At 28.0% G+C, this 72,089-nt stretch overlaps 1 protein-coding gene across 1 annotated transcript; it reads left to right on the forward strand.

Annotated features, from left to right (window-relative positions):
- The first annotated feature begins 8,961 nt into the window (after positions 1 to 8,961).
- On the forward strand, positions 8,962 to 59,805 carry LOC129962894 (lutropin-choriogonadotropic hormone receptor-like). The gene is made up of 6 exons (XM_056076895.1): positions 8,962 to 8,969; positions 9,627 to 9,695; positions 18,958 to 19,032; positions 46,103 to 46,336; positions 46,622 to 47,157; positions 58,757 to 59,805. Exons 1-6 carry the CDS (start codon positions 8,962 to 8,964, stop codon positions 59,803 to 59,805), a joined length of 1,971 nt encoding a protein of 656 aa, XP_055932870.1.
- Positions 59,806 to 72,089: the final 12,284 nt, after the last annotated feature.

Genomic DNA, 72,089 nt, shown 5'->3' on the forward strand with positions numbered 1-72,089 from the left:
GGAGACGAGCTAGTTTGAGAACCATCTCACGTATAGGAAGAATAGGAGGTCTCGAACCAATGTATTTTTTAACAGAATGTAAATTGTTTCGAATCTGTAGATTCCATATCTTTTACTTATTAGAAAGAATGTGACTGGAGAATTCCATGCCTTAATATTGAAAAATGGAAGTTCTCACCTAGTCGCAGATTTCGCAGTAGAAACTGACTTTTCATTCGGAAATGCCTACGTGACCTGAAGCTTAAAGAAAAAGATCTGCAAACCATCTCTTTGTACTATACATAAAGTAAACAAGATTCTAAAAACAATCAGATGCCTCCGATGTTGACAGAGCGAAAGTGTCTCCAACAATAAATTAACTATCTGTAAAAAGTGAAATTTTCTCGAAACCACAGATAATTGCCAGCAGATCTACAATAAATATGGAGCAACAATTGTGAAAACAGTAATTCAGTGTATCATATGGAAGTAATTGATTACAGATAGAAATTGTTGTACAATCTTTCTATAATCCATTATGTTGTATCAATTTTCAGTAAATAAGCAAAATGCGCCCCCTATACACCTAAGTAAGCCTCACAGTATCTTTAAATTACTCTGCAGCGAAATAGACTCGGTTTAGAATTTAACAAGGGCAAAATAACCCTTAATAACTTCGTCATTAATACTTATTTTGGTTAAAAGAGTATTTTTCTTAAGTTTCCTCGAGACACTTTCTGTCAATTCCATAATATTTTGTCCCTTACCAATCTTTAATTGTCTGAAACTGATAATCAAGTATTACAAAATAGTCATAAACAGGAAGCTAATAATTGCAGAACCACCTGCATACCTATTTTTAATTAATTTTGTTAATATCCAGAACTTTGTCGTATTAGCTTATGAACTCCGAAGAGAGTGTAATTATAAAGCTCATTCTTTTTTTCATTGTCGTGTTTCGTTTCCTAAGCATTACACTATCGATTTTTGTCGCCAGACATAATAGTATACATTCACTCATGGTATTCAATATTTACGAAGTCGTTGTTATAAACAACTTTAAAAAAACAGATTATATGCTTTGAGTTTGGAGTACATTGATCAGAAAAAAATGAATTATTCGGATGTTTTCTAAAAAGGCCTTTGGCGAAATATTGCTGGTGGTTGTAAAAAAGATTAGTTAATAGCATATTCATGCGAAACTTGGGAAGGAATTTTTTTTTCATCCTTTTTTATTCGTGATAAAAGTGCTCTATTTTTATCAAGTATTTTAAATCGACCGTTTTTACAGTAAAACGATTAAATATTTCATTTTTAGATGCATTAAATAATCATTTTCCTTTTATTTAATAGTTTTGTTTTGTATTTTTAATAATGAAATCACAACTGATAAATTAAAGGAATAAAACTTTCTTGAGTGAATTTTTTTTTTAATTTTAGCTATGAAGTATTTTTTTTTATTTTCTCGTATACATAGTATAGATAAAATGTAATAATCGTTAAAAAAAGTCGAGATTTTTACTAATCTCCAAGGTTTATGCCTCCCTAAGTTCGAAAAACCCATTTTTGGAAAATGTCTCTCTGTCTGTGAAAATGATAAATCAAAAACGTTTGGAGATATACGTTTGAATTTGATGTACGGTTTTTACACGAAATTTTCAGATTTCTGTGAAACTTTGAACGAAATCTGCTCAGAGGAAGTCCATCTGTCCGGCTGTTCGAATATGCGTTAACACGATAACTACAAAACGAAGAGAGAGAGAGATAAAATTCGGTGCATAGATTTAACATGAAATGTGTGGGCACTTTTGAAATGTTAAGCCAAATCTAACTAACAAGGAGTTGACTGTCTGTCCGTCTGTACTTTTAGAAACATTCAAAAGCGGTAACTCAAAAACGCAATAATTTACATATATAGAATCTGCTATGGAATTTTGTGATTACAAGTGTAATTTTGTGTCAAATTTTTGTTTCAACTGGTTGAATGAATACCTTTAAAACACAAATTCTATTTTCGGATACTTTTAACAGATCTGCCAGGGATAATCGCCAAATAATTCGCCAAGGATGGCACGATGTATTCACTAAAAATGCTAAATTCACGCCAAAGCCAAAGGTTAATTAATCGTAACTATTGGACGCCAGTGACATGTAACGCATTCTTTATGATTACATCTTTATTAGAAGTATGTGATAAAGTTTTGGGATGACCAATCCCATTAGATAACGTAAAGAATGTTTCATAAATATAAACTTCATTTTCAAAAAATTATTTTAAACTTTAGACTTTTATAAAGTTGAAATTTTAAGATGCTGTTCTAAAACGGGACTAGAGGAATATAAGAAAGTATAAATTGTGCCATTTTCATATTAATAGAAGCAAAATTTTATTTAATCGTCATTCCACTTTCCCCAAATGACCTATGACTTCTGCTATATACTTTTCAAATAAAAAAGAATACTACTGTGAACCTGAGAGACATATTTCATTTTTAGCACACACAAAAAAACTGGTAATTTCGAAGGATGAGCAGAAAGATTTGCAAACAACAAAAACATTATTACAAGATCATTCATTCCCAAAGTTCAATCAAACGTATTGATCTCCTCGAGAACTTTTTCGCACATTCTTCAATAAAGTTGTTATGCCCTTTCCTCCGCATAAAATTGGGGACCATAGGTAGTTTTGCAAATTGGAAAGGAGAACGATAGCTACGGAATAAATATATCGTTCATTTGACTGAATTTATCACGACAAACTGTTTTTGATGCTTTTCTTCAGACACAAAACTCATTTGTAGTCAAAGGATAACATGCTGTATGTTATTGAATCAAGTTATTACATTTATGATTTATTACGTTTAAATGTATGCAAAAGTCCAAACCGACAGACGGAAAATGTATAAGAAATACCTTCATAATTTAAAAAATATCTATATTTTAGATTCTAAATCTTTGCAGCCTCATTTAATTAGTTCTTTTCATTCTGAAGTTATCATTCTGTAGTTCATTTGTATTCGAAACAGCCAGACCATCATAGATACTGTAAATGGATTTCGTTCAAAATTTGATAAAAATCTACAAATTGGACCATATTTCCGTGAACCAAATTTCAGCTGTCTAGCTCAAAGCGCCTTGAGTTATCGTGTTCACTTGCATGTATTGCCAAAATATGTTTTTCAAACTCGTTTAGATCTAAAACGTAGATATTCGCCAAAATCTCAAATTCGGTTTTCGTGATGATTACAATATATTTCGCATAAAAGAAAATAAAAAATTAAGCTTTCTGCAAGTATATTATTGTGCCACACATCCGTGATATTCGAAGATTCTAAACTGAAACCATGGGGTATATCGGTGTTCTTATTGATAATAAGATAATGTAGATAAATAAATGTAAAGCGTAATTATTTCACTTGCAAAAGTAATGAAAAAAAGCTTTTAAAAAGTTGTTATATTAACAGAAAAGTCAACTGATTTTAATTATTTTTTTTCATTAACTGCAATTTTTCCCAAATTATATACTGATCATTACTACATACAGGTGGTTATCAAAATAATGGAAATGTCTTAAATTTATAAATAATTTATTATTTATTAGTGTGGTATAGAATCGCCTTTGGCATGTAATATAGTTTGGATTCGCTTAGGAATCGAATCATACAAGAGTTGAATAATGTTTAGAGGAATATTGCACCATTATTCCTTTAAATATTGTGAAAGTTCTGAAAGAGATGTCGGTGCAGGATATCAATTCCGTATTGAACGCTCTGAAAGAGATCATAACGTTTCAATTATATTGAGGTCGGGTGACTGTGCGGGCCAAAGCAGATGTTTAACTTCATCCTCATGTTCAACAAGCAAGACAAACTGGACAAGTCTCGCTGCATAGATAAGTGCATTATCATCCTTGAAAATTCCATCTCTTGTAGGAAACCAAGCTTGCATAATAGGATGGACCTGGTCAGCTAAAATTTCTATGTACTTCTCCCCAGTGATCCTTCCTTTTAGGGTTACGATTGGTCCAGCAGAAAACCACGACATGGCTACCCATATCATGATAGATCCACCTCCACCTTGACAGTTGGAAGGAGACAATCACGATCATACGCTTGTGCATGTGTCCTCCAAACGTACACCCGTTTTATTGTGGGGAAAAGTGTGAAGCACGATTCCTCAGACCATATTACTTCCTTCCACTTAACAATCGACCAGGTTTTATGAGTGCGACGTTTACCATTAACATCTGTGATAGGGGGCTTAGGAATTGCTTCCCTGTCATAAATGTTCTGTTTATGAAGGTTCCTTCTGAGACTGGAGCATCCAGATGGGTATTGAACCCTGTAGTCACATTTGCTGTAATTGTTCGCTTTTACAATCCGCTTCAGTGCCTGTCGGTCTCTTTCACTGAGCTTCTCTTTCCGCTCACTATTATGCTTTGCCGAGCTTGTCTCGCCGTGCTGTGAGTATGTTGTCATGACTTTAGACACCGTGCCTCTAGAAATGCCTAAAAGTTGGGATGTTTCGGTCACACTTGCCCCAGGCTCTTACAATTTGACCTCTTTGAAAATCTGAGAGGTCCAACATTTTACGCTTTTGAAATAAATCCAAGAACTTCAAAAAAGCTACCGCATACTACCAGAATATATACATTGCTATTTATGAAAAATCCTGATGGTTATTATTATATTTTGATCCTTGCGAAGAGCATTCAAAAATGTCACATTTATTCGCAGGTGTTTCCATTATTTTGATAACCACATGAAAATATCTAATAATTTTTTTTTTCATTTTTGCATATGATTTTACTGAATGATTTGCGTTATCAAATCAACACAATTTAACCAGCTTTAATATTAAAAATAAAAACCATTTAAACATTCTCCTCGTAGTTGAAGTTTGTCAGAATTCTGACAAAATTAAATCCATTACTATCCCACTTCAAATCTTCCTTCCATTCAATTCAAATAATTTTCATTACATAAAATCATGATACATGTTTTTCCTTGCTGAATTATTGTCTATTAACATTCTTCAATACCAAGGACAAAAAACTTTTTAAATATTTTTTTTTAGTTTTGAACAAAAGTTTCCTCGATATATTCAATAGAATTGTATCTAAAATATATCCACTTTTAACATATTTTATATCTTCTCTACATTCAATTTATATAACCGTTTCGATTATTGGCATGAGAGCTTTGATTTCATTCAAATGATACTGGCAATATGTTAAAACGGATTTCTCCTCAGATCCTGTAACATATTACCACTCAGACTATATGACATAGTTTACTGATATCGAATTTCAGGATCTCGCGAATGAGATTAAGTGGATCTATCAATCCAGTACATTTAATATTCAGTTACATTTAAATTTATTAAATATATCTCATTTACACATCAATGAATGTGCAATTACTCACTTACAAGTTCATAATCATAATAACAATTGAATGAACAAATGTTCCTGAGGCGAAAAATTCATCATCATCTGAAATATTTTGAATTAACAAGTCGGTAAATGTTAGCATAGAATTCCAGTTGAAGATCAATCACGTGCAATGTAATCTGTATTTAGAGAGATATGTAGTCCAATCTTTGAGGAATATATAGATTAGTTTGACGAACTAGTAGTAACTAGACAAATAATCATCTGACAGCATCATTCATTCAATTGTATGTGTAATAAATTAGCTGCAAAGATCTCAAAAGACCGTTTATAAACTCTGAATGTGGATCAAAATTACAGAAATAATTCATCTTTGCAGTAAACTTTTGGACCGTAGTAGAAGGGTTATACAACAAGCTCTTTGTCAGTGGATTAGGTAAAATAAAGGGATAATTCAGATAAAATTTGCCACGCACATTTAATGAAATACAGATTTAGTACAGAATAACATATCTAGTAACTTGAAATATAGCATGCGAAAGTAATTGTTATTACTTATCCGAAATTATCTAGTTTTGCTAAAACCCAAAAACATCCGGAAATAAAATAGAATGATTCAGCTTCATTTTGGGAAGAAGACTGATTTAATAAAGCAAGTCGCGTCCAAAGTGGTTGGACTGTAGCATAAGGAAACGTTATAGCTTTAGGCGACAAGTCCTTTGAATAATTACATTAAATAGTTGCTGCTACTATTGTGGCTTGCTTGCTATGGTCGTCGCTGTCATTATAAGTTGCTTGCAGTTATTCCTGTAGCTAGATTGTTGGTCGATTGTTAATTTGTATTCCGTTAAATCTATGTATTATATTTCATTTAGTGTATCTAATATATGAAACTTTTTGAATAGTCAAAAAAATTATATAAAGCTTTTTTTAAATAAAGAGGATAAACCTTTAATCAATTTTATCGTTAAAAACTCGACTTCTTTTACATAATAAGTTATTTTTTTCTATTTTATATAAAAATATACAAAGAGACACACACACAAAATGATGCACAAGCAAAAGAGAAATAAGTAACATCGCTTTATACATCAATGCTTTTACAGTATTTGAGATGAAGACAGCATATTTCACTTAAATGTCAGATACTATCTACAGAAAAGGCTTTAATTCTTTTTGAAAACCTGCTTGAATTGTTTCACATTCTGTTTCCAGTTTTAATTTTACAAATACTGAAAATGAGAATTTAGAATCGTAAAAGTGCGCAAGTAAAGTACATAATGTATAGTGTTTATCAAAATCTAATAAATACGTTGATATATCACGATCAGTCCTTATTTAAAGATTAAGGTCCATATAACTCAGTCAAATTATTGTTTGATAACTAACTACATCACTTATGTTATTTTAAGAAGCCACATGAAAGATTCTAGAAGTAATCAAATCGTTTTTCAATTAATTATGGACGAAGATAGTAAATTCACACCTACGCTTCTAATGTGAGAGATTGAAGAAACTGATTATAAAATTAAGAATCTAGAAAAACTTTTAATTTATTATTTATAATTCTTGCTCATTTTTGGTTTGTCTTATTGTAAAAAGAGAACAATGAAATTGAATAGAAATAAAAATACGACTGGTTTTTCAAAATAAGAATAATTGTGTGATATCCTTATTTAAGTAATATAAAATATTATATAGTAAACAATAACCTTTCCCATAATATTTGCAATTAAAAACTAAAATGACATGCGTTAGTTATTCATTAGCATAAGGAAGTAAAGATATCATTACTTTTTCTAATTTTATAATAAAGTACATCCGAGAATAAAAGAAGTTGCCTTTCAATGTGAAACGTTAACAGATCTTCGAAGTGAACTTTTTCAACATGTTACGTGATAAGCTTCAATATTTCGACAGAAGAAGTTATAAAAGGATAAATTATAAGTTCGGTCAATTTTCTTTCCTCATGCAGAATTACTTTTCTGGTAAAAATTACTTTAACAAAGAAAGTTTTAACTTTTCTACTGCAAAAAATAGGAAAGCAACTTTGCAATGGAAAAGTAGACTTTAAAAAAAGAGTTACTTCAAATTTTTTCGTAGAAAATTCTGATCAAGAATTATGCAATCAAGGGAGTTTTTCTCTAATATAACACGAGCCTCGTTAATATTCAATACGAATATCTACGAACCAAAATGGTTTTTTTTGTACTATAGTTATTTTTTTTTTCAGAAGACAAAAATCTTGGATATATAGTTAAATCTAAAATTCAGAAAAAATTAAAATTTAAAAAATTTTCATTCATGGAAATTGATATAACAGTATAATTTACATTAGCATGGAACCAAAATATATGTTGTAGGAAAAAATCTTGATAAAATTTTCTTAAATAAGGAAATTTTCTTAATTATCGCTAATTAAAAACGTTTTAAGTATTTCATTTTCTACAGAAAATTGAATTTAAAAATCTGTCATTTTGTAAACTTTTAAAAATTAAGAAAGGATATACAGTTTAATTGATTTTTAAAGTGAGAATCAAGCTACATTCTTAATCCTTAGTATAGTTTTTAATGAGCGAAATTTTACACCATTTTGGTAAATCAAACAAAAATTAAACAACTTTTTTTTTATTTTAGTTTTTCTAAGCTCGAGAATAATAGAAAGAATATTATTTTATTTTTAAAAAGCGATATCACTCATAATTACCCACACACACGTAAACACACAATACACAAATACCCACACATGTACACAATATACACCTACATACAATATATGTGTATGTGTGTGTGTGTGTGTGTGTGTGTGTGTGTGTGTGTGTGTTTTACTATGAAAGATCGAAAAAAAAGAATGTTAACATTCTCCATAAAGTGTTGACACTCTCATTCGGTAAATATTGGCAATCACCAGAATGGCGATTACGTGATTTTTGACATTTACCGGAGAAAGTCGACATTCGCCAGATATCGGTCTTTTACTGTAAAATATATATAGATAGTCTATAAAAGATATATTTATACTTCACTCCTTTCTCAGCATTTGCAGCAATACTGTAAAGCACTTTTTTGTTTAAAATATTAACGTATCAAGCAAATTTAATTAAACATAATCAATAAATGCAGGGGGCTTCATAAAAATCTTAAGCTATAATATTTTCAAATATATGTTTATTGACCCAAATAACATTATATATATTTTTATGTCATGTAAAGAATTTTTCCAGTTTCAGGCTTAATTAAAAATTAATTACTAGAGTATGCAGAAATTTTTTTAGTTAGAGTATAAATATAGATTATACGGTAAATCTGATTGGAATTTCTAAATTCTTATATAAAGACTTGTAACTCGAATTCTGCTGGAATTTCGTTGATAGAATCGTAAAAAAAATAATTAATTGAATGTACTATTCGAATAGCATCTCTTGAAAATCAGAAAATATATGGGTGAGATCTTTAAATCTTAAGCTGTGGTCAAATAATGATGACGGCATATCCATTAGCATTTCATCACATCATAAACTTCAATAAGTTACCAAATTTAGGATACAGCATTCCAGATTGTTTATACATAGCCTCAAATACATAACACCATGTTGAGGTAATCCAATCGAGAATTTAAAGTTTTGATAAAGATTACCATGTTTTTATGCGGCAAGTGTCTATAACAGTTGTTATTAATAAATTTTAGCTGGTAATGAAAAATTTTAACGCTTGCATTACGAATTTTTTTTTCTGCATTTATGTATTTTTTGGTAACATTGTAAAATTATGGGAAAGAAATGATGAAAGTTCTAAGATAATCGAAGAAAAAGTTTAGATTCAATTAGGTATTTTCAATTTTTTAGAATTTTACTCCATAACATTAAGTCTTTCATCGTTGCCAAATCATAGATAATTTTTTACATTAACTTACATTTATTATAAAGAATTATCTGAGCCCAAAAAATGTCTGTAAATAAAATGATTTTTTTTCTTTTACCAATTTGTATAACTATTCATTATATACTGTTTCTGTTATGATTGATTTTAGGTAACAAGTTATTGAATTATTCAGACTCTTGAAGCATTTTCTTTAAATAGCTATGTTGCATTTTTTTAAATAAATTTCTCATTCTGACCTGTAATATGTTTAAGATCCTTATACCATTGCATTCGTGTCTATTTTAATATATATGATTATGATATTTATAATGATGATATTGTTATGATTATGTGTTATTATTGTTACTGAGTTAATGAATATTTCTGTTTTCAGGAATCTTGACTTCAATTTAATCAGCGAGATACAAAATAAAGCTTTCTTTGGATCTGAAATTGCCAAACTGTAAGTAATTCAATTTTCCACTGGCTTATAAATTAGCAACAAAAAAAATCAGCAATTCTTCTAAGTTTCGTATTGAAAGAAAATTAAATAAATTTATAGAAGTGTTCCCTATATTTCATCACTAGAAAAATTCAGCTTGAAAACGATTCTAAACCAACTAATAAAAAAAAAATGTCAGCTTCCGTCGAAACCATTCGAAGATCCAACAATGTGAAATATTTTAACAAAAAAATAAATACTCGTGCTGTCAAAAGAAGTGGAATTGTTCAAGTGGAAGTGAAATATAAATGACAGAAGACATAGATGAAACTAGCTTTATTTACGTCATTGACCATCCACTCAAAGTTTGAAAACATTAAATAGAAAATACAACATATAGAAGCGGTTGATAATTTTTTTTAAAAAAATAAGAAATAAAAATGAAATAAGTAAAAGTATTTGTGAATCCGTCTATTTGAAATGTTTTTGGGGAATATATAAACGAGTTGCTAAATTTCTTTTGATTTAAATAGTAATAAAAATAATACAAGCGTAATTCTGAAAAAACTTTAAAAATATTGCAAGTAAGGCATTTTTTGACAAGGGTATTATATTATTTGAAAATGATAGGGATACTCTGACAACGCTTGAAGAAAATCCCTATTGTATTCTATTAGTGTATGTTGTTCTGTTACTGTATGTATGACTTAGATTCAGAGAGTTTGAAAGACGTATTGCTTCTATTTCATCCTCATATGGTCAATGAAAAGTCATTGCGGAATTATTAATAATTCAGAGTCAATGAAATATAATGATTATTATGCAGGATAAATCAATGTCCCGAATTATTCAGGTTTGCTGATAACTGAGGTTACAAGCATTTAGTTAAACACTATTAAAAATTTACCTTCCTCAAAATATTTCTAAACGTCAAATTTTCAAAGATGTAACAGCGTACTGTTTTAAATACCTTACACTTGTTATATATATTTCATACATGAATCTTCTAAAAAAATTCAAGTCCCATGATATCAAATTGTTGTTGAAAGTATAATTGTGAGAGTAATCTATTTTCTTATTACTGACTGTAATTATTCTAATTCCACTTCATTGTTATGAAATTCTAACTGCATTCATTTTTTCATCAATATGTATTTAATGAAAGGAATATCTTCTATTATTGAAAGCTAATAAAGAACGATTCTGTTTACTATCTGCACAAATTGCGTAATATATATATATATTTAAATTGTCAAAATTCAAGAAAAAAAGGCTTGACAATTAAATTGGTACCTTTAAAAGGATAAATTTTTTTTTTTATTTTAAATCACCTCAGAAATAATTTTTGTAAATTATTCCGGAGAAACTCCAACTTCTCTCTTAAATTTCAATTCAATTTTCAAAAAAAATCGCACCAAGGAATTTCAATAATCACAATTTAATTAAATCATTATCTTATTATCAATCTATGTAAAGTAAGTTAGGAAAATAATATTTCTGATGGAAAAACAGAGCAAAAAAAAAGGATTTATATTTTATTTCGAGTTTAATAGCTGACTTTTAAATTATTAATATAATCATGTATATTTGTCTAACGGCTCAAAAGAAATATATGTATTTTTTCTAAATAAAAAATGTTCTGAAGTACGTAAAAAAGTTGTAACTTTTGTTATCTCTGCTAATATGTATGCTACTGAAAAAAAAGTAAGAAATTTAAACTTTTATCTAGTTCCTTACTCCTATTAGTCATATTTAATAAAATATTCTTGATACACTAAGATCTTAAATAAAACGACTTCCCTTCTTCTATGTTAGAGACTGACCAAATTATGATTCTTTAAATATATTAATTTTGAATATATATTTTTTGAATGCCATATTTCAATTTTTTAAAATATTAAACAGTTTTTGATATTTATATTTACTTCTCAATGTCCCTAAAGTTAGAATAAGAAAAACATATAACCTACATTTTTAGTTTTTTAAAATCAGGTTGCTAAAGTTTTATCGAGCAGTGTATAGCTGTTTTAATGTTTCGATTACTGACGATGATATACCTATATATGCAGTATGTTTTCATAAAAAATATAATCTATTTTATACATCAAAAATATAATCTATATCTAGAATTTGTTAATTCTTTCACTGAATTTTATAGCAATTCTAATTTTCAGTTCTTATAGACTTATCTCTTTTATTCGTATTAGATATATAAAGCAATACCTTAAGAATCGCAAAGGATGTATTATTCCTCGATTTTGCGCTGTTTTCTAAAAACATTAAGAAGACAGAAATTGCTGATTTTTATCTATCCTTTCTTGGAGAATTCTAATTATGTTCTTTTAAAAAATTCAACGACAAAATACTAGTTTTCCTTTTGCTTTCATCAAGTCGCGATAAGCAGCTGCTGGTAAGAACTGATTTATTATTAAAGTTTAGATTTATTAAAGTTTGCAAATAGAAGGAGTTTGATAGGGCTTTAAAGATCTAGTGACTGCTTTAAAACACTGATTTTTAAGTGTGAAGAACTCCTCTCATGGAAGGATTTTCCATTTGCATGAAAGATGCATGAAGGAAAGAATTTGAGGAGTCCTCAAACGAGATTTAAAGCCTCAATATCTAATTTCAGTCACTTAGTCTCACTTCCCTTTCCTCAAAAACTAGCTTTAGAAGTTTTGAATATTTTACTGCATTCAGTAAAGGAAGCTAGCTCAAATACTAGAGAAAAAACTGAATTATGTATATATATTTTGTATAGTAAATTCATCGGATGGATGTACGGGAGAAATTCCAGCACCCACAGTAACACATAACGACTCTTTATTCTATATGAAAATATAACAAATGTAATAAACAGCAGCAGATAAGCATCAAGTCGCGATTAAATGACCTTAACAACATGAAGGTCTAAGAGAGTATTCGCTGCAAATTGGCACTCCGAAGAGTGACTTCATTCCATTACTCGCTTCTTCTCAACTGAATTGACTTTAGCTTTATCTCTCAAGTTTATATATATATATATATATATATATATAATTGTCATGAGTAGGCAAAGAAGATTCTAAAATGATATTGTTTCTTCGCTTCTAATATAAAATGCTCCAAAATTCTCTAACTGTCTAGATTCTAAAGCGTTCTTTTTTACCACCAAATCACCAAATTGTTAGAGCTCTCTGTAAGGCACTCGAACTTATCCTAAAACTAAACAAGCAATAATACTTATTCTTAACGTTCTCTCTCGCGCGCTCTTTCTTTCTTTCTTTCTCTCTCTCTCTCTCTATGTGTGTTTGTGTGTGTGTGTGTGTGTTTGTGTGTGTGTGTGTGTGTGTGTGTGTGTTGTGTGTTGTGTGTGTGTGTGTGTGTGTGTGTGTGTGTGTGTGTGTGTGTGTGTGTGTGTGTGTGTGTGTGTGTGTGTGTGTGTGTGTGTGTGTGTGTGTGTGTCACACTAAAAAATAAAGTCTTTGGACATGAGAAGAGATGAGATTATAAAAAACTCCCACAGCTGACATTTATTTACCCGTGAATCCAGTATGTACTATATTTTATGCAAGATGCGGTCACTAGCTAATTCAATGGGAATATGGGTTATGCTTATTTTATCTAAATTAGTTTTTCTTAACTTGATGTTCAAGATTCATTCAAAAAAGTATTTTTAAGCATTAAACTGTGATAAACTCGTGTTAATGCTATTATGTAATATCCTTACCCCAATTTTATTTTTTATCTGCTTAATTATTCTTAATAGGGTCTTTATTGCAATTCGGTTTTCACTTTTTAATTCCATCTGTTAATTCCGGAGTTAATAAAAACTTTTTCCTCCTTAGCTTTCAAAATGGAAGAAAATCATTAGATCAAATATTAGATAAAAGATTGGAAACACTTTGATTTCATTGCACTAATCTAATGTATTGATAAAAACTGTACAAAAATATACTTTTAAAAAAATTTCAAAATTCAGAAAAAAAAAACATTTCATGAAATCTAAACAGGTTTCACTATAAATGAAATGTTTTATTCTTTAAAAATATTACGAAAATATATTTCATGCAATAATATTTTATATCGTGGGATTACCATGAAAAAAAGTGGCAATCTCATTTAAATTTTAATTTATAAAATTCATTTCAAGTTGACATTTCCACCCACCGTAGTTTATTTGTGTCAAATTTGGTATCTTCTCAAATGTCTAACATATTGAATTCAACAGACAATCAATGCAAACACACACACACATAAACACATGCACGCAGACACATTTCGCTTTATTATTTGTAGAGAAGAGAAGAAATGAACAAGACACAATATAATTAATTCATGATTTTTTATACTCTTGCACAAACGTTGTCAAATTGATATTGAAACTCACTTTGAATATTGTCAATGAAAGAAGGAAGTGACACTGTAATAAATCATGAAGTATCGTGCAGTTATATCATTCATATTTCTGTATCATCATATAATTTGATTATTTTATTACTATTAAAATAATTTTAATAAAACAATTTTTAAAAATTCTTTTGATTTTATGTTAAAAGGATAAATTATTTTATTTCAATAATTTTCTATTTCTTAAATTAAATTATAATTCAGTATGAGAAATATTATTAAAATTTCTTGCGACATCAATATAAGGTGGAATCACTAATATGACAACAAAATTTAACTAAATTAATTGAGAGCAGATAATTATATTCTAAAATCTCAAAAACTCGGGGGGGGGGGAGGAATCGAGAATGCAGAAATTTTTATATTTTAGTGGAGGAAAAAAAGGAAGGAAAAAATCTATTAAAAATTCCATCTTAATTAACATGAAAAAAATCAAGTTAAATAAAAGTGAATAAGTTAAGAAAAAAATAAAATCTTTTTATTTGTTTACATTAAATATCCAGAGGGATTTTTTAAGTTTGGATAAGTAAAAAATAATTTTCAGAAATGAGTTAAGTTAAATTTTAGAAGTGAATTTTCATTTTAAAAGTAGCAAATTATCATTTCGAAAATTCAAAAAAAATTGTCCGTTGATGCTCAAAAGTTCTTTATAGTTATACATTTAAGTAAAAATAATAATTTGTAGATGGAAAGCTTTCTTGTATTGCAAACGACAGCAAATAATTTATAAGCTATGGAATTAATTCATTACTGTAATTCGCATTCTTATGCAATCTGCCTGAAGAAAGGAAATCTCAAATTGAAACCTTCTTGTCCAATATATTACAATATTTTAAGTTTCATTCGTTTGATTTGATTATATATCATTGTAGCTGTTGCATTGCACGATATATGTGCACAAAGGTTTTTACAACTTTGAATTTAAAAAAAGAATGCTAGCCATAGCGAATGTTAAAATAAAAATCCATTCTGATACTTTTATAAAAATGAGCACTTTTAAGAAATCCAGTACTCCAAGTATATATATTTTTTTTATTTATTGCACTTTTTGTCAAAAACCTCTTTGTTTTGACATAAAATGTCAGTGGAAAGTTAAGAATTTTATTATCATATTGTCAGAAATTCCATCAGTGCACTTCAAGGTCCTTAACAATAAATTTTACTTTATTCGATGTCTCTTTGTCCATCAAAAAACAAATTTATATGGGAAATATCGACAGATGTGAAGAAAATTGAATATAAGAAAGGAATTTATGATCAGGATAAGGATGGGAGAAAAAAGAAGTTACGATTTCGAGAAATTCCTGACATTAAAACAAAAAATTCCGAAACTTTCGGAATATATTTTAAAATAAAGAAAGAAGTTTTAACTTTAAAGGCGAAACGTTAAGAGTTTCTTTCCTGATTTTTATACTGATAAGTCGCTATTTGTAAGTTATAGAAGCGCGAAGTGGGAATGGTAGCTCCGAAACTTACTAGTATATTTTTTTAATGAAGTGCTTGCGTGTTATTAACCTCATAACACTAGCGAATAATAATTACGAAAGAAACTAATAGAGTGCGATTTTTATATCGATTAATCGCTGGCATGTAATTAGAGCACAACTGTCAGAATGCCAAATGTGCATTTTGGAAACTTTTTCTGAATGACTGAAGCCAAAATTTGGCACAAAACAATTATTGTCACAAACAAAATTTCATGTTATGTATGCTATAAAATTTCCTGTTATATTTCATTTTTTCATGTTAGTTATAGCGTTTAAGTGTTTCTGAATGTATAAACTCATAGTCAGTCAAGCTCTTGAAAGATTTATTTCTAAATCTGATTTGAATCTACACTGTAGATATTAAATTTGTGCACTAAATTTTATTCATCTAGTTCTCTTCGTTTTACAGTTACCAAATAAACTTAGATTCGGACAATCAGGAGGACGAAATTTTTCTGAAAGGACTTCTTTCAAAATTTGATAGAAATTTGCAAATGTACTGGAAAGACCATGCATCAAATTTCATTTATCTAGCTAAAATAGCTGTCTAGATATTGGGGTTTTTAATTTATCGTGTTCATAGATGGATAGATATAATTCCAAAAATTTGTCTTTCGAATTCAAACAGGTCTGAAATATAAAAATTCGTCAAAATCTCGAATTCGGTTTATTTATTTATTTTTGAGGATAGCAATATTTTCTCTTTGTATATTTCTTATACGAGAAAATAAAAAAAAAGAATTTCAGGGATCTACGCATACGCAATAAGAACTTATTTCAATCCCTTCCTATCATGTCCACACAAGCATTGCAACAATTCAGAAAAGGTGATAACAATATCTATGGAATTTTTAATAACCTTTGCGTAATCTGACAAAATAAACTTCAACTTATAAAACTTTCTCATTTTTATTTGATCTTACTCAAGAGGACGGCATATCGAAAGCATATTTCCATAGGTAGAAAATGTATTTGAATCGCTAGAAAATTCGAACTCAAGATTTCAACGGATGCCCACATCCATAACCCAGAAACATATATTTTTTTAAAATTGAGGTTGTCATAAAATAGCTGATTAAATTCAATTTAAATGTATTTAAAAATAGATTTTTATCGTTGGACTAAATAATAGACTTTTTTATTTTAATTATTTTCTTATTTTAATATTGCGCTTTATTATTTTCCTATTCATCTTAAGGCCACTGGAACGCAATCAAAATTTAATTTGATTGAAGATTAGTCAATAATTGAATTCTGAAAATATAAGCAATAGTATATTTGCATCAATAATGCAGAATTTCACATGTCCATCCCCTATAACATAAGAAAATGAGTATAAAATTAATCATAAAATTGCATATTTATAAAAAAACATATCATTTTAAATAAAATGTATGAAATTAGACGAAAAAAAAGTTTTAAAAAGTATGCATTAGACAAATGAAGTTTGACATGATTAAAATTAGAATTGCTTCATGTTTCTCATGTATTATATATGGGAAATAAAATGAAACACTTTAAATCTCTATCTTTACTAATGAAAAAGGATAATGTGTGTGTGTTTTCGCAAGAACATTTATCAAGAATAGCTAAACTTGGCGTAGATATCTTTCAGAGAATGAAAATATACATTTTGGAACGAATTTTTAGCATTTTAATTGATTAAAAATCAAGCGATATTATGGGATTATTTTTCGTAATAAGTTCCAAAAATATTGCCGCACGATATTAATTTTTATATCATGTTAAAAGTTTTTAAAAAAATGTTTTTTTTTATTATACCAATTAAAATGGCGTGAAATTTTGCTAAATTTTGAAAAATTTCCTGAATATTTCGTTCCACAATATCTATACTTGCAAAGAAATTTACGCAGTTTTCATCGTTTTATCTTGTGTTTTTCTTCTATTATTGAAAGTCATAGGAAAAAGGATTCTGTTAATTATCTGCACATGAGGAATTAGAAAGTAAAATTATATTATCTCAAATGGCAGCATAAAATTAGATGTAAATTACGTAAGAGTTAACTTTTATTGGAACTATAATGTCATGGTATTCAATTCCATTAAGAAGGTTCATGTAAATAATAAGCAGAGTAGATGCAAGGACGTTTAATCTTCTATGTCTTCTACAAATTCAATCTTAAAAATTTTTGTTAGAGAAATTAGGAAAATGATGATTTAGTTAGGAAAATGATATATATCCGATTAAATTAGACACAACCAATATTTCCAGCGAACTAGCTGGTGAATAATACTCAACATAATAATATTACTTCCAGAAATGAGATTGTGCGAGTTGCATGCGCGAGAATAGAACCTGGGACATTACGGTTCGCAGCCCAGTGACGTGACCACAATACAAATGCAATTGCTCGGTTAGCGCAGCTGTTAACTGGCTTATAAGCTTTCATCAGCTTATTTGTTGGTTTTTTATTTATTTAGTTGTGTTTATATAAAAGTGGAAGCTTAAAAAATCTTTCAAATTCAATTAAAATTAACTCTATATCTTTATTTTAATTGCAATTTTATTATATCCTAAAATTAATAAGTATCTTTAAGAATTAGCAAAATCTGCCATCCATAAATATGAGAAGTCTCAAGAACAAATTTTAACGATGGTTGTTTCAGTATTTCATTAAAAGTATCGGAACGAGATTGCTTAATCTATTAGTTTAACAAAATAAATGAGAACCACGATCCCTTCCACTCCATGCCTCTATTCAATGACTTTCTTTATGTCTAGAAATAAAAATAGCCATAGGGATAGCAGATTTCTTTCCAGATAGAAATATCTCCAGATGAAGTTATGGACAGAAATTCCAATTCCAAATCCCATTTAGCCTTATATGCTTCTATAACGATGTCAAAACTCATTTGCTTGGCCGAAGCAAAACTAGGCACACACATAAGAAACTTAATTGCCCAATTCCAGTTCAGTCTTTTCGATTCAATACCAACTTTGGTACAATGCACATATGTATTGTAAGAAGGGGATGTGTTTTAAAGACTGAACTAATCTTCAAAGGGCTTTTATTTCTCCATTTTCGTTATTCAAGTGAAATGGTGATTCCGATATGAAAAGTTGAGTTAAGGAGAAAATATGGCTGCTTTGAATTTAAAGAATTACGAATTCTAAATGATATAAGATGCTTACTGAAGTCCTCCGCTCCGAGCAATGAAAAGTTAAGTAAGCCTATAACATAAAATACTTTAAAAATGGAGTTAAAGAACAAAATGCTTCTGGTAGAATAAACAACAAGGAAAAAAAACATTTGACTACTAATTCGCAATTAGGTTATTTGAATGTTTGTTTCTTTCAACTTCCATAAAAATTAATGCCTTTTTTTTAAATGTTTTTTTTTTTGTTATTTATTACTTAAATTTTTATGTTTCTTCTCTTTCTTTTTCAGGAGTTTGAAAGGAAACACGCAGCTTCAAACCATTCATGAAGAAGCTTTTTTGGGTTTGAAAAATATCCGTTCTCTGTAAGTTAAAGTTTTTAATCTTGTTGAGACTAATGGCTTAGACATGTCTCCCTTTATATTTTATTTGCTTTTGATAAATAAAAATAAATTACATTTTTTTTTAGAAATTTTTGGAATGCATTGCTTATTTTTCATATGCAATGAATTCCATAAAAATGGGTCATTATTCTCGTTTAATTAAGCTGTAGCTACCTTAAGCACGTTTCAAAGATATTATATGAATATTTTACTTAATAAACTCATCTGTTAATAATTTATGTTAATTACGTTTTTAAAAAAATTATACAGCTTAAACAAAAACCGATACTGTAATGAATTATTTCTTTTCAACTCGCTAACTAGATTCTGTTCATCAAGTGCTCAGTAAATAAACTTTTTCAATGATTTTTAATAAATTGTTTTTATATTTTTTAGGCTTATAAATGAGTTATTCTATCAAAATTAGTTGTCTTCTCAATTGCAATGGGTTTTAAGTGTAGATAAATAATTGCTGTTAAGGTTACGACTACGTCTACTCTTATTTCTACCCGCAATCTTATCCGAATATTTTATCACCGAAATTCCATTCTAGCCTTAGTACTATTGCAATTTTATTCTTTTGGAATTCTATCCATATAGACTTTTGTGCCTGACAACCTCTATACTTCCACCCTGACCATCGTTTCTAGTACCCAGTTCCGATGATCTACAGTTTTCTTTCAACTATTCCCCTCGTATTCAATGATCCACTATTAACGCCTTGTCACTCCAAAAACGGAGGCTGACAAGCCTCACATGAAAAGCCTATTGCTTCAGGTAATGAATTGGTCATCTTTCGATTTTTCTCCATTTCTCATAGACATCTAACACCACCGGACCAATTACAAGCAATCATCTAGAATAATTGAATACTGTTCACTGTAGCATTTTTGTTAGAAAAAGACATTTATATTGCTTTCAAAGACCCTTATATTACTTATTGCAATAATATTTCTCTTGAATTGTAATATATGCTCATGGAAATTGGCATAACCACCATTTGAGATTAAAGTTATCCATAATTTTGTGCTAACGTAAGAAATGAAAACTTTAAACTATTTTTCTCAGAAATTATATGAAATTTTTGCTCAATAAATTGAGCTGTTTCCATCAGATTTCAAAAGTTGTATCATGAATTGAAGTATTGATAGGAATACTGTACCTCCTGATAACATTTTTCAAGAAGCAACTCAATTCATTGCCATTTAGAATTGGATCTTCTTACAATATCATTCTATGTAGGTAAAGAGTTATTATTACGATAGTAAAAAGAAGTTGGCTTATGGTATTATTTGAATATATATGTCAATATGTTTTAGGCTTGGCGCCGAAACGTTATCATAGGACACTAACTTTAATCATCTGATCACCCTTTCATGTAATTTGTTTTGTCAAATGAAGATAGTGATGAAAAGGCATTCAGGAAACTATATGAAGCCTTATTTCGAAGTAGAAAATTCTTAAGAAGCAATGTTTTAAAGAGTGATAAAAAAATATGTTGAAAACATCTGGATTTCAAAGAATTAAAAGTAACACTTTTAAAATATAATTTCGGTTTCTACCCACATCTCTTATACGTGAAAAGGAAAGAGAAATTTTCGGATAGATAAGAACGAAACGGAAAAGATTCAAAGTAAAAAAAAATTATTTTTAATTATTAATGTTTAAATGAAAATTGTAGATTTTTCTTCATTATAAAAGGCTAAGATAGTCACCTTTGGAAGAAATTAATAGATATAATATCAATATACATGAAGATAACGCATTGTTAAAGAAGCAATATGAAACAAATTGGCTTTAGATGATAAAAATTAAGCTTTGTTCTCTATTCAAATTGTTTTTGTTGTGCTCGTGTCTATGACTTAGCAGCAAAAAAATGACAAAATAATAATAAATAATTAAAAACACATAATACACTTCAAAATACATGACTCAATATAGTACAGATTCGAACAAAAGTAATACAAAATTTTGAGTCTCCTTTAATAATTGTCATATAGTGCATTCAATTTTTTTTTCAAAAAATATCACTATTGTGATGTAATATAATACATTATTCTACAAATTTATTAATGTTAATTTATTGATTAACTCAAAACTCATGAATTTTTTTTATTTAAATATAAGCTACTTTTGGCCATAAACAGATGAAAGTGAGTCATACGTTTTAGGCACATAGTCACTTTGATGAACACAAAATAAGAAATGTAACTAATATGTTAATGCAACTTCGTGAGTATTTAGGAAAACATATATCTTATAAATTTAAACTAGTAATTCCTGTATATATGCATAAATTTATTTTTTCATGTATTTGGAAACGGCTCTAATGATTTGGATCAATTTTTGTATTTCGATAAGGCTTTACTTTTTATTTATATAGCTATCTTTCCTGAAAAAAAGGTGGTTTTACACAACAAAACCCTTTTTTGTAACTAACTATCATAATAAGTACATTCAACTTCGGCTTCACAGTGTGGCTAGTGCAATATAGTGGTCAGAACAACGTGAATGATAGATGTGTTTCGGATCCTTAGTTCGAGTGTTTTATTTTTTATTTATGTATTTATATTTTACATTCCTACTTTTTAAGTTTATCTATATGGGTGTCTTTCCTGAAAAAGCACCATTTTACGCACAAAAGAATTTATAACTTACTATGAAAGCCTTTTTCCCTTTGCTCTCATGTTGGCAATGTCATATAGCTGCATTTCAGACCCAATTTCACCATAGTAAAACTGAGTGCAAGTTCAAAAATATAAACATTGATAGATAATCTATAAAATGATATTGTGATATAGCAGATTGTTTCGAATATCATGTTAAAATAAGCGCATTCATGATTTTTTTTTATTTAAATGACTAGTTCATACGTAGATAAAATTAAAAAATACTCATATGTAATCAAAATGTGATTCGTATCTAAATATTTTCTCCAAGAAAACACGATTTTACAAGAAAAAAAAACTGACACGCTAAGCTCTGTCTTCCAGATATTTTGTTCTTAACTCTGATATTAATACAGTACATCGAACAAATTTTGAAAAATAATAGGTTTAAGCAGAACAAAGTATAAAAATGTTTTAAGTAGGTTTTGTTTTACGCAACCTTATCGCATCTTTTTCTGCTAAAGAGCAAGCAGATTTTTTTGTATCTATGCTACTAGATACATGGTGTTTGGTTTCTTTGAATACAGGAGAAAATCATAAGCAAAAAAAAAAAAAAAAAAAAAAAAAAACGTTTTTTTTTTTTTTTTTTTTTCAAAGTTCAACAACAACAAGAATAAACGATGAGAGAACTACTCCGGCATTGTAAGCTACGAGATTTTTGTCGGCTTTCCTATGAGCAACTTCCCATGAAAAAGAGCTTTATTTTTCTTAGATCTTGAGCTTTTCCTTTGGAATTCTCGAAAGAAAAAAGAATTTTCTCTTGAGCAACGAAAAGGAGCTGTCGCCTTCGTTTACGGTATTTTACTCCCTTAGCAATTCGCACCAAGGGGTAAAAATAAAAAGAAACAAATGATAAAAAACATGGCAACGGAAGCATAGAAAGTTATTCCTCTTTGTAAAGGAAAATGAATGTGTGTTTTTTTTTTTCCTTCCAGGTATACAAGTGCTTTCCTTTGTCGGTGTGGAAAAGCGTAATGCATTATTTTAAATCCTTACACTCATGATATAGTTGTTTTGGTAATTTATTCCGTTTAATATTTTCCACTGTGGTCATCGCTCTATCCATTTACAATAAAATAAGAAAATTCGGAAGAATATATCAGAAGAATTTTTTTCCAATATTAATGCATTTAATATTTGGAAAATTCCTTCTATTTTTCTCCTAGTTTGTTTCTAAAAATATCCTAGATAATTAACCGAGTAATCTGAAAATCCCTTTTCTTGTATAAATATTGGACATTCAAGTAACACGCTATCTATTGATAACCACTTTGGACTGGCACATACTGTTAAAAAAAATTCTGGTTCAGCTCTTAATATATGTTATCTTAAAGCTATATTAATGATCATTGCAAATATGAATGAGAAAATATGACATAGTTTTAGTTCAGTCTGCATTCCTTCCGATATATGATGTCATCTCAAAGCTGTGAAGTTGTGAATTTAATTCTCCATCCAGATATGCTGGTCTCAGTTCAAACATTTTTACTCAAATATAGGATATATCTTGACAGTTAATGGACACCAAAATTATAGCACATGCAGAAAGTTTCCACAGTCGAATAATAACCTTTTTCAACCTAATTCCTTCTCAAATGATACTATAAAATTAATTTCCTGGGAAAAACATTGGTATTTTACCTAGTAGTTGTAAAATAAGACCTATGTTTTGATTTGACGGATTCGGATATTAATAATAGATTATCTAATGAAATTAATTTTCAGATCCTAAACTTCTAACTTTCATTTACAAATAGGAAATTTATGTTCTAGATTATAATACTTGCATTGTTTGAATACACATTATTTAAAAGAAATCGTAAGCTCAATTGATAATCTTCCTAATCTAAACTAGCGTTTACCGGACTTCTTTATTGTTATCGGTAATATTAGAGAAAATATAATCTATTTTTTTTTAACATTCCGAATCTCACACATAAGATTTTTTAAAATTAATTTTAAGCCTTTCATAAAAATAATAATTTTCAAATTTAAGAAACTCTCTTCAGCTAGCTTTCTCAGCCGTTTGATTCAGTAACACATTTGAAATAACAATAAATGTTTAATGCATAATATTGCAGTCAATAACTTATTCACATTGTTTTGTATAATGAAATTACTTATAAATCATTAAATTATGTATATAAATTTGATGTTAATATTATAAATACAAAAGTTAAATGAAAAAAATATCAAAATGATAATGAAAAATATCAAAATGATAATTTCATAAAAAATGAAACTTAAATTGGCTAATAAAGAAATATGAATATAATTTAGTCTACACTAAAACCGACCCTTTATAGGTTACGGTTGTTTAGACCTTATTCCTTTTTTTTTAAATTGATATTTCTGAAAAATTTTATAAATTTCTTTGGGAAAAATAATGCAATCAGTTTCCTTGTAAAATGCAATCATTCTTAATTAGGGATATTTAAAAAGCTATCTAATAGTTCAAAATAACTTTATTTCAAGCTAACTAATTAACATATTAATACAGCTAAATTCGTATAATACAGCTTCTTTCTAGTTAAACTGCAAAGGAGATGTACATATTATATATAATATACATTAATTACATGGAAACCACTAGGTTCCTTTATATTTTTTTCACAAAAACATGTATTTTATGAAAAAATTAATTTAATAAAAAATATTTTGAATATTGTAATACCTATATCTATTGTTAAAACAGATAGAATTCTAATGACATGCATAATGGTTCATAATGCATAACGTATATTTGTACGTACATAATAATGTATGCATTTGGTACACTATGCGCTTGCCTTTTGTTAATGAACTCTAATGGCTGATTCTTGTATCATTTTGCATTTGTAATAGTACTCACATTTTTTATCTTCATATAAAATATTTCTATTTTCTCTATCATTTTTATATTTTTGTTTAATATATTTCAAAGTATTTATATTTCATATTTTATTTCTATGAATCTGTATATGCTTTTAGCTCCATTCTAAGCTATGCTTCTTCTTAATATTTTATCCTTCTTAATAAGTTCCACTTCTTCCTTATCTTTTCTGACCTTCATTTTAACGTCCGGATATTTCTTTCTCTGAAAATATCTACAAACTTTAAAGACCCCTATATACGATGTAATTATAAGAAAACTATACTTATAGTTGTAATTTTACATCTTCAGAGGTACTTTGATTGATACGAGTTGTTGGATTTATATTTATTTAAATTTCTTCTATTCCAATCATCGTTTTAATTGAATCAATCTATAACAAATTTCCCACATTAAATTATTGAACGTTTGACAAAACGCATGGTTATCAATAAAGGAATTTTGATGATAATTATGAGCTGTTGTTTCTATTTATATTTCAAAGTAACAACGCAATCTTTTTATATCATTTTTCCAAATGACTTAAGATGTTCAGAATATTTTAGAGTGAGTGACACGGAATTAATTCTCAAATCAAATAGTTAAATTAAAGCTTGAAACATAATATTTATATAGAAATTAAACGAACTATATAAATGGATGTTATGCTTTTTATTAAATTTATCTTGGATTGATATATATATATATATATATATATATATATATATATATATATATAATATATATATAAATTAATTTCTGTTGCTGAACTAAAATCATGTTATTCTTTCACGTTCATCAGATTTTGAAACTGAATTATTCAAGAAATGATATACAAGACAAATTACCAAAAGATATCTGTTTTCATTCGTAAAAAATAAAATATTATTTCTTTTTATAAACAAGAGTGTGTGATTTTTGCCTAATACCGATATTGTAACATCATAAACATTATTATTAAAGAAAATTAATTAACTTTTATAATATAGATTTTCTCTAAAAACTTTTATAGGCTGATGCTATTCCATGTTTAAAAATAAGAATATATTTTTAAAGACATATTCAAAGAAGTGTAAATTGTTTATGAAACGAAAATTATTATTATTTTGGCTGTAACAGAGTAAAAGCATGTCTTTTATAGAATATAAATACAGCTTTTGTGAATTGTATTAATATCTTAGATCAGAAAAGTACAAAATAAAATTTCTATTGAAATGCAAATAAACTTTATTTCGAAGATATTTCAAAATACTTCAATGAGATATAGTTGACAAATATTTTTAAAATTTTCGGGAAATCTTTACATTCAGTTAAACAGAATTATTATGTAGGATAAAAATAGATTTCGTTTTAAATTTTTTATAAACAGGAAAGCAAAATTCGAACTGAATTACTGAATAAATATTGTAAAATCAAATGCCAAACCTGACTATGATACTTGAAACCTTACTGGTATACTTGTTGGATGCTAATAAATTTCCTTTCAGAAAAAATAGCACACTTCTGTATGCTTTGAAATTAAATTTTCAAAAACTTCAACAGTTCTATAGCCTTAAAAAAGGAGAAAGGGAAACACGCGAAGATAAAATTGAATGAAACTTGAAACTCCAATCTCAAGATATAGCAATTGCATAAATAGTAAAAATAGAATACACTATTTCTGGAAACTGAAATACAATTTAAATAAATATCGCCTTGCATTTATAAAATGTTATAAAGTAGTGAAATTAATACAAAATACATAGTGATATGTTTATACATCAAAATTCCGTTTTTGCGAAGATCTATGAAATCTGAAGTAGTGAAACTAATTCAAAATATACAGTGATATCGTGAAAGGGATAATTTAATTCAGTTGTTTAAAAAATACAGAAGAGATAATGATAGAAAATTAGTTGTAAAAATGTAGAATGTCACCAATTATTACAAGAATATTACTAGCCAATTGTTTGAAGCCTTGAAATGTAAATCAAATGATATTTTATCAAATATATATTTTATAAAATTGAACAATTATAGTTTTAAGCCAATAATTTTTAGATAGTTGAAATAGCGAGTGTCTTCAAATGGAAAAAGAATGTGATAGATTGTGAAAAACGTGAATTGATAATGATAAGACAGAATTGATAATGACAAACTGAATTTTGAGTTTAGATACAAATAATTACTCCAATCAGAGATAATGAGAGAATTTCGATAATTTCTAAAATTCGATAATAAAAGCTGATGAACAACGTGTTTCGTCATTTTTATCCTTTATAATCTTTTGAGAATACAACAGTTTGTGTTCCTCTCAAAAAGTTCAGTAATGTAAGATTCGTTCCATGGTGCCTTTCAGGTCGGATTCGACCAGATAAAATCATCCCTAGCTAGTGGATACACTGGTTTGCATTGTTGCCATTCAAATGCACAAAGATCACAATATGGATGTAAGAGACATAAATCCATATTGTGATCTTATAATAGCCTATGTTTTTGCCTATATTTCGGTCTTACATTTGCCTAGTTGAGATATATGTCGTATTGAAGTATAGACAAATCAAATACAGGGGCAGTACCCAGATAATTTATAAGGACAACAGTAATTGTTAAAATAGTATAATTTTATACAGGACATTTTTACACAGACTTTAATTTATTATTCTTTATGGCATTAAGAAATTCTTCAGCAAGTATTGTTCTCAATTTCTAGAATTAAATTTTATATGGCATTGGAATATCCATTGGAGTAATTTAAATATTACTTCGTGTTTGGTACTTTTAAATTATGTAGAGTACAGTTCTGGATAAAATTCGCTTCATTGAATCATGAAGTAATTGTGATAAAATTACTCTCGTTATTGGTGACATACAACTATCAGGCACGAGTGACTGCAATAAATTTGGCAGTAAAGTCATTCTTACAATAACAACCGTAAAAACGGGATTGAAAATACAGATCTTTATAAGACAGGTGCCAACATTTCATGCTTTGGACTTAAATTTGCTTATGTTTGCCAAAATGATCATGCAGAAGTGCATAGTAAGTAAATCCAATATAGGGTCGTAAGCTCAAAATTCGCAAAACAATCGTATTGGTGTGATACATAACCATATTGCATTTTTATTCTTTTCTCCATATGGTATTAAGAAGTTCTTCATAAGATACGGCAACTTCCTTACAGATTAAGAGTTAGTTTTCAAAATAAGAGACATATACCTAACTGTAGAGAAATATCCCAATTGATGCAAAACGCAATATTTTATCTCGTTTCAATCAAAAAATATTATTTTAATAAAATTAGAAAGTCTCAAATATTATATAACTTTCTAAGTCTATTAAACATATATAATAAAACATTTTTGTCACACTAATATTTTAAACAGAAGAAAAATGAATCACACTTCTTTGAACTGTTTGAGTATTCGATATTGCACACCGCTATTCAAAATAAAGTGCTACTTCGAGTGTATCGTTAATTGGTCTAAAGTAATGAAATTCAAGGTTTTATAGCTCTGTCAGTTTTAATTACATAAATGTGCTTTTGTTTAAAATATTTTTGCATTAATTATAGTTTTCTAAACATCATTACTAAAACAAAAATTGAGATTGTAAAAAAAAATTTCGAATTTTAATTTTTTTTACCAGTACGTTTATTGAGTCAAACAAAGCAAAACATTGCTCTTTACGTCGTTTAGAGATTCTATTATTATTGGAAATATATTATTTTATATTCTAACGTCTACTTCTAAAGTCTTGGAAATATGCTTTTGGCCACGCTAAGTGAGAACCGCCCATATGATGAAAAACATCTGTCAAAGCAAAGAACATTTTTTTTTAAACTCACAGATTTTTTTTACTAAATATTTAGACAATTTGTATTTAGTATAATTAAAAGCAAAAAAATAATTAATTTCATACTATATCCAAAGAATATATATCGATATAAAAGATAGAAAAAAGAATTTTACTTTTTCTGAAATTGAGGAAATTTCAATCCTGTTAATTTTAGACATTGTGCTTATTTTCACTTCTCACTGAACCCCGCAGGAGGAGAAAACAACCGTGAGCAAAGCCGAAAGCAATTTTTAATTACTAAGAACTAAAATCCTTTTCCCTTGGGAATCCAAAGGGAAAGTTTAAGAACAAACAAAAATGCGTTTTTTCTCCGGTAGTTGCCATATAGTAATATCGGCATATCGGTTGCCATATAGTAATATCGGTTGCCATATAGTAATAACGTATTAGAATTTTTCTTTTATTTTTTGGTTTTGCTTTCTTTTATATTTAAGAACTACCAAACATCATATATTTAATAACCTCCTAAATCTCGAAAAGAAATGATAAAGACATTTTAGATTGCACATTGTCTTTTCTGACAAAAAAAAAAGCCTTGACTTCAAAACTTCAAAAATTAATATTTCGAAATAATCTTTAAGAACTTTAGAAAGTATTTTTTAACTGGACTTCCTAAATATTTGACTTGTTTTTTTTATTTTGCTTCATTGTATGATTACAAGATTTGAAACGTTATTTCTTTTCTTTCGCTATTATTTTCTAAAACTTTATATAAATATATACTTTTAGTCTGAAGGTCACATACCGTAAATTCATTTCTTTTGTTTAATTCGGTTATGAGTTCTCGGGCTCACCTATGAACAAAGGGCTAAACACACAGAGACAATTCTAACATTTCAAATCATTCTTGTACTCATCTAAATTGCTAGAGAAGAATTTTTTCAAACTCTAAAAAAATATTTTATAAAAAAGAAAAGTTAACAATTGCTACCAATAAGAAAAAGCATTCAATAAAAAAGTATTGTCACAAGAAGAAAACTGTTTCATAAGAACATTTTTTTTTCCAATACAAAATGTTCAAACATAATTCTTTTTTTAAAAAATACAAGACATTTTTTTAAAAAAATACAAGACATTTTTTTAAAAAAAATACAAGACATTTTTAAAAAATACAAATGCAATACAAAAATACAGACAAGCAATAAAGAAAACCAAATAATTACCACTTTCCGTAGGATTTTATTGGAAAAATATTTGCATACTGAATAAGATTATGCAAATATGAGTATCCATATTCATTAATATGCATTATCTTTTAAGCAATATTAAGAGTCCGATATTTTTACAAATAGATCATAACAGTTCCCTCAAACATTCAAGTTATATAACTCCTATGAAATTTATTTTATATCCTTGTACCTATAACTTTCATGTAACATGTAGTAAAATATATTTTTTATTTACTTTTCAAAGAAAAAAACATTTTAGCCTTTATGTAGTCTTATTTTCCCCCATTTCTTTTTATCTTTCGTCAAATACTCCTGAAAGAGAAAAACATCATAAAAGAAACCGACATTCCTGTTTTGTTGCTCCAGAAGAAAATCCTTTTTCTTCTGAGAAATAAAACATAGAAGTTCAATATCAAACAGAAAAATAAAATCTTTCACTTTTGGAGTTGCTCCGAAAAAAGCTGACAAATATAGCTTTTCATTAAGAGGTTGGAGCGATTGTTTCTACATCCAACATCTGCGCTTTCTTTTTATTGCTTTCTAACCTTTGGAAAAATATTTTTTCATTTGAATATTTTGAGTTTGTTTTAAATTTTAAGTATTTTTAGAGGTGACTCTAACCTAAATTCCAAAATCTCAGAGGTTAAACGAAAGATAATTATTAGAATCGCCTCTAAGTAAAAGTGTAGAGGTGACTCTAACCTAAAGTCCAAAAAATTATAAATTAAGTGGAAGGTAATTATTAGAATCACCTCTAAATAAAATTTTCGAGGTGACTCTAGCGTAAAGTCCAAAACTATTATAAACTATTAAACTGTATTAAACTATTAAACAAGTAACTATTATAATCACCTCTAAATAAAAATTTAGGGGTGACTCTAATCTAAAGTCCAAAATAGCTTAAATTAAATGAAAAGTAATTATTAAAATCACCTCTAAATAAAAATTTAGAGGTGACTCTAACTTAAAGTCCAAAATATCACATCATAAAATATCATAGATTTTATTCCTAATTTAAACTTTAACTACTTTTATTTTTAAAATTTACTTCATGACAGATATAATTCTATAATGGTAAATTTAACTTTCTAGCATTAAAAAAATACCGTAGCAACACTCAGAACGGACCATGAAAAACCATCGAAAAATGCATGTATATAAATGAGTGAATAAGGGAATGACAAATATTGCTGCAAAATAATCATAAACATATTTTTAGTTCATTTAAACTAGAGAAAAATATGTATAAGGCAAAAATTGATATGACTCAAAATTTAATTGTTTGAATTTTAAATTAGTATAAAAAATTCCTTTTGCGTAATATTTTCCAAATATATTGAGAAAAACGCAAATATTAAAATTAATTTTATTTGAAAATCTGATTAAAATCTAGCTTTTAATCGCTATCATCAAAAAAAAATCACTGTACTTCTGAATACACAAAGGAAATAATTGTTAGCATTTAAGCTTTTTTAAGTTGTAAATAGAGATTTAATGGAGCAATTCCTCAGTTATAACATAATATTTCCAAAGAAATCGATATAATGACTTCGGAACAAAACAAATATATACTCTGAATATAATCAGGAATATTCCCAATTGGCAAACTTGTAAGTTATAAATCTTTGGTTAATATCATTGGCAACGCTATATATAATTAGCTATATATTATTATCTCTTCTATTTTCTTTGGTTTCTACTGCTATATTTTGCGAGAAAACTAACATAAAAATAAATAAACCTATAAAATAAGTAATGGATAAGATAATAAAGTAATATTAAAGGACATCGATCACCTATAAAGCCTAAAATGCGAGTTTATTGCATTTCTTTTATAAATTTCTATAGCTCTATTTCTTAACAATTCTTGCGAACTGCCAAAATTCATCATCTAACTGTATGAACAAATTTAGTTCTGAAATTTATTTTTATGCATGAAAAAAAATAAATTTACAATGCTATTCCCAATAATTGTTTAGTGTTATGTTTATTTAGACCAGTGAATCTGTTATATTCGGTTTATTTTAGTGAATTATTTTTTCTTTCACATATTTAGATATATTTATATTGTAAAATTTTTCTTAAATATGAATATACAAGAGAAAGCGCTGGATTGTTCAATGCTACCAATATATGCTGATGTAGTGTTATTATAGTATTATTTTATTATGAATATATTAATATGAAAGTATACAAAATGTATTATTAAACATCATGCATTAATTAGGACATCATTTAATACTGAGAAAGTTACCATTTATTTTTGGGATAATTTTTTTTTCATTTTGTGATTTTTGTGATTTTTTTTATTTTGTGTTTTTGATTACAGTTAATAAACATCAAATTTAACGTCATTTTTGGAATATTACCACATAAGAAATAATTAAAGTGAGCTTATTATAATTTAATGATTTTAAGAATTAAACTGAATTTTTACAGATCAAGGAATGATTTAATAATACTGAACATCATATTTTAATTTCTTTCATAACAAACACTAAACTCAGGAAAAAAAGTATGTATTTTAATTAAATTATTCCTGTATCTATAAAAAATAATGCTTTCTATTAATACACTCTTAGATTATACATTCTATTCCCAAATACACATTCAGATACTTTAAAATATAAAGGAGTTTCTATTAATATACCATCTTACAGGACATATAACTGAACGAATAATTCTCAAAACAGCATAATATGCATCAAATATTTCAAACATAAGTCCTGGAAAATATTCTAAATATATGCCGATATCTCACAAAAGGAATCGTTTGCAGCTTCTTGAAATATGTATTTTTATACAATTTGCAAAGCTGAATCCACATTTTATTTTAAAAATACTTTTATTTTTGTGCACAGTTTTTTAGCTTAAACTAACAATAACTTTCGTTCCATGTACACTTTCCAGAGCTTTTATAATATCGTTTCGTCCATGTTTCTTTGTGTATCAAATTCTATCAAGCAAAAAAAAATAAATAATTCGAGGAAAAAATACAGTCTGAAACGTCAGTTTGGTTTATAGTATTTTTGCTTGCCTTTTCAATTGGTCTTATGCTTTTGAGGAGAGAAAACGTTTGCTTGCTTTTGACAGACACAATCGCGATTTTCAAATGTGGAATAATATAACATCTTGATTTATCTTCTATCTTCTTTTTGTTGGTGTTGTTGTTTTATCTACTTTGTTTTTAAAACCTGTTAGGAAAAAATCAAAATTTATATGAAAAGTGAATTTTTTAAAAATTTAATTGCGGAATATCTAATAAAAATCATCTGATGCAAAATATATCCTTTAATATCGGTTTCGCTGATTATCTTTCAAATTTATATATATATATATATAAAACTCGCACATAAAATACTTGTCTTCAAAGATATAATGTACGAAACTTTTTAAAAAAGTTTCATCATATTGAATTTATCTTTTCATATATACGCTTTATCATCATTTCCTCACACTGAAAACTTAGTAAAATCGTTTTTTTTTTTTTTTTTGGAAATTGGGCTTTATCTTGGCTAATTCCTCACATTCTATTTAAATTCGCCATATTTCAAAATATCCAACAAACTATCTAAATTATTAAAAAAAATATGAACATTTTCATATTTTCATATGTGTGTGTGTGTGTGTGCACGCGCGCGTGTGTATGTGTGTGTGTGTGTGTGTAACATTATTTTGATTGAAACAGAGTGCAGGTTGGGAGACATAGACGAGCTGTTGTATTTTAAATTTTCTTTAACATCCATCTCGGGAAAGCAATTTATTTACAAGCAGACGCAACGCGGCACAAAAGCAGAAGTAAGAAAGAAGCGAGAAACAAATGATCACTAGTCTTATATAACATAGGATTTCCGGCCACGCGGCATTTCAATACACGTGGTGACCTCTGACACCTTTTCAAAGGCACCGAAGGGATCACTTTCATTTAAGACATAGTACTGATGACGCATTAGTTTTACAGAGGAATGAATTAAACCGAAAGTGGAATTGGATCACGAAATAAGAGAATATTTTAGAATGAAGTTACTATTGGCTAAATTAAAATAAAATCTTGAAAATTAATTAAATTGAAATTAGAATTAAAATATCATTATATATATATACTTACCAATAAGTCAAATGCCAATATGTTATTTAAATATGAAATTTTAACATGCAAGACAGCATATATATCAATAAACAAATTTTTTTAGATCATATGGATTTCGGTAATCCAAAAGATATATTGTTGATTTGAAAATAAAAATACAAGTAAATAGTACCAATCAAAGTGCCTTATATGTTAGATGATTTAAAGTAGAATATAATATTTTTCCTTAGAATGAAAAGAATACTTTTCTGTGTCATAAATAGAAAAAAATATTTTATTTTTATTTTTAAACATAAACTTCATTTGTTCTGCATTTTTTTTATCGTTCTTTTCTTTTTATCCCTCCATGAATGTTTGTAAAAGAGAAAAATATCATGAACGAGGAAATGACAAATTTCTTTCGTTGTTAACGAGAAAGAAATCCTTTTTGAGAACCAATTGAACCGTCCAAGATAAGGAGAAAAAATCTCTATTGTTGGTATGTTGTTGTTCATTGAAAAAAACGACAAAATTCTCTTTTAATGGCAACGGTAGATCTTTGTTTCTGCACCGGATATCGATGTTTTCTTGTTCCTGTGCCTTCTAAGTATTCGAAAATTTATTTTGCATATATGCATTTTTTTTGTGTGTGAGTTTACTGAAAATAATCTATATTTTTCTGTTGGCAGAGAAAAAAATATTGAAAACTTTGCAATTTTTTTGTGTGAGGAAAATATTTATGAATTTCGGCTAATTCATATTTTAGAGTAAGTTTTTTCCAAGCCATTCCACACATTGGCTTGGATGATACAGCAAAATATTTGTTCTATATTTCAGTCATGAAACGTGAGTTTATATAAAGCTTTGTGTTATATCGTCTTCATAATAGCGATAGAAGAAAATAATCTATTTTTTTTATATTCTTTGGATATTATTTTAAATTGTTACATAAGAGCAATAACATAAATCATATAATAATAAAAACGAAATTTGGATAAAATAATAAAATAGGTAAATGGATTTAAAGAGCCTAAATTTGTTTCACTGAATTCATTTTAATAAAATTTACATAGATTAATAGGTATTGTGAAAGGAGAATATGTTCTATTGTATTCAATGATTGATTTCATTATGAGATTTATTTTATTATTTTATGGGGCAAAATTATGTGAAGATCTTTTCATATATTAAGCTTGTTATAATTTATTTCTCCTTGTAAAAATTTTGCATTATTTGCATATGGAGTTTTCGATAAAATTTGGCATTAGTAACACCTTAGTATAAATTTGACTTTAGAAATGAATTCGAAATTTTAATCTGTTCAATAATACCATTTCGAATAAACAAATATTTGCTCAATTTTCCGTCCTTTTCCATTGTGCGAAATGTGAGATCATACTTCTTTGTCTAATATTAATAACAATATTTTAGAGACAGTTAAAAATTATCGTTTTTGTTTAATTTAAAATCATTTTACAATATACTGATTAAATAAATATTTAAAATAAACACATAATAAACAGACAAGTATATAAGAATATTTGATTTCAGAATGCATACTAAAATATAATTTATAAACATATAATAATATATACTTATGTAATATAACTATAAATATTAATATAAAGTACAATATACCGTATTTGTAAATTATTTGTAATAAATTCAGAAATTTTCATATATGTAGTTTAATTAATATAAGTTCCCGTACAAGTGTGGCATTTCAATTTACTGTAAAATATATCTTCCTCTATCTTTAATATTAACCTATACACATTTCAATATGTAGTCCCCTAATTTATAATATAAATTTTTGACGTTATCCTTTAAAACCCAAACTTTTATGACATTCTTCCTCTTTTGTCTCTTAGTTGAGCAGTAAGAATAATGGATTTCAGAATGCATACTAAAATATAATTTATAAACATATAATAATATATACTTATGTAATATAACTATAAATACTTATATAAAGTACAATATACAGTATTTGCAAATTATTTGTAATAAATGCAGAAATTTTCATATATGTAGTTTAATTAATATAAGTTCACTTACATGCGTGGCATTTCAATTTACTGTAAAATATATCTTCCTCTATCTTTAATATTAACCTATACACATTTCAGTATGGAGTCTCCTAATTTATAACAAATTTTTAACATCCTCCTCCAAAAACAAAACTTTTATGGCATTCTTCCTCTTTTGTCTCTTAGTTGAGCAGTAAGAATAATTGATTTCAGAATGCATACGAAAATATAATTTATAAACATATAATAATATATACTTATGTAATATAACTATAAATACTTATATAAAGTACAATATACAGTACTTGCAAATTATTTGTAATAAATGCAGAAATTTTCATATATGTAGTTTAATTAATATAAGTTTACTTACATGCGTGGCATTTCAATTTACTGTAAAATATATCTTCCTCTATCTTTAATATTAACCTATACACATTCCAATATGTAGTCCCCTAATTTATAACATAAATTTTTGACGTTATCCTCCAAAAACCAAACTTTTATGACATTCTTCCTCTTTTGTCTCTTAGTTGAGCAGTAAGAATAATGGATTTCAGAATGCATACTAAAATATAATTTATAAACATATAATAATATATACTTATGTAATATAACTATAAATACTTATATAAAGTACAATATACAGTATTTGCAAATTATTTGTAATAAATGCAGAAATTTTCATATATGTAGTTTAATTAATATAAGTTTACTTACATGCGTGGCATTTCAATTTACTGTAAAATATATCTTCCTCTATCTTTAATATTAACCTATACACATTCCAATATGTAGTCCCCTAATTTATAACATAAATTTTTGACGTTATCCTCCAAAAACCAACTTTTATGACATTCTTCCTCTTTTGTCTCTCAGTTGAGAAGTAAGAATAATTGATTTCAGAATGCATACTAAAATATAATTTATAAACATATAATAATATATACTTATGTAATATAACTATAAATACTTATATAAAGCACAATATACAGTATTTGCAAATTATTTGTAATAAATTCAGAAATTTTCATATATGTAGTTTAATTAATATAAGTTTACTTACATGCGTGGCATTTCAATTTACTGTAAAATATATCTTCCTCTATCTTTAATATTAACCTATACACATTTCAATATGTAGTCCCCTAATTTATAATATAAATTTTTGACGTTATCCTCCAAAACCCAAACTTTTATGACATTCTTCCTCTTTTGTCTCTTAGTTGAGCAGTAAGAATAATGGATTTCAGAATGCATACTAAAATATAATTTATAAACATATAATAATATATACTTATGTAATATAACTATAAATACTTATATAAAGTACAATATACAGTATTTGCAAATTATTTGTAATAAATGCAGAAATTTTCATATATGTAGTTTAATTAATATAAGTTCACTTACATGCGTGGCATTTCAATTTACTGTAAAATATATCTTCCTCTATCTTTAATATTAACCTATACACATTTCAGTATGGAGTCTCCTAATTTATAACAAATTTTTAACATCCTCCTCCAAAAACAAAACTTTTATGGCATTCTTCCTCTTTTGTCTCTTAGTTGAGCAGTAAGAATAATTGATTTCAGAATGCATACGAAAATATAATTTATAAACATATAATAATATATACTTATGTAATATAACTATAAATACTTATATAAAGTACAATATACAGTATTTGCAAATTATTTGTAATAAATGCAGAAATTTTCATATATGTAGTTTAATTAATATAAGTTTACTTACATGCGTGGCATTTCAATTTACTGTAAAATATATCTTCCTCTATCTTTAATATTAACCTATACACATTTCAGTATGGAGTTCCCTAATTTATAACATAAATTTTTGACGTTATCCTCCAAAAATCAAACTTTTATGGCATTCTTCATCTTTTGTCTCTAAGTTCAGCAGTTCATCTTATTCATATGTCTCTTCACAATAATTTTTCAATGCTCTTTACTTCTAGGTAATTACCCGGCGAATCCAAAATGTTAATTTCATTTCATTAAAAAAAATTTTATCAGCTTTGAATTATAATGAGAAGCAAGTCCATATTGAAAAACACTAACTTCGTCAGCAAACGCTTGCATAAAAAGTACAATTTAGTTTTCTAATTTTGAATATTTCAATACTAAAAGACAAAATTGTGTAAAAAAAGTCACTAAGTCCTCCAGAGGCAAAATACACCCAAAATATTTGCTGTGAAAGTGCTTAATTTTTTGATTAAGATATTGCTTCCTGATGGGTCTAACAAATGTTGATTGAAACTTTTGAGTAAAAAAAATGGCCTGTCATCGCTGAATACAAACTTTCTACAGTCTTATTGAAAATTTTGAGTAAAAAAAATGGCCTGTCATCGCTGAATACAAACTTTCTACAGTCTTGCGAAGTTCAGGATTGCTGTCTTGAACAAATATAAACATTTTCGCCTGATTGCAGGTGGTAATAATTATTTTGAAATCGCTGTTGCCCATATCCTGCTTTAATAAGCTTTGTTATACTGTCCACGAATCAAATCTTGCACCAATAGTTAATAATTATGTTAGAAGAACTACATTTTAACTTGTGAAATTGTATTTTACTATTTCATTGTTGTCTTAAGTTTGCATTCCCTTTTACTTGTTCGTTTTGAAGAGAGTAAACCAAACTTGTTTGCTTGATTAAAAATCTTATAAACAATGGGGTTTTTTTCGAAGAATATCCATAATAGTCATAGACGTATGTTGACTTAAGGTAACAATTCTAACATATGAGAAACAGGCACCTTCATCATATGATCATTTCTAACTGCAGCTAAACCCCAATCGAAAAGAAAAGGCTATACGACTGACAATCTCATAGTCAAAATAGTTTAGAATAATTAAGGCTAGTCTTCCTTCTTAACAAAATACAGTTAAAATCAATTTCAGACAGGAAATTCCTGTGAAATTTTGAATTTTATGAAAAATGAAATTTGTCCCAGTTAATAAACATAACACTAAATTTATATTATAATTAATAAAACAATTTCCATTTTTTAATATACTTCTCAGTAATAAATTCATTATCTATGATAATCTGAAGCATAGACAGTATTTTTAGCTTGAGTAAGTTTTTAGCTTGAGTCTTCTTGAAGTATGTTACAATATAATATGCTGTTTTTGATTATTATCTTTCTTACATTTATATATATAAATATTGCATCACAGTTCTTGCAAAAGAAAAATTTATTATTGAGAAAATGAGTCTTATTTTTATATTTATTTTATTATTTTATAGGGAAAAATTATCTAAAATGCTTTTTCATTTACTTTTATTTATATTATTGTTATTGTCACCTATTAATTTCAATTTTAGATTTCGAATTCGTTTATTTGAGTCATCTTTTTTTCTTTCAGTTATTTCACGTTAAAATTTATTTAAAAAAAAAAGGACATACAAAAGAACGCACAATGAATTTTAAAAATAATGTTGTTGGTAATATGATAAATATTACTTTATTATAATGTTATAGCTCCTTAAATATGTTATAAAATCGGTAAATGTAGTATTAAACATAATACATTAAACAGATCTTATGTAACTATATTCAGTTTGTAATTCCTCTTACTAAATTAAGATACATTACTGCAACATGACATTCCAATTAATGGTAAGCATAACCGTAGAAATGCTCGGAGGTAATGTTAGTATTGTCAGAAAACATAAAATAGAATTAAAATGAAATAATAGTTACAGGATTTTGTTTCCTATGTTCATGTGGGAAGTTAAAACTAATTAAGTCTGAAAGATTACTTGTAAATTAAGGGGAAAAAAGGAATGATAACAACGTGTCATGTTACAGTATTGCGAACAGATTATTTTATCTTCACATCAGAATTGCTAAAGAAGATTAAATCTGAAAGATTAGTTTCAAACTAAGGGGGAAAAAGCAATGACAACAATGTATCATGTTGCAGCATTGCGAACAGATCATTTCATCTTTACATCAGAATAGATATTGGAGGTTATGTCTGAAAGATTAGTTTTAAACTACAAAAAAGCAATGACAACAACGTATCACGTTACAATGTTGCGAACAGATCCTTTTATCCTTACATGAATATAAGTATAAGATCATCGCATAAAAATAGAGATGAAATAAAATTTACCTTATAGGTTGCTAAATTGATAAAATTTATATGGAACTATTTTAAGTCATCTGTTTAAACTCGTTAGGTTTATGAAATTTTTATTATTTTTAAAATGCAACATTGAGAAAAAAATTTAAAATTTTAATGTGATTTTCGTTGCTTATGCTTTCATTTGAGGTCAATTTAACCCTTTCTGTTTTTTATTTACTCTACATAACCTTCTTATTCTTCTGATATCTTATTTCTTATATATCCAATGTCTTCTTACTCTACATAACCTTTTTGCTGCTGCAGAGGATATGTCAAAGTCAATGAGTAGGGATTACAATTGTGTTCTTCTCTGACTACATATTTAGCTGTAGGGAAAAAAATTGAAAAACATAGAGACTAATTAAGAGTTATTGAAAAAAAAAAGGTTGGAACCGCTGCGATAAATAATATCTAGATTCTATGGAATGAATGGAAATTCAACCTTCCTTATAGTAATGTGTCTATATAACAGAAAATTTGTTAAATACGAAACTTTAATCATAACTTAACAAATCTTCTCTATGTAATTTATTACTTTTTAAATATGATACATTGCATTAAAGTACTGTAAACTCCTGACTATCCAATTCGCGACTATTGGGCTTCCGTACTATCGGCCCTAGTTTTCTTTGCTTTTATAGCCATTAAAGGAGAAAAGGAAGGCGTTGCATTGACAACATTTCCAAGGTATTGGAAGAGGGTTAAAATGCAGAAACACTCTTCTATTAAGAACTTTTTTAAAACCTTAAAGACTCTAGGTTTTGACTCGTATCTTAGAGTTACTTTTTCATATATATGTAATCATTTACCAGAAAAAAATAAAATCAGATTGGGTCAATTTTCTTAAGGATTAGGCCTACGATTTACATTAATGTTTTGTTTATGTTTCCTGCATCCAAGTCAGGCATTACATAATTTATGTTAAAATGTGAACAGTTTATATTCTTAAACATATATAAACCACCAATAGAGAGCCTTCTATTTTAACTCGATACGTTACCGGCAATTGCTTCTATGATTCACCGGATCACGGCCGCGTTCACATTCTACGCGGCTTGAGATAAATGGAGGACTTAATACTCAATAAGAAATGAGAAAATGCGTATTGTAGCAGTGAGTTTTGGTAAAAAAATCTTTGTCTTCTGGAATTGGTGGCAAAGAAATGAGTTCATAGAACACCGGCCAAGCCAGCTTTTTAGATATCCGGTCTGCTGTTCGCCACATTAGGCTGGGAGTGTACTGTATATGATATTTATGATGTAAACTAAATTTCTAACGAGATGTTAAATACATGACATTATAAAAATGATGACATTATAAAAAAATGTTAAGATTATTGCTCAGATTTTCTGATTATAGAATCTTTAATCGTGTTGGTCATTGAACAATGCCAAACTTTTTAAGATGCTATTATATTTAATCAAAAATCCTAAACTGTGTTGATTATGGAAAATTTATCATAATTTAGTAGTTTAAATATAAATTATTCAGTAAAGAGAATAATCCAAACTAAGCAAAGAGTTTTTAGTTACCTCCTGTACAAATACTAATGGTTAATCGAAATCAAATTTTATTAATACACTCTCCCGAGTGTGCAGTTTTCAATTCAAAAGGCGAAAAATTTCTTTACATTTTGGCAGATGGGAGAAAATTTCGTTTTTGTATTCATAAGTAGTAAAAAAGTTGAAAGTATTTGAATTCTCCTTCCTAATCACGAATGCAAGAAGCAATTTTTCATTAAACTACGATTTCAGCGACTATTTCATTTAACTTTACCACATCAAGTGTTTCTCGTCAAGCTCTTTTATCAAAAGAAATAAAAATGCTTTAACTATGCTTAAGGCCTTTCAACAAATAAAACAGTCCTCTTACAATTGCATAGTTTCGTCGAATAATAATGTGTCTTGAAGAATTTGGAATTTTATAGTCAAACTTAGAAGGCTCTACAAATCAAATGAAATGCTGAGTGAAATTGGGCTTGCAATTACTGAACAAGCGACAATTCATAACACATGATAAAAATAATGCTTGTGCTGTATATTGATTTTTCGATTTTTAAAAAAATGCTATTGCTGGTACTGTTTTCAAAAATGAACGGTTGTGCCATTCTCCATTGCCCTCATCAACTAAATTATGAAGCATATTTCCTTTCAGATATCTAAATTGCTTATTCAGTAAAATATTTCTGAAAAATTTGGTTATGATTCAGTTTGCAAATTTTACGTAGGAGATGATTGAACAAATCATGTTTAATCTAGATCTTCTAGAAAACAAAAATTATGACATTTTAATTTCTATGTTTTGTAATATCCCATATAATAGAATAAATATTGATATTTTAAATAAATTATCGTGTATTCTCTAGAAATAGTATTTTCTATTTCTGTATATAATTCATTTATACTAATACAATCTAGAAGAGCAGAATTTTCGACAAAACTCTTTTCTTTCTTTTGAACTACTCTTTGACAGTTCAAATTCGAATATTAAATTTTAAATCTTTCAGAGATGCATTGTTCTTTCTCATAATTACATTTCACTATGGGTGTACATAAATAAAGAATGCGATGTGTTGAATCGAGGGATACGCCATTATATTTATAAAAAGAATAACTAGATTATTCATTCTATTTCCGAACTACTTTATTTGTTTAGTAATTCTGCTGCATTATTCATTCTTATATTTAAAAATATGAAGAGATTTTAATTTGTGAATTTTGTGTGCGTATCTAACTGAATGTATGATATTCGCAATACTTTGAGCTTATATATCTCAAATATTTCTGACATAACCTTTCTGAAATATACGAAATATAAAGATCGATATTTCCCAAAAGAAATCGCTTATAACTTTCTAAAATTATCTGTTGATCATAAAATTATGTTTGTATTTAATTCAAATGCACTTTTATTCTCAGGACCCTGTAGGTAGGCGGCAATGCGATTCTAGCGCCTCCCCCTCATTTTCCCCTTCTCCAGCTGTCGAAATCAAAACTTTTATTGACTTTAATTTCTATTAAAGTAGCTTTAAAGAGCTAATTGTTACAAATTAAAATAACAAAATGTTAAATTACAGATCACGTGCAAGAAAGCTGGTTTCAATATATCATGTATAAAAAAATACAAAATTTAAATCAAAAATTAATTTTGTAATTATAATTCTATACTGAAAATGACAAAACTCTTTCGTACAATTTTAATATACAATTTTTAATTATTGAATAGGGTATTTTTTAATTTATAAAACAACATAATTTTTAATATTATAAAGCTCGCAAGATTAATTAATTAGAAATGCTGTCTGGATTATTTTTTTTTAATTTTAGAGATATTTCATTTTTATTTGAATAAGTTAGCGTTCTCTATCTTTATAAATTCAGTGAAAGTGCAAAATGAAATTACACTGAAAATATCACAAAAAATTTCGTAGTTTCAAGGCCTCCAAATTTGAGAGATTTCTAGGCAGTGACCTATCTATCTAATAATCAGATTTTCTTTATACTTCCAAATATATTTATCTTAAGCTAAAAATTATTTTCATTTTATATATTATTTTCAGTAACTGGCAGTTTCGTTTAGAATATCTCTTTATTTTTCTTATTAAATATTATCATAAAATTTAGCATTAAAGCAAAATTGTATAGTGTAAAAAAAATTGACAATAGTTCAGTAAAAGTATAACAGTATTTACATATAAAAATTATTCAGAAGCATATATTTTAAATATTCAGTTTTGTTCATTGGATTTACGTTTCGATATTTCTTAATGTATCCTCTTTGATTAAAAAGAAATTGAAATATGATAAGAAAAATATAACTTTAAGAAATGTTTCCTTTTTTTTATTTCATTTATTCCGCCTTTTCCATTCGCATGCGCTTCTAATTAAAATCTATTAATCAAATAATTTCAACCTAATTCAAATAGTTAAAAGCTATTCCTCACGCATTGTAAGAAAGTGGTCAGATATGTAATTAAATATGTTACTTCTAAAAATAAAGATATTTAGCATCTTTTTTTTATTTAATATATCATTCATACCATTGGAAAATATAATATTGGGGAAAATTCATGGACGGCTTAAAATATCCCACTTGATCTTGTTTTTTTAAAAATAAATAAGTCTTAATTTATATAAGACAAGCAATAACCCATGAAATCAGTACGTAATATTGTATATTAAAAAATACCAAGTTCCGAAAAATTCTGCATAAAAATATTTTTTTTATAAAATGAATTTTAATATGAGTGAATTAATTTTAATTGTTTATTTTCAGACGCCCGTGATTTAAGGAAAAATAAACTATTTTTAGCAATAAAAGTGCCACTTGTAAACATAAACAAATAGAAAATAGATTTTAAAAAAAACAGAGAAAATGAAAGCAGTTATTGTTTGGAACAAGTAAAACTATGATCCTAAACATAATGAAATATTTCGGTAGCATCTGGAAAATAATGAATTGTTTCTGGTCCAAGAACTGACAAAAATTCCAAATTAATTAGTTTATCAATTTCCACTAATAGTTTACCAATGTAAATACTTATTCAATTAGGTTTTTGTAGCTGATTTTCCTCGGTAAATTAACTGCATTCACACTAAAAAAATAGTTTAATTAGTTTGCTGAACATCGCTTCAGGCAGCAATGTGATTCGAAAAATTAGAAACGATTTCCAGATGAATTGCAAAATAAATCGTTTTTAATTATAACAGAATTCAGTCATTGGAAGATAAGTTTCGCCATCGAAAAATATATTAAATATAATCTTTGTAATGATAAAGAGTTCTGATTATGTAAAAATGTATATAATTCTTTTTTTTTCCTTTGTTATATTTCAGTACGGATTCGGTACACGAAGAAGTAAACTATTTTTATATCAAAATATTTTATGATTTCTTGTTAAATAAATAATAATAATTGTAAGTTAACGCCTTCGTAAATTGTTTAGCTATTGTTATTAAAAGTTTCTTTTCATGATGATACTCCTGTGGAATTTTCTTTAGCTCAGATTATTCTGTGAAACATTTTGTTTCCATTATTTTAAGTTTTATATGAATATTATGCAATGTTGAGTAGTTAATATTAAATATTGCCCACATTAATGGTGATATTTTATTGCTCAATATCAGTAAATGTTTTGTTTAAAAATGTCAAATAAAAAGTGTATAAATATAGCAAAATCTATAAATATAGCAAAAGCATAAATAATATATTTTAGAAGAGAATTAAAAAGATATCATGATGTCATATGAGAAATTGCTACTAGAAAATTATTACCATCTGTAGGATTTGAACTTCCAGTAATTGAAGCAATAAAGGTGAAGTATACTAGTAATGATTAATCAGTCTAGTTACTGCTTTAAGATAAAGACAGTCTTTATATGTTATTATCCTTTCCCTTCTAATTCTTTTTTGGTATTGAAAACTCTGAGTTAGCTAATAATTTTAAGCCATAATTGATCTTGAGAATTTCCCTTCAGCCAATTATTCTTTCTCTAAAATTTGAGTCTACAACGACAAGAGCATACTATTATTTATTCTCGCTTATTTCGAATGCATGGCTGATATAGGGAGAATTCTACCCACATTACTGCACGCAGGTGATAGTGGCTACTCAAAACCTGAGAAGAAAATGCCAGAACCACACAGGAAATCTGTTAAAAATGGTTGCTTGTTGGAATTTACTCTTACAGTAAAGCTTTTATTTAAATACTTTTAAATAAAAGAAAGCGCTCAATTCAGATGATACGACTCCATTATTAGTTTGTTTAGAATGCAAAATGCATATATATATATATATATATATATATATATATATATATTATTTTTTCTACAATGAAAATATTTGAATTATTATCTATTACTTTATGATATTGTCCCAGTAATCTTGTCAGAACATTCAGAAAATTATGTATAAAGTAAAATAATAATAATAATAATAATTGCTAATCGTAAAATATGTAGGCTTTGGGAACTTTCAAATCGAATTATTTTTCTTTTACTATCCAGGCAAATCCATTTTTGAATAATAAACGAATTCATTTTCTTAAAAAAAATATATAATTAACAAGATAATAACCAAATTAGAGGTCATTACTATAGATGTTATGCTTTGAGATTAATACGTCAACTAATAATTCGATATATTTAAATATTTATTTCTTATTGGATCTTCTTTTCTGGTACTATTTTTCATATATAATGTTTCTCTTTATCTGTCCATGCTGATTTAAAAAAAAATTACTGATTAGCTTTTTGTATTTTGTATCTAGGGATCTCTCTGAAACAAGCATAAGTTCTTTACCAACCAAGGGCTTAGAAGAACTGGAAGTACTCAAACTGACGGAAGTTTATCCGTTGAAAGTGTTCCCCTCTGTTTACCACTTCAAGTACATCAAGGAAGCATATTTGACCTACCCCTATCACTGCTGTGCTTTTAAATTTCCAGCCACGCATGATCCAGAAGAATTCTCTAAGTATACAGCTTTCAAAGAAAATGTGCAGAAGTTGTATTGCAACCAAAACCCAAGCACAACCACACCAATGCCAGCAACTGAGAAATCAAGCGAAAACGGCGAATTTCGAAAAAGACAAGGTCTAGTGATAAGAAACGATGGATGGGGAGACCCTGTAGCCAAACTTGACACTCCTCTTTCTTACACCGATTCGAATTTTTACTTTGCGAATCCTAGGGAGAAACATCACAAAAGACATCTGAAAGACCATCTTTATACCACTCCCGTCCCAGAAGAAGCACTTACAAGAAGAAAGATACCGAAGAAGATTTATAGACGTCGAGCTGAATGGGGTGGCGTACCTAAGTCACCAAATACAATATTTTATCAAGACTATTGGCTAAACATGACTGACACAGAAGATTTCTTTGGAAACCATTTACACTTAAAAAGACGGAAACCTGGCCTCCAGAAGAATATACCCGAGAATCCTTTTGAAGGAGTATTCCATGGCACAACCGTTGCTGTGATATCCGAAGTTGAACTCGAAGCATTCTGTGGACAACTCTCTAAAAACTACCGCGATGTGGAATGCTTTCCATCTCCAGATGCATTCAATCCTTGTGAAGATGTCATGGGGAATACGTTGTTACGAATCGCTGTTTGGATAGTTGTGGTGACGTCTGTCATGGGTAACGTAGCTGTCATGGTTGTACTTATGAGCACAGGAGCCTGCAACAGCGTCTCCAAGTTCCTGATGTGCAATTTAGCATTTGCAGATTTCTGCATGGGAGTTTATTTACTGATGATAGCTGCCATGGACCTACACAGCATTGGCACATATTTCAATTACGCCATAGACTGGCAACATGGTAATTTATGCCATATTTTCTATTTATTAAATAATAACTAAGAATTTCATTAATCTTTTGTACTTTATTATTGTACCATTAATGTATATTCAAATAGATCTATTTATTACTGAATACTATTTATTACTCAATTAGCATTAATTTCCAGTATCGCTGTAACGAAAGTTAGAAAGTTATCGCTGTAACAAAAAATTATTTTTAAGAAGTGAGTATATAACAGCCGACATGTAATTGATTTACTGGCAAATAAGAATGCCAAATAATAGTACAGAATATTTTTTTTTATTTTTTGAGCAATTTCTTATCATTGGAACAGGTCTCTTCAAAACTTTCTTGCATACTATCCAATAAATGTGTTATCTTCTCTCTTCTTTCAAAGAAATTGTGGGCCTTGGGCAAACTTGAATTTTACGAATACTCAAATTTTTATCTTCAGAGTCCAACGAAAGAGTATTTAGTACAACATAGTACTGTGCGAAAAACCGACCATATATTTTAGATTACTTTTTTCGATCGATTAAAATAAAATTATAAAAATAACTGCAATTTTAGTAGCAATAACACATAACAAATTTCATTTATCTAAATCGATGAGTTTTTAAATTATCTCTTTTACATGCATATGCAGATTGATGGACTGTCAAAATTTCATACAGATCTACTGTTTAAGGTTGCATAGAGCCATTTTTTAAACTTTTCTTAAGGTCAGCGGTAATTAATAACTTTTTTAGATTGTAAAATAAATGATTCTGTTTTTAAAAAATTAGTTTTGCAAGGGCCACTTTTTGAAATTTAAAAAAAAAATGTAAGTCTTTGGATTTCTTTTATTTAATTTATTATATTTTTAATAAATTTATATGCAAATGATTCGCATTTCTTGATATCTTCTGGTATTAAAATAGGCAGTTCTCTCTTCCCTTCAGTTATCAACATTTGAGACTGGCCGTACTCAAACAATTTCATCTATTTTTAAAACCCTTTGGATGTGAAATCAAAAATTTGGAGCAAAACTTCCTAACTATATTAATGCTGAAACAAAAAGTTTCCGTTATTTTTCCTATTTTTAAGATACATCAGTGCTAAAATGGTGAACCAAATTTTATTTTTTCAGCTTTTAACACCTTATATTATTTGTTATAATGTCTTGCATTTAGCCAGAAAAAAATACAACGTTCTTATGAATGGATACCACTTATTGTTTCCTAAAAATCTACAAATATGGTATACAGATTTTATACCATAGCTTAAAATACTTTTGAGTTACTGTGTTTGTATGTAAACATAATTTCAAAAACATGTTTTTCAGATTCTGGGAGTTTTGAAAGGCGAAAATACGTCAAAATCTCGATGCTGAATTTTCTCGATCGGTCTTTGTATACCTCATATAGCAGAACGAAACAAAAATTTTGGTACAAACGAAACAAAACTCGAACGAAAACGAAACGAAACCATACAAACGAACGAAACAAAAATTTGATAAACGAAACAACAGTTATGCATTTCAAATACATTTTACAAGTCTTTTATCAAAAATTTTACTATAAACTTTCTTCAAAATTTCTCTTTTGTGTAATTTTAATTTGATTACAACCTTTCTTCCATTTAATTTTTGTTTTACTTGACCATTACGAATATTAATATTCTGTTATTAAAAAATAAACACAATTGTTAAAAATAGTGCTAAATTATTCAATTAATTAATTTGAATAGAAGAATATCTGAAGATATAGAAATCTTTAAATCCTGATTTGTTTCATAAATTATAGAGAGAAATAGATTACGCATTCAAAATTCAACTGAATAATTTAATTTAAAAATATTTCATTTGCATGTCGTAATAGTAATAATATGTTTTCTCACAAATGAATTTTAAAAGAGTAAAGAAAAAATATTATAAATATCAATAATTTATTATTAATAAAAAGTTACAGTCGTTAAATTCGAAATGTTAAGTGTAATTTTTTCGTACGTATTTAAATCCAGTTACTCTTTCATGAACTTATTTCATTACATTTGCTTTTTCAAGTAAATATAATTATTCAATGAAGTTGTGAATTTTCTTTTGATAAAAGGATTCATTTTATATCAGAATATAAAACCTTTTAATACCAAGATCCTAGAGCATATGTAATTAAAAAAATAAAATATGGAAACTTGAAGTTCATGAATTTAAACCACTCCAATTTATATTTGATATAAAATGAAATATTTTTGAATCTATTGAAATATCCTTAATTTGAAAGAGAAAGTGGTGAAATTTTTAAGAAGTTATTTAAAAAAAATTTCACAAATCAAATTTTCAATTTCGAAGAAGTTTCATGTTTCCTTTATTATTATATAACGTATGTAATTCCATTTTAAGTGTTTCGTGTAATGGCAATTAAATTACTTTTCCTCCAGGTAATTTAAATGTAAATTATGACCGAAGAATTTATTTGCTTTATATTAAGAAAAATATAAATTTTATTTTATTAAAATCTCTTTATTAAAATTATTATCAGTCCTTGAGTTTAATTTGTTTTGAAACTTTTTTTTCGAATATAGTTAAAATGTATTTAATTAATTTGAAAAGATTAAGAAATTCTACAGAACTCATCCACTTTAAAACTCACCATCATAACAAAAGAACTCGTTTGTTTTTAAATCGTAATTATTTACTTACTTGAACTCAAATTACATTTCATTTTAACAAAGGCAAATGCAATTAGTACAGAACTCTTTGCTAAAGCAATCATCATTCTTTTGTGATGATTGATCATCTTCTAATTTTTGAAGATATCCAACACAGATAAGAGCTTAGAAAGAATGCTTGCACGCAAAACTAAAAATGCTTCCGAACAATTAAAGCTCTTCTAGAATTTTTTTAGGTGGCAACCTCCTCTACATAAACTTTGATCATCGACTAAAAGTTAGAGAACAAAAACACTAAGCGAATCGATCGTTTGAGCGAATTTGGAATGTTCCTGCCCGAACAAAATGTCGAAGTACACTTGGACATTTTGTCTTGATAAGCCTGAATGATGAGCATTTCGAGCCAATTAGGTTATCTTTATAACCATTCTTACAGCCCTTCTACTCCGAGCTCGTTTTTTTTTCTTGTTTTTTTCCCCCATATATAAAGGAGATTTAGTATCTTTTTCTGAGTTCTGAATTTTAATCGATAATATAAATCCTCTTGATCTGATTAATGAATAAGAAATATACCGTATTAGTGACACATAGAATCTAATTACTGTAAATAATAACCATATTAAAAGGCTTATGTGCAACTTTAAGATTGAATGCTAATTTTTTTTTGCGTTTTGCGGCAATTCATATTGTTTTTAATCGCACGGTTAGTTCTAATGTGCTCAAAGGAAGATTTAGTCATAGGTAATTAACGTCCTAGCACGGAGTCTAGACGTTAATCTTTCCAGTGTTTATATTTTCAATCAGAATAATTTATCTTTTTTTTTATCAAACTGGGACAAAATGTAAGCCAAATCAAGCATTTTTTACTTGTTCTTCTTATCCAATATAAATTGAAATGATTCTCATTGCTATTCGAACAACGAATGCACCTTCATGTTGGAAGAAATGATGTAGTTTATTAAAATGATGTGGTTTATTAACAAGAAATAAAAAAAAACTTTTTGTCTTAACATTCAATTATCCACACTTATACTCTGTAACAGAAATTGAACATTTAGAGCCAGTGGTTTTGAAAACTGTATTTCTTTTTTGAATTTTTTATATAACTCAGATTTTTAGATAATAGTAATATGAGTTATTGTAATTGTAAATATGGAATTGGAAAGATAAACCAGTCAGATTTGAATTTTGGTAATTTCTTCATTTACTTAATTTTCTACACAGCCTCCAATACATAATACAATCCACCAAGGAATATATTTCTTAAAACTAAATACATTTTTATGTGCATTTAACAGAAGGAATAGTAAATTGGCTTTCTGTGGGATTGCCTGATATCATTTATTTTCATTTTGTGCAACAAAGAATTATTGACTAGATTTGGGGCTTAAAGAGTTCAAGTATCTATTATTGACGCCATTCAGTGCTTAAAGAATTTAAATACCTATTATTGTCTAGATTAAATCCTTAACTTCATTTAAAATTCAAATTCCTTAGAATTTACACATATACACATATGTGTAATTCTTTGTGTATATGTGTAATATGTGTAATTAAACATTACACATATAATTTACATAAAATATATTTTTCTCACAATTATGGTGGTCTTCTCCTTTCCTCTATTTTAAGCACAGAGTTTAAAGAAAGCATGAGATGACGTATGGGATTGCGTATGACAGAATGAAATGTTTACTATCTTGATTCATTTCAATTCAAACTGAAGCACGTATATATTTTATATAATAGCTGATACTTCATTTCTGTAGATGAATCTTTTTTCTTTTTGAATTCAATCTTTAAAAAAGAGTAAGCATGTCTCATAATAAAACCTTGCAAACCACTTCTTTTTTAATATCTTCTCGATAAGTACAGACTTTTTACAAAGCTTCTTTTTATTCAAAATATTGGATTTAAATTTAATGATGATCCTTATTCAAGATACACTTTAATGCATGATGATGCATATTCTAGGAGAAAAAGGAACGTAAAAGTTTGTAAGATCATCCAACTTCCATCTGGATGCTTGATTATATATATATACCATAACGCTTCTCATGTGAATACAACATCATATATTTTTTTTCAATTAAAGTAACATGATTATACCTAAAAAAATTATTCTTCGTGTTTAGTGAAAAAAATTATTATTATTAATTTTAACATAATGCTTCTGAAATATTTAAACATTTTGATCAAATGGTGAGTAAACTTTCTCACAAAACATGTGATGGATTTTCAACGAGTCAGGCTAGACAGTTAGTTGCCTATGGTTGCTAATAGTTTGGTAAAAAACTTTATTTTCCTGTTTTATTTTCCTCTGGTAGTTTATAAAAATCAAAATTATGTGAATGATCGATTATTATAATAATATTATCATTTTATTAAGATAATTGATGAGGATCTTATTTTACATTCACTTACATTACATTCACTTATTCATTAGAATGTATAAAATCAAGTAGTTGCTTTTATAGTATTGTGTACAATTCTGTGTACTTCTTCTTCTTGTGTACAGCCAACCACACCGCCACCACTGAACGAAGCAGTATCGACAGGATTGCAATTGTGGGTACTGGGCTCTCTGGTATCACAATACACTAATAAAAACAAATAAATTTTCAAAATTTTAAAAAATAAAAAAAATAACCAACAAATAAATTATTAACATGATAAAAAATGTGTAGAAATTTGAAATTGAAATTTGCTGACCATTTTATCAAAACAGTTTCATATTGTGCATTGCCTAGCATCTCAAAATACTAAAGACAAATTCTAAAAATACATAATAATACTTTTAAAATAATTGACCAATTTATCAAAATAATCTCATATTGTGCATTGCCTAGGGTCTCTAGATACTAAAGCCAGCTACCGCCACAAATGACATATATGCTTATGACATAACTCCCTTAATATCAAGGAGAAATACAACACCATTTTTATACTGATTTTCTCCATATCTCCGGTTGCCTCAGACTTATTATTATGATTATTCAACCGTAAATTGATTTTGCTTTGTAAGATTAATGTAGATATCGCCACAGATCCCACAGTGTCCCAAGAGCTACCTTCTATTAATAGACACCCTATCCAATCGATTTTGAATGACATTAATAGCTTTCTACTAAGTAGTATACTGGGAGGTTCCGATGGCATCTGTCACAGTTTGTAATTAAATCCTTAGCCGGATATATTAGAATTGATGACTGGAGTCGGGATTTAGCTTTTAAATGGTTCTCGTCCTAGATTTGTATCAAGCGAAACGGCTGCATCGAAATGAGTAGAAAATCATTTGATTGTGCTGCTCAAAGGCCTGCAAAAGAGCAATTATTTGAATACTTATCACCTCCTTTATAGCATTCGAAGATTATTATAAATAGTTTTGTGATAACTTATTTAAGTTGCTGTTTATTTAAATTACTTTTAAAGCACATTTATTTAATTTGGATTTATTTATTAAAAAAATAACCTTGTTGCAAAAATCACTTTCCTTAAAAAATAAAACTGGGGATAATAAGAATTTTAAATATCCTGTGTCTTGACTAATACTGCTATTGAAAAAATATATATATTGTTAGAATATATAATTTGAGAAAAAAATCAATGAATAAATATGTAAACCTAAAATGTTAGCAATTTGCTGCTGTTATTCAAACTTGATATTCGGGACATCTATTTATAGGCTAAACACTTCTTAGCTATCACTTAACTACAGTAGAAGAATGAGTAGTCGCATTAGTTTAGTTTAGTTATATTAACGTCCCGTTATGAAGCAACATTAGGGCTATTTAGGAACGGACTTCGTAATTTTGAACCGTTGTCAGATAACGAGGACGACACCGGAGCTGGCACCCCCTCTTCACACCAGCGGGAGGACGTTTGGCATGACGGATTTAAAGTGCAACAGACCCCCTTTCACGACGGTCCTTCGGTAGAATCGGGTTTCGAACCTGAAACCCTACGGCTCACAAGCCGAGACCTTACCATCAGGCCACCGCGACCTGAGTAGTCTCATTAGATAGAAGATATGGTACATTAGATGGTATGTGTGGATTACAATCAGGCCACATGGCAATCCTTTAGGAGATACGAATCAAATATATTCTTTGCTGATTATTCAGCTCATAAAAAAAAGTCAATATCCAATTTAAACCAACCGGGAGTACTATTTTTCAACTTCCTCATATGCTTCAAACTATGGCGTGTTTGCAGTTAACTTCGTTGAAAAAAATAGAGATAGCATACTGGTATTTTTTAAATCCGATTCCATTCACTGTTTGCATGTGTGGGCCTGGTGCATGCTAAATGTGAAGCTACTGTAATGTCTTGATCTAGACTGATCAAATAATGAAGCAGAATTTCCAGACAATTCTTTATTTTACAGCCCTATATATACAAAGAACAACTTGTTCTAATCTTGGTTAAATAAATAATTATTTACTTCTGTAGTAGGAGATACAACAGTCAAAGTCGAAGGCTTTCTTTAAAAGTTGGTTCTCGGACTCCGAATTCGTGGGCGTAGTCCAACAGTCCGCCTACAATTGGTTTCTTCTCTTTTTCCAAAAAAAAAAAAAAAAAAAAAAAAAAAAAATCTCCACACTTTATTTCGGCGACAATCTCCACCTCTTAATTTACATTGGTCATTTGAGCTCTCTTTCGGCCCATCGGGGTTCAGCAATATGCTCTCTCAGCGGCGCCAGTCGGTCGTGGGAAGGTCCTTTGTGTGACGCACCTTTCACAACTCTATTCTGGAACACGGAGTTATCATAGTCCTTTCACAATGAGAAACATTTAGCATCCAGATGTTTGCATGCTACCCTTTCTCTTTGAAGGTACGATCAATACCTCTTGGACGAGAAATTCCACATGTGGTCTTTCACTGTAGTCGATAATGAACAGATGCGAGACCACCCAGGTGAAAAGATCCACCATCTGGCTATCTCGAGGAGTTTAGTATTTAACAGCGTTGACACAGCTGGTTGTAAATGTCTTATCAGTACTGAGAAACGAGGAATGTTACACTACTAACCAAAATCCCTCGTGTTTGTGCAGTACTGAAGTTTGGAGAAAGCAGTGGCAATTCAACTATCGCTTTTGTCATCTGACTGGAATTCAAAATAATGAGGTCTGGTCTAAACTAACCCAAATATTGTTTTCAAACTGGACGTTAATATCAGTCGCGTATGGTGATGAGAGCGTTATAGCGTTTAGGAAGAGAGTCTCTTCTATTTGAAATATTTGGCCCAGAAATAAAAATTTTGGAATAAATATCACATATCAAATTTTATTTGTCTAATTTTTTGCGATTTTGCACAATTGCGTTAACATTTGTAGAAATAAATTGCTTGTCAATCAAAGACTTTATTCTAAAATATCATGTCAATAATTCCAGTACCATCATCGTACACCAAATTTCATCAATCAACCTCATTCTCCTTTTGAGTTAACCGCATGCACATGAACACATAGGATAAACATAGACTTCTTATTGAGGAATACCTTACATTTTTACATATTTACAATATTTTGCAGATCTATATTTATACAGGCTTCAGATATCTCACATCTGCAGTTTTTATCATACTGACATGTATTTTTGTCATTCTGTCATTTTGCTCTTTTATTGGTTTCATTTTAGAATTGTTGTATTAAAAAAATAGATTTAATTTGAAAAAAAAAAACTTTTTTTAATTCTAATACATGATAATGGTTCTTCAAAATTCGGAACATTTAGAGGAATATGATATTTTTTTTCTTTTGTATATTTCGTAGAAGCCATCAAATAATTAGAACATTTAAGAAAAATAAATAAAAAATTAATTCTCTAAAACCTGAAGACCATTAAAGGAATTGCAGAAAAGAAATAGCCATATAAAATAAGTTATACATTTAAAACTGGTTCGCCTTTTTTTCCCTAGTTTCATTTCTTTCGAAATGGTACTTATTTCAACATTTTGCAGATGAAGATTTTATATATTTTCCTAATCAAATAATTTTTCTTCATAAAGTTATAATCATTTGAAAACCAAGAAATAGCTTCACATATATGAACAGAATTCTGAATATATTTAAAAGAAAGACATAAAACTACTTATGATGTTTTACTGATTTTCATTCTATCAAGTTATAATTAACAATATGGAGCAGATGTGGTCTTTGTCAATATTCGAAAATTTAGGCAAGATCTTTAAATCACTTCGAAATTGTAACATTTTCCTGTTGTTCCTCTGAAAACTTTAATACTTCTTTATCCCATTTTAGCGTCTTCGAGTTTTATATTTTTATTTTTTGTGTGCAAAGCGAAAGCATTTTAATCATCAAAAAAAAAATTCAAAGTCAAGATTTTTACGAATCTTTGCACTTCGGGCTTTCCTGAATACAAAAATGCTTTTTTTTAAAAAAAAGGGTGTTTTTTGTTCGGTCTATCTGTGAACACGATAACTCAAAAACGATTTGAGCTAGATAAATGAAATTTGATATATGGATAAAACATCAAATTTGTATATTTCTTTCAAATTCTAAATGAATCGGATGAAGTCTATCTGTTCAGTTGTCAGATTTCAAATGACTACAATAGCTACAAAAACATAAAGAGCAAATAAATAATATTTAACGCACAGATTTATATCTAAAATGAAAATCTGTGTTAAATTTGGAACAAATGTGTCAAGAATTGACCATTTGTCGTATGCCGTGAATGTTTTTTAAAGCGATCATTCAAAGACGTAACAACTTAGAGAAATGAAATTTGGCTCGCAGTTTCTACATGAAAAAAAATTAGATTCTTGTCAAATTTTGAACAGAAGTTGACAAGAGACTGACCATTTACCATATTGTATTTTCGTATGCATATAAATGTAGTAACTCAGATAAATGAAATGTGGTATGTAATCTACAATTGTTGTACTGTATCTGATTCAAATGGTAAAAAATAGTCCAAAATGCATATTTTGTTTTCTGGTATTAATGTATTAACAGTATGCAAATGATTAAATGCCAAAAAGTGTTCATTAGATTCGTGCCAAAAGTCGATATCTTGTAACAATTGTTAACCAGTTCCATGCAATTAAAAGATAAGTCCAAGTTTTTTCTTTACTATACTACAAAGCACATAATTCTCATGTGGGAGACGATAAAGTGAAAGAAGTGGAAGGAGAGCGATAACAAAAAGCTGAGCATTCTTGTTCACAATTTTGGTCATAACACCTTTGGAAATAAACCTTTATTAAAGAGTCTATGAGAAAATTTAGAAGATATCTCTCCCGATTTTTTAAGTGAAGAACAGATTTATAGAGAAAGAAATAGCTTTGATTATGATTGAAACAGAATAGCTTCGGAAACATCACTAGCAATATTATGCAATTTATAAATATATAGCTATGCATATTTTCTAAATTTTCCAGCTTAATTTAAAGGAGAAAAAAATGCAAAATTAATATTATTTTGATTGTCAATACTTTTTACCAAAATTAAAAATAAGAACAAAATATCTGAAGGGAACTTCGAAGAGAAAAAAGTCATTTCTGAGATTAATCTTCTGCTGATCGAAGGAATAGCCTTTTTAATCACTTTGCGTTTCTTATGAAATGATGGAAAGACAATTTTAAAAAAAGTAGAATGCAATTCTATTTTTAGATGATACATCGCTAAAGGCAAATCAAAGTTTTCCCATTATTTGAAAAAGTTTCTTTCGTTTTGTTTGTTAAAATCAAACGAAAAGCGGCATTAAAATAAGAAATATAGAACGAGGTTATAGTTTTTAAATTTGGTAAAGCATTTAATATAATTTGGTACCTGTGCTTTAAGGCTGAAGAATGAGGGCTTTAAAAGAAATCTTAGAGAAAGATATTAAGAATAAAGCATGAAAGATATTTCAAAGAATGAATCATGTATTTTCTTCTTTTATTCATATCAACAACATTCTACACATCAAGCCATATTTTACCGAAAGCTGACAAGTGTGATATCAGTAGCTATCGAAATTTTCTTTCGGTGGTAGCAAGCAATTATGAACTTTTCATCTCTTCACTATGAGTGAATGAAAACTATCGTATGCAATTTTGATTCAATTAAAAAATGTTCGATATTTTTGTTCTTGCTGTTGCAATTAGAACACCTGTAAACGTTTTTTTTTTTATAGGAAAAGAACATTTTTGCCCAAATTAAAGTTTGAATCGCCAGCAGAAATGATTACTTATGGTGTATGTACACACTTGAAATTTCGAAAATCGCTCAAAATATTGAATATTTTTTTTATTGTTTAATAATGTTCTCTGATACTTTAGCTTTCAAACGATACCAAGATGTTGTCAATATTCGAAATATTTCTCGTGATATAATTATTTTTCTTAGGTGTTTTCATTAAAAACTCTAGTGACGGATATTTTAAAACTCATTTTATGAAGAATGATATTTTTCCACTATGTTGCTTCATTCAAACAATCATAACTCAACAAGAAATGAACCAAATATAGTTATTTATATATCAAAATAATCTGCATGAAACAGCAGATGTTTCGTGCTTCAATCAAAGTTATATTTATAGAAAAAAATTCTAATAGCTATTTAAAAGTTAAAAATACAGAAAAAATCTCGCTTTTTCTATTCATCGTTGATGAAAAAATTGTTAAAAAAAACTATATATTTTTATATCTTGATTGAGGCAGACAACATGAAGACTAATATTAGGCATCATTTCCAACTAGAATTGTGTGTCTGTACAAATTAGAATTTAAGATATCATGTTTCAAGAAATGTGCTAATTAGCTCATTAAATATTATTTAATTAATTAATAATTAGTGTAATATAGTTTTGTCTCACTGAAATGAGTTTAAACATATATTAATGACCTACTATGAAAAAACTGGATTTTTAAAATTAAAAAAAAGCTTCGTGTACGTACACCTTAAGAAAATTTAATGAATAATTATAAAAATTAATAAGGGTTTTTTTTTTCATTTACAGGATATGGATGCCAAGTGGCGGGATTCTTAACGGTCTTTGCTACTGAGTTATCCATCTACACTCTAACAGTCATATCCGTAGAACGCTGGTATGCCATTACATATGCCATCAATCTAAACAAGCGTTTAAAACTGCGAAGAGCTGCCAACATAATGTCAGCCGGTTGGATCTTTGCTCTCACCATGGCTTTCTTACCCTTAGTCAACGTGAATGGTTTCTCCCGAACGAGTATCTGCCTTCCAATGAAGAACCAGAATGTAAAAGACGTCATCTACCTTATGGTGCTGCTGGTGACCAATTCTTTGGCTTTTGCTTTCATCTTCTTCTGCTATGGCAACATGTACATGTCAGTAATACGGCATCAGAGTCGAGCTACAGCAAATGACATGGCAGTGGCAAAACGAATGGCCATGCTGGTGATCACAGACTTCTTGTGCTGGGCTCCTGTGGCGTTTTTTGCCACCACTGCTGTTTCAGGATATCCTCTGATAGATGTCACAAAATCGAAAATTCTTTTGGTGTTCTTCTACCCACTGAACTCGTGTGCCAATCCTTTCTTGTATGCCATCTTCACCACACAATACAGGCGTGATTTTTTAACCTTGCTCAATCGTTGCGACTGCTTTAAGGAATGGACGCGAAACAAGAAGGATCGATATTCTTCCTGCAATGTTCCACCTTTGCAATTTTCTGACGGCTCTCGTCACTGGCACCATAACAACTCTTGTTCCTCCCAGATGTCTACAGATAATTCCATGAAGGTGCTACGCCCCAGCGATCTCAGCAGTCAACAAGATGTTTTCTCAAATTCTGGGTGGGAGGACCAGGATGTTGAAGATGTCATCAATCTGTGGTCCAGTGTATTTCCTCACAGAGAATCATCATCTAGTGAGGATAGTGGTCAGTGTTGCAAAAATTACAGCAGCAGTTCTCACAGTACCACAACACACAAAGGCTCTCCTCATCCAGTCAAGCACAGATTTGTCCATTTAGAAATGCCCACTATATTGAGTCCAGATCAACCTATGTTTCATACAACAAAAATGTAGAAGAGGAACTTGCAAAATTTGCAGATTAATATATATTCAAGCTCATGAGAACAATTTGGTGTGTGTGTGTTCCTTGACAATGATATATTATTAAAGGGCAGCAGTGTTACACATCTTAAAAATACGATGAAAGAGATAAAACAGACTCATATCATTAGATTCGATGTAAATAGTTTTTCCTCAAATTCGATGTAAATAGTTGCTCCATTAAATTTTAAACTGCGTGTGTTTTAGTTGAAACTCAGAATTAAGGAAAACAAAACAGCAAAATCTGAGGAAAATCATGCAGGGATATGATCTAAGACTCATTTTAGAATCCACCTTCTGATATTGCAAATCAATACTCATAGATGATGCCCTATTCTAAGCAAAAGTATTAAGTTTTAGCATGGAAAGAGTCTAAGTTTGTGAATTTTGCAAATAATAAAGTTTTTTGAAACTAAAAAGCAGACAGAGCTTTTGCCAATTTCACTATCAAAAGTAGGATTTCAATCCACATCATATGTTCTTTTGAGCTGATTAATATGTGGCAAAGCAAATAAAGGAAAACAGAATATGATAAATTGAGCTTTATGAAACCTACAAAAATGCCTTTAACTGAGAGTTAAAGACGTTTCTCTACACTAAAAAACCTTGAATTTCTCTATACAGTAATTGATTGTATCTTGGTTATCTTGGCTCATTAGAAGACAAACAAAAGGGACAATTCCTATCATTTCGAAAAAAGAATAAGCATTCAGTTTGATTATTCAACGACTATTCTTCCAACATGAATGTATATTTTCATGTATATTCTGAAGAATATCATTAAATATTTTGAATGCTTGTTTATGCATTTCCCCTTCAGACTTCAGATGACGTGAGATTTTTAAATGATGAAATTAGTTTCATCTGCTCATTAGTACTGTGAAAAAATAAATATCTGCAAGATAGAAACATTATTGAATGTTTTTAATTATTTGTCATGTAAAATAAATGTATATATAAATGGTTTTAGTATAGTTTACTATTTGTGTAAAACTGTTGCTTTGGTATTTCTTTTTTAATTTAAATATTAAACGCAAATTGTATTTTCTGTGTTACTAATACTGAAAATCCTGCAAGAAAATGGTATATTGTTTTTGATAACTCAGAAAATCCTTCAATAATTTTATGGTGCTCGAAATTTAACTTAGCAAATAATAGTTTTTATTGACAAGTTAAAGTTTACAGATATTTAAAAAATAAAACTATTTGGGAAAAGAGCTTACAAATTAGATTAATTTAAGCATTGCATAATCTCACTTTATTCAATAGTTCTTAGAAGAATTTAAATGCATTGAATGCTGTCATAGCTTTTTAAAAGTTTTATATATATGCTGAGCTATTTATTCGATGCAGATTAGAAAAAAAATTGAGCTTCAAATTTTCTTTATATTTACAAAAAAATCCTTCCTAAATTTCATGTAAATTGACATAAATACTTATTATTTAGATTTGTTGAATAAATATCTCATTCAGTTATTCATACTAATAGTAAGTGAATTATTTGGAATTCTTGTTTATGTGTCAATTAATATTTGTACTATTTTATGGTAGGAAAGCTCGAACAACATTTAAGATCCTGCCATTGTTCATAAATAAGCTTTGCAAGTAAGCTTTATAATTCCATTTGAGAAAAAAGAAAAAAAGGAATATCATTCTCTCTCTTTAAAATAAAAAATAACTCATGATTGTCGTCAGATTTTCAGGAGTTTTTTTTCAAGTAGTTATCTTAAATGCACCATGGCTACTGCATTCGATCTTTTTGAGACAATTTCTTCAATCAAAAGGAATAAAAATTTCGTTCTTAATATTTTAAATAAGAGGAAGTAATTTTTACATAAAATTCAATCTCTTATATTTTTTTTAAATTCGAAACATACATAATTTAATGTGTAAACAAGGAGATGCTGGTCTTTACCAAATAAAAATGTCGTCAAAAAATAGAGCTCCAATTAATATTCATTGTCTTTGTATTTCTGGTCAGATGATAATAAAAATTTCTCTTCGACAGCATTTTTTGAAAATAGACAACATGCTCTCGAGAATTCTTGCTACAAACTACCATTCACAAGTAGGAGAGAGTAAATATTTGGCACGTTCTTCCAACATCTGTAAAGTTTGGAAATCATGAAACAAAAACAGATATCATAAAGTTAAAAAAAAAACGATTATTTATTAATCTTAGCACTTAGATTTCAGTGTTTGCACTATTTAAGTTAAGTATGCTGCTGTAGGCCAGTTATAAAACAGTCCATTCTTTACTCCTTTTCACTGTATATCCAATTAAGTATTAAGGTATATTAATGCATGTAATACATTAACTGTTTAATATTTATGAATAATGCATGAATGTACAAATGGCGTATATTTGACGATTCATTAGTACTATAAAAATTATTATATATAAAATAATTTTATAAATAAAAATTTCCATCACTCTTGATGCATTTTTGTAACTAATTTCCATTTCTGAAAAAATAAGATAGAAGGTTGGCTAGTAATATTGGCTTAAATTCACAAACCGATTAAATTATATTATATATCTCTAATTAATGTAATTTAAACAAATATTTGCAAATTTATATATAAATTCATACGACTATTATCAACTTCGAATAAAAATTTAGCACTGGCTTTTTACTCTAAGAACTAAGCTGCTTTGAACTAAGATTCTGGTAGAAATCAGTTATTCAGTAAAAAAATAAACATCTAGTTGATTGCCATGTAGAAACTGCTTAATGCTTTGCCATGTAAGTAATTAATTACTATATTAAAAGTAGCATGGATACTTAGAAATAATTAGATTTTTGTAATAGTGCTGTTTGAAAATGATGAGCAAAAATTATTTATAAATAAATATATACAATCTAAATAAAGACAAAGGAAATTGTAGTGGAAATCACAAATAGTGCAATGAATGGATAGTGGAAAATATTTGCAATTTGGTTTAAATCTTCTCGAAATTACTTCTTACTTTGAGCGAAATTATTCATTTACAAAAGAAAACTCTGAATTAATTGGTTTTTATTTTGCTTACTTTTTTTGATAGTTTAATTTCTTCCTGGACTGATTTAAGATATTTTCTATATAACTATATATCTGTATTGAAGATTATATGAGAAACATTTCAGCATGAAATAAAAATGCAATATTATGCAGCTCCAAAATTGAATTAAGGAATGTTTCTTTTATTTTATTTACTATTAGAGAAAACTATCACACATTCATAAAAATACCATTCTGTTTGGTCTATGCTAAAACTGCTTTTTTTTTTTATTATTATTTATTTATTTTTTTAGAATTAGGAATTTTTGAAATTTTCTAATCATGCAAAGTTTATCAACAAAATTGAATTATAATATTAAGAATAAATTTACGGTGTCTCCATCTATATTAAATCAGAATAACTGTATTTAAAATAGCATTGAAACTTTTAGTGCTGCCATCTATTATTCATTAATAGAAATATTAAGAGACGTACTTTTTATTTCTTTTATTACAGTTATTATTTATCTTTTATGGATGTTAAACAAATTAATACGAAAAGTGTTTTATAGAATTATTTTAAATCCTAATTTTTGAACAGTTGTCGAATTGAAGAATCCGTTTTAAAAACAGTAGATATTCAAAAATTGCATTATTATAATACCTACGCTAAAATATAAAATTGCTGTTCCTTCCTAACATTTAATAATAATAGTTTTTCTTTCAGAAATGGGTGCTGCATGTCGTTTCTTAGATTTTAATAAACTGAAAGTTTGTCATTGTGATTTTTTTTTTAATTCTATAGAAGACTTCTTTCTTTTTGTGCTATTACACTATCTGTAATGTAATGCTGTGTATTGTGTGTCATGTTCTTGTAAATGTTCTAATTACTTGTGCTATTTATGGTTAAATATATTGTTGGATTGCAATGTGATGTTTAATTTGTTGTTGGTACTATAAAGTACTTATTGTACTTAATTAGTTTGTTTGTTTTTCATTAAAAATATGGATATTAAAAAAATGCTTAAAAATGTAATGTATTGAAAAAAAAAATTATATTCTATTTATTTTTCATTTTTTACGTAGATCTGCAAATAATAATTTAATATTTCCCGAATACACCAGCTTTTCTGAATTTAAATTTATGTGTATAAATTGAACATAATAAATTTCATGCTAGACATTAAACTGAATGAGAAAATTCCAGAGACAGATAAATTAACTTAATTTTCTAATACAACAAAATACAGTTAATAATAGTGAATTCAAAATTCAATTTATATTTGTATTTAATGAAAAAATAAATTTTCAGAAATTTAATCATGCTAAAAATATTCTGAGAAATCTCGACCATATTTTTAAACCAAATGTTGAAACATTTCTTTCAAAATTTTTAAAAGAATTTCAATGTTATTGTGTTGTTAAATCCATTTAGTTACAGTTAAAATTATTGGTGATTCATGGATATGTTTAAGTAATTATATTAACATAGTGTTCAGTATTCCTATATAAAATCTTTCAAAAAAACAATTGTAAATAATTTGATAGTTAAATATTTTAACTTATTTAATAACTGAATTTTCGTTTTCAAAATATTTTGTATATTAGTAGCAGATAGTATCTATTAAATTTTAAAAAATATTTTTAAATATATAATTCAAAATATTTCTATGTAATTAGAAAAAATTTAACGTCCCTGACAATAAATATATTAAAAATGCTAAAATTGTATAAAATTTTAAAAATGCATATAATTTAAAAAATAATTACCCAAAGAATTGTTCATAGCAATAAATATCTAAAACTGAAATAATGATTCATAATTTTAAAAACTTACTTTATCACATTGCGAATAGCATTATTCGTGAAGAACATTTAAAAAAAAAGATTTCAAAGCACATTTCATATTAATTATGGGCTGCCATCTGTTGATAACAAATTAAAACAAAAGCATAGGAATAAATTAATGTAATTTTACATTTGAGAAGTTTACTTATGTAAAATTTCGTTATGTAATGTAGTTTTTCGAACCTCCCCAAAGAAGAGGTGCTAAAATACTATACTCGCTTCCATCTCAACACCTCAGCACACTACAATATGTGTTTGTGTGTGTGCGTGCTTGCGTATGTGTGTTGCTCGCCCTCAAAAAAAAACAAAAAAATAATAAAATTCCTTGAGGAAACACAGGTTTCCCAAGTTGCTGAGCTCCAAAATCATTGAATGATTATTCTTAATACTTGATGATAATTACAAATTTCAATCAGTAAAACAGTACTGAAGAGACAATGGCTTCTAATTCTTCTAATTCCTTTCACACTTAACCTATTTCCATTAAATACGCCATTTTTTTATTAAAATTTTTAATTAACGACTAACAATAATTTTTATCCGCAGAATTACTGCCATTAATAATTAACTGTATAAAACATTGCTTAGTAGTGCTTGATTCACTTGAGCGGATATATATGCATTGGCTTGATATAAATGTCACTTATACACTTCTTTCTCTCTGTTGAGTGAAAAATCAAGTTACCATTCATAGATATAGCAAAGAAATTTTTACGTGTCTTCAAATTTCACCAAATGTATTGAGAGAAAATTTCTTATCCTATTTCGTTGGTAAGAATCTAACAATGACATAAACATCACCAAGTTTCTTGTAAAAGAGGCAACGAGAAGAACAAGGAAAAGCTTGTGCAATTTATTATTACAAAATCCAATTTATATTAGATCTGCAATAAAAATTGTAATCGAAATCATAAATATTTAATGCACAAATGTATGTATAGTAGCATAGTCATGCAAACGAGTAAATAAGCTATTTTAGCACTCTTTTTCTAAAGTCATAAACCATGGTTTGCGTGAAGATTCTAAACGATTCATCAACATTTTAATTATCTTTATGAAAATCAAGTGAATGATTTAACTTAAATAAATGTCGAAGAGGTGAATTATGATTCTTCATTATGAATTAGAATCTGTATGGGAAAAATTTTAGCATATTTAACCTCATTAGTCCAAGGAAGCATGAAATGTTTTAAAATTACAACTTTTAACTGACTGAACTGTCACTGCTTCATAAAAATATGTATCTGTGGCTAGCTTAATAAGGTTGGAATTTTATATTGCCTTTTCGACCTCTTTCTTTGTGGTTCTTATCAATTAATATATGCTGATTTGTCCCTCATGTTTCCTTTAGTTAAATCCACATGTCATTCACTGACACAGGTCAACCAACAGCAGTAGCCATATACTGAATACAATTTCTGAATAGCTTATCCCTCTCAGCGAATTCTATGCCATCCCAATTTTACAATTTCAGATACCTAGAAGCATACTTAAGCTAATATACGGTTTAATTAATTTAACATCATTTTTCGACGCTACAATAGGGGTATTAAAAGATAGATTATTTATGAACTTAGCAAGATAAAGAGAGCGAAACTTCTGTCAAATTCTTTTACCACAACAACAATTCCATCTAAGAGTCGAGAATCAAACATCACTGTAGTACTTCTTCGAGGTCAAAAACTTCTACTGCAAATGTCTCTACTGAACCATAACCATTCGTTCATAGTTATGAATAATTAAGCATGGGTTGGCCGTAAAGTCATATCACTGACTCTCCGACCCGTCCAAAGGCACACAATAATAAATACTGAATGACCCGACCGCCACAACAGCAACACTGGCGGGAAATGTGATTGAGTCCTAAGAGCCATTACCGGCCAAGACTCAACTCTTCCCTAAGGAAGTACGTTACGTCATCGATGGGAGGAGCCAGACCCCCACCTTTTCGTCTACCCTCCAGGATGGCGAGATCCAATCACCATGCCAGAAGCATCTCATTCTCATTTCGAGAAATCCCTCCTCGGGTTGATAGGTTGGCCGTAAAACAATTTTTCATGCTTGGAAGTATAGGTAGCAAAAAGTAACGATGTAAATTAAAGAAGGACAGCCTATAGAAGGTAGAATTCATGCAATAAATTTAATAATGTTAATTAATGAATTCAACAAAAAACATTTTGTGACAAAAATCACCGATAAGAGAAATTTTGACATTGTTGCAACAAAATGTATCAAAATGAATGCACGACAAATGGATTATAAAAATTTCAGTAGTTTTCATTTGATAAAAATGAACATATAGAATAAAATGACATACAGAGGAAATTCAAGGAAAATGATCTTTTACCAATTATCATTATCATATTTCCACATGAAATATTTTCCATATGCTGACTTTCATGTACAAGATATTGATATTTTCTTTTATTTTGAGGAATTCATGTCCACAATCCCTCTACAATCTTTCATTTTCTTTACTACTCTTAATAGCAAACAGAAAAATTTATTTTATGAACATCTTCCTCATCCAGCAGGAATTGTATGTAAAAATATGCAACCATTCTTGCACTGTCAGTATATGAGATGGCTGACGGATGCTGCACTTGTAAAATGTCAAAATTTTCTAATTGAATATTTTTTAAAAAATTTAATTAATTTTACACAGGGTTAGTTTTTATTTAATTAATAAAAATATTACTCGTTTTGTATATTTTCCTCTCACCAACATGCCATATTATCTCCATTTCTACTATACTTTAAAAAGTGACGCAAATTAGTAAAATTTTTAAAAATTGCATACTTTAAAAGATGCATGTTCATCTTCATAGATATATTTTTTTACATCACTGTTACAAAGTGGAAAATGCCTTTCACTGATGGTTGCTTGGAAATGCTTTTGAAAGCATTTAAAAGTATTTCCAAATAACAATAAGTTGCTTTTGAAAGCATTTTCAAGAAACAGTAAATTCCATTCCCAAATAACCCCAGTAAATAAAATAGCCACAGTTTATTGTATATAAATTTCTCCTTTTGAAAGTATTATATATTCACACTCGAATGCTGTATCTTCAGCAGCATCAATAGCTTTTAGTGTTTTTCCACGTATTATTGAATGAATTTAGAAAATAATAATAATTTATTCTCAGAAAAAAGCATTACATTCAAGAATTTTATCAGTGAACAAAATAAGTACTTTAAGATGTAAACATCTTCTAAATATAATGAATTGGGTAAAAAAAAAAAATTTAAAATTCTCATAGTTATCGACACAGCTAAAGAGAAAATGTACAGTAAATACATTTGTTTAAGCCAGTCTAATATAAAGATGCCATTCTCGATAATTCTTGCTAAATATTAATATTCAAATAATACCTTAACATTTAATTAATGCCTTATTATAAATCTCTCTTTTTAATTTCTTAAATAATAATAAAAAAATATGTTAACATTTATGAGTAGAATTTCAATACGAATTAGTTCATATGGATAAAATCAGAATTCTAATTCTTTTGGAAATAAATTTAACTAATAGTCCAAGAGAGTAAAAATGTATCTTTGCTATTTTTTAAAATTATTTCGGCCAATTTTAACCAATTGCTTTTGTCTGATTTCTCGCTGTTTAGAATGCACAAGTAATAATAAAATCTGGTCTCCTCAGGCGACTAGCTGGCTTAACTGCAATATTGATTATATATGATTTCAGATAGACCTTTTTTTATAACTTCATGTTTTATAACTTGATTGCTATGTTTTATAACTTCGCCAAAATGTTTGACATTGAAGTCGTGTTATTTTACCTTCCTTATGAACTTTCCTTATAGAAACAATCCCATAGCATCATAACACTATTAAACTGTAAATATCTAGTTAATCCATTTTCTAAATTCCACGATATTGTGATTTCGCTTTTTTATTTGTCTTGCAAAACTACACAGATATTAAACAGAATGCGTCTTTAATCATGGTATAAGGTATTTAATGAAACAATGAAAATGGTTTGCATTTCTGTGCAACAGTATAATCTCTTCTCAAAAATAAAGCAAAATATTATTTTTTTTTTAATTACGAAAATTCAGCAAATATTTGCACAACAATTAAACTGATATCATTAAAAAGATAAATTTTTAAGCAATTTAATTTTCTGCAATAATATTTTCGGAAATTATCTTGGGGAAAACTTCTTTATCTTGGAAAGTTATCTTGGGGAAAACTTCTTTATCTTGGAAAGTTATCTTCGGAAGTTATCCAAATTTTAGCTTAATTTTTAATTAATAAAATCCTTATTCACACCCTCCAAAGTGTACACGTATAAAATTCAGAGGTTGTAGAGAGCACAGTCGAGCCTATAGAGCGACAACATACGTATTCATCTTATCATTAATATATATACAAGATACAACAGTATTTCTAAAAGAAAAGCATTTGAAGGTATAAATAAAAAAAGACTTCAGAGAAAATAATATCACAAAAAATTTTACATGACTATAAACGAATATTTAATGTATAATATATAATCCAAATAAAAATGAGAAAAATTGCACAGGGTGGATACTTTAAAAGTTACGAATAACGCTTTCAGAAAGATAAACTAAATATGATTTTAAGCAGGAACAAAAACAAATTTGGCCCCTTGTTTTCTGTAAGAAGATTATTTTATTGATAAAGTAGCATGACTGCAGAAAATCTGTTCTCAATAATCATTAATTAGGTTTGTAAATCTTAGGATTTCTTCAACATGAACATTTAAAATCTTTGTAAAGTGAAAGATCTTAAATACTTACAATATGGAAATCAATTTAAAATAGGCCCAGCTTTACTAACCAAAATATATTAAAAACTATCTGATTTGGATTTTTATAGTTTAAAGTAACTTCCATCTTTCCAAAGAAATCCAAGAAAATTTTTGTAAATATTCTATAAATTTTTGAACATTTAAGGTTCAAAGAAGTAGCGTCTAAAAGAGCCAAAAATAACTTAGCGTAAATTCGCTAAAATATATATATTTTTTAAATTTATGCATTAAATCAGCATTAAGAATTTCAGTTTAACCAATTTTTCTTATTTAAGCTTAATATTATTTTTATTATAAATTATGCTGTATAACTACGCTCATGTCATTTCTGAAGTAGACGAATTTTAAATTTAATTTGCAATCTGAACTAGCATGCCACAAAACTTTGAAGGATTTTCAATTTTGAAAATGCGATTTAATTTCTTTGAAATATTTAATTCATTTGAAACATTTTCTTTGAAACATTTAATTCATTTGAAACATTTTCTTTGAAGCATTTAATTCATTTAAACATTCTTTTTCTTTGAAACGTTTCATTCATTTAAACATTCTTTTTCTTTGAAATATTTAATTTATTTTAAACATCTTCTTTAAAACATTTAATTCATTTGAAACATCTAATTCATTTAAACATTCTTTTTCTTTGAAATATTTAATTTATTTTAAACATTTTCTTTAAAACATTTAATTCATTTGAAACATCTAATTCATTTGAAACATATTTTTCTATGAAACATTTTTTGCTGAAGCTTAATTCTCGAATACTTAATACGGAATGTTCAGTCACCGAACAAATGTATTTCAAGGAAATATCTCTAAAATTGCTTCACAGTAAAAAGACCTTGGAGGTAATCTAACTTTGAGTATCCGAAATATCTCGAAGTTGCTAGAGGCTGAGATCATACAAAATGTAGGTTACAGAAATATTGGCATCTATAATATACGCAAGCCTCAAGCGAGATTTCACTTGTTTGTTCGCTGGTTTGCCATTGGTTGCTTTTCCTAACAGAGGTTTCATTTCATGGAAGAACATTTCTTTCTGAATGTAAGCAAAAACGGACACAAAGGGGAAAACAAAACTCTTTGCATTTTAAGAAATGGAATTTTAGAAACATTTAAGCCATGAAATTTCATTTTCTTTCGTGTTTATGGTATGAATTTTCTTTCCACAAACAACTAAATGAAATAAAGCTGAAGTGAGCAATGTTTCGCTCTAAATTTTTCAAAGCTTTTTCGTTATTATTGAGGAAACTATGTATTCAACATTGGAATTTAATACTGGATTTAAATTTAGAGAATTTTGAATTTTAAACTAGAGATAAATGTTTCCTTTAAGATTTTTTGAACTATTTCTATCTTAATTGAAAGTTTTTTTTATATCTCTCTTTTCATCCGAAATATAAGCCATTTATCTCCATCTGATTCTTATATCGTTGATTTTTAAATACAATGGTAGAATTTGGCAGACAAACATATGAGCCCGAATTTAAAAGTCTAGTTTAATTTCATGACTCAAATCGATTTCTATAAAAGATCTACTCAACGCAAACTCAAGCTTTGGTAACGCATTAAGCTGTTATTCCTGTTCATAATATAGAGTCAGTTCAAACCATGGAAGTGCTCTCGAAAATTTCTGACTCCCTCTCTAAGAAAAAACATTATCCTCCTTCCCTCCCAAACAAATGTCCTTAAGTGAGGCCTCAAATACTACAAGTGCTCAGATTTTTATTTTTACGCATAGGAGTTATGTGCTTCGAAATAAATAAAAAAAGGCAGAACTTGCATATTGATTGCATGGCATTGGCGAACAATAGTTACAAAATATCGATCTTTGCTGTGAATTTACATAGCGATATTTGACGTTTAATTGCTCGCATGTGGTTAACACTGAGCACCATATTATTGAATATATATATTGGACGGTTTTTTAGTTTGATCACTTGAAACCAAAATAGAACTGCAGATATAGAAGAATTTGGAACTGCAGTTGTTATCACAAAACAAAAAACAAAATCGCATTTTTTTAAGTCATTCCGTTTTTCAATTATTGTGTCTACATATATATGAAAGATTAAAGGGATAGATAGTCCTTTGCTCCTTGGCTCCTCGACTAATTTAGTTTAAAATTTTATATGAATCTACATTTTAGGTACTAAACCTGAGTAATAAATGTTATCTGGCTAGCTCTTTACGTTTTGTAGTTTTCATGCTCGCTTATACTCGGATAGCAGGACAAACAGACTTTTCTGAATTGCTTTCATTCAAAATAATATAGAAATATACAAAACTGACATAAAGTTCATATATCAAATTTTATCTGCCCAGCTCAAAACGTTTCTGAATTATCGTGTTAATATCAGATAAACACGCAAAATTTCGAAATTGCATTTTTCGGATTAAAAAAAAATCTGAAATTTGTAGGTTTGTTAAAATTTCGAGTTGGAATTTTTTGCAAAGCTTTATCGTTGCATGCTTCGTGTTCGGGAAAGTAAAAAGTGATTGTTGTGGCTTTATTCTATCAAAGTTGGCATATTGATAGAGTAAATATTTTCAAAAATATGTTACATTAAAAATAAGTTTGAAAATCAAATTGCTAAATGTTGCGTAATTATGCCCTAAATTAAAAATTAAATGC

This window comes from Argiope bruennichi, chromosome 3 (genome assembly GCF_947563725.1).
Source record: "Argiope bruennichi chromosome 3, qqArgBrue1.1, whole genome shotgun sequence".
Taxonomy (NCBI): Eukaryota; Metazoa; Arthropoda; class Arachnida; order Araneae; family Araneidae; genus Argiope; species Argiope bruennichi.

Bases quoted from the DNA above. Each gene is read 5' to 3' on its own strand.
- LOC129962894 (XM_056076895.1), top strand. The intron at 19,033-46,102 runs GTAAGTTAAAGT...TTTTGTATCTAG, and splicing joins TTGAAAAATATCCGTTCTCT to GGATCTCTCTGAAACAAGCA. The intron at 47,158-58,756 runs GTAATTTATGCC...TTTCATTTACAG, and splicing joins CGCCATAGACTGGCAACATG to GATATGGATGCCAAGTGGCG.